The 64,649-nt window shown below is 38.2% G+C and overlaps 4 protein-coding genes across 4 annotated transcripts; 2 read left to right on the forward strand and 2 right to left on the reverse strand.

Moving 5' to 3' along the window:
• Positions 1-2,063: 2,063 nt before the first annotated feature.
• On the reverse strand, positions 2,064-31,455 carry LOC145776736 (uncharacterized). Its single transcript, XM_082587966.1, has 34 exons — positions 31,316-31,455; positions 30,024-30,491; positions 29,510-29,671; positions 28,965-29,075; positions 28,266-28,434; positions 27,881-28,010; positions 26,711-26,781; positions 25,583-25,741; positions 23,060-24,682; positions 22,153-22,234; positions 21,176-21,229; positions 19,787-19,893; positions 18,795-18,862; positions 17,868-17,963; positions 14,642-14,803; positions 14,119-14,329; positions 13,284-13,459; positions 12,124-12,322; positions 11,542-11,693; positions 10,728-10,939; positions 10,206-10,342; positions 9,590-9,735; positions 9,240-9,318; positions 8,363-8,472; positions 7,778-7,845; positions 7,423-7,594; positions 6,836-7,070; positions 6,508-6,597; positions 6,261-6,362; positions 5,655-5,723; positions 4,573-5,153; positions 3,985-4,099; positions 3,418-3,603; positions 2,064-2,648 (listed from the first exon to the last, which is right to left on the reverse strand). Exons 2-34 carry the CDS (start codon positions 30,485-30,487, stop codon positions 2,487-2,489), a joined length of 6,660 nt encoding a protein of 2,219 aa, XP_082444092.1. The 5' UTR covers positions 30,488-30,491; positions 31,316-31,455; the 3' UTR covers positions 2,064-2,486.
• Positions 31,456-40,470: 9,015 nt separating this feature from the next.
• Positions 40,471-52,009, reverse strand: LOC145775601 (beta-1,4-galactosyltransferase 2-like). The gene is made up of 8 exons (XM_082586955.1): positions 51,953-52,009; positions 51,378-51,854; positions 50,438-50,560; positions 49,612-49,728; positions 48,733-48,943; positions 45,540-45,690; positions 44,115-44,235; positions 40,471-41,775 (listed from the first exon to the last, which is right to left on the reverse strand). Exons 1-8 carry the CDS (start codon positions 52,007-52,009, stop codon positions 41,638-41,640), a joined length of 1,395 nt encoding a protein of 464 aa, XP_082443081.1. The 3' UTR covers positions 40,471-41,637.
• A 5,880-nt stretch (positions 52,010-57,889) lies between these two features.
• LOC145775691 (protein FAM200C-like) lies at positions 57,890-58,876 on the forward strand. Its single transcript, XM_082587074.1, has one exon. It carries the CDS (start codon positions 57,890-57,892, stop codon positions 58,874-58,876), a length of 987 nt encoding a protein of 328 aa, XP_082443200.1.
• On the forward strand, positions 58,877-59,416 carry LOC145775779 (protein FAM200A-like). The gene has a single exon (XM_082587186.1). It carries the CDS (start codon positions 58,877-58,879, stop codon positions 59,414-59,416), a length of 540 nt encoding a protein of 179 aa, XP_082443312.1.
• The last annotated feature ends 5,233 nt before the right edge of the window (positions 59,417-64,649 follow it).

Below are 64,649 nucleotides of genomic sequence, written 5' to 3' on the forward strand. Positions count from 1 at the left end.
AAGGGGGGGGCGTATGTCACAATCAAGGTGCAATGCCTCGCGATGGCTTGCTTTGTATCTTCAACGAGCGTGTTGTTTTCATTGTGGAATTCTTGAGCGGTATGTTATTATCGGGTATTGACCTAAAGTAACCTCTGATGACGAAATCTGTATTATGTAACGTGTTTTCTACAACCTTCGGCCCTACGTGACATTCTAGAGACTTCTGTTGTTTACATCTCAATGCTACGTGACCGACGATGAGTTCGTGTGATGCAACACTACGTCACCTTCTCGAAGTTACTGGACTGAACAACCAACTATATAAATAGTGGTGTAATTTATGATGAGTTGATTATTATTATGATGATTATTATGATGAGTTGATTATTATTATGATGATTATTATTGAGTTGGTTATGAGAGTTGTGCTATGAGTTGTGGATTGGTAGTTGATGCAGAAATTAGAGTTATTTGAGAAGCCGTTCGTTAAAGTTCTTCAAGAAGTCAGATTGTCATTTCACTAGTAGAATTATTCGACATTCAATTGACTGCTTTTCGGTTTGACCCATTAAACTACGTCATTGAACCTTTCCAAGTCTTTTTCCTGGTAAGAGATAGAAAGAAATCGTGACAGTTTGTTTATCATTAAAAAGAGATAAACTAGTAAGTAACTTCTTTACTTCAATTCCAAACAAAATTACAACAGATAATTAAGGGAACGTTCATATTACGTAACGCCTTCGAGGGGGATTTTTGCAAAGCGTTACGAAAGCGTCACATCGGGGGGGAGGGGGTTCAAGCAAAACGTTACGTGACGCTTTGGAGTACGGAATGGTAGTTTTTTGTGCTGAATTCGTAGTGAAAAAGCGTTACATGGGTGAGGGGGGGATTGAAAAAAGCGTTACGTTGGCGTTACATGGGGGAGGGGGGGTCATAAATTCGGAAAAAAAGCGTTACGTAATATTTGAACGTTCCCTAAGCCACTTTAATTGCGCAGACTATATGTATCATAATGCTACGTTGTTATTATAATAAACCTTCACTGATGGTGGTGATCAATTTATCTTTGAAAATTATCGTTGGTTGGTTTTGAATCTTTATCCTCAGACTGACAAAGCCTTGATAGGGGATTCCTGGTAGTTTCGCATACTTGTAGAGGCTCTTGACGTAGGGTCGGTTACCGAAATTGACAGAGTGAAGTTTCCTATTGTTGAAGTGTTGTTGCTGGGGCATTATCTATCCATTAGGTGCCGCTGAATGGTGAGCACTCCTTACTCTTTATACTGTAATGTGTTGCTCAAGCGCATACCCTGAGAGTCGAACCAGTGCCGCTTGATCTTGAAGCTTCTTCGTCCACGAAGTCACACGCGCTAACCAACTGAGCTATCGTAAAAGCAGACACACTATCTTCTCCACCTAATATGACGCGAAACATTCATTGGCCACAATCAAAGTCGGTACCAAACAGCTGGTACACACACTCAAGCCCGCAGGATCCACGCAAAGGCAGAAGGCGTGTCAGCTTTGTTATTTCAAACTTAACAGTGGTAAGAACCTTGGGCTACCGTCTGCACTTACTCTTCATACGAATTTACATGGAAATGGTAGGCAACCACGAAAAGCTGTCCTTGCGACATCTCATTTCCAACAAATACTTGGGAAATTCTAGTATTAGCACTTTAGAAAAAAATGGTAATAATAATAACGCAAGGGTTTTGTTTTATGTCGCTCTACAACAGCTAAGGTCTTTTAGCGACATGGCTTGTGTTTAATTTTGTATCAGATTTACGACAAAACAATGATCGAAAAATACTTGTAAAGTTGTAACTACGCATTTCATTCAAAAATTTGTTTATTTTTAAGTTGATAATTTTTTATTTCAGTAGTAAAAATGGGCCCCCCTCAAAAGTGACAAAACAAAAAACTACTCGTTTTTCCTTTACAATGTTATGCTAGGGGGGAAAGTAGCCCGACTTCCCCCTCTCGGAGCCCCTGGGCCTACGCGAGTAGATAAAGATCGCAAACCTCTGCCCTAAAGGCTTGAAGAGATAAACTAAATGCAGACAAAAGAATATTACGTAAACGTTTTAAGAGCAGTATTTATTCTGGCAAAAGTTGCACTAAGCACAAAATAAAAACATTTTATTAACGAAACGACATAGGAATACAAACCCCGTTGCAATCACGTCTTGACGTAGTTGCGTAGCGTAAAAACGTAACGTCAAGACTCGCGTTCAAAAATTACTGTGATAGGGAAGTAGAAATGTAGTTTCAAAACACGAGGAGTCTTAAACGGCTAACCACGATAACATTTTGATAATTGAAATTTGAGGGTTAAAATATGAATTAGCGCGTGAGAAATATGGTTTCGATTCGTAAATGTTCATTTAATAAATTAAACTTCTTTCACATTACGCAAAACCACGCTGTGCAAACGCTGGTTCGACCAATGTTAACCTTGAGGTCACTCGCGGTCATTGACTTTCCGCAGCTGTGTAGTAAGGTTACTTCAGGTTGTCCTCATCTCTGATTTTGCATACAGGCCCCATCTTTACCATGTATTTGCGAACGTATTCCTTCGCTTTGTGTTTGACATTAGCGTTGCATTCAAGGTCTTCCCAAACCTGAACTTGCTTTATTTCTTTCTGCAGGATGTTATGCGTCAACTAAAAAATATAAAATCAAATTAAAAAGTTAGAGTTATTTTCTAACTTGGGTTGATTCATGTAAAAACGAGTTCATCAAAAAGCTAGAGACAAACCGCTACTACCAGGGCTTTGGAAAAGGAGCCCCGGAGCCGTGCATTTCCAACAGAGCTGCAGCCTAAGCTCAAGCTCTACGTGAAATTCAAGTGGAGCAGGAGCCAATTGCTTGAAAGATAGTTCTGGCTTTACGCCTGCTCCAAAGCCCTGGCTACTACCACAGTCCACAGCGAACCACAGCAAAAGACTAAAATAGGTCATTTGCATCCACAGTTGTGAAATAAGTTCTTCGAGCCAATTTCGGGCTTTAAAAAACGAAATGTTTGAATCCTGCAGTTAGTGGTAGCGCAGTTTATGTCGTGCCCAAGCCAACGCTCGGTAGATAAATACCATGGCGGCCTACATACACAGGCCATCATGCAAGATGTTTGACTGGAGCCCGATCTGCTACGCTTGATAACAGTCAGAATCGCTAGTATAAGTTGATAGTTTGAGTTGTAGTTGATGTTGTCTTTTGCCGTATTTTATTGCTTTTGAGCGACGCTTTGGCATTACGATTTACTTGTCACTGCTGAGCAGCCACACTGCCACATATCAAATACGTATGGGACATTTTAGCAACCAGGGAGCCTGCAAATGACCTGCTGTTGAACTGGGACATTTTAGCAACCAGGGAACCTGCAAATGACCTGCAAGTCCACGCAACCAAGTACCACCATAATTTGCAACTTACTTTTCTCGCCAGTTTCTTGAACTCTTCTGTTGACGTGATCCGTCCCACCTTACAGTCGGGTTTGCGATACGCGCTCAAACAATGGACCACGTGATGGGACATGGCCTTGCGGAATGTTTCCCGCGCTTTTTTAGCTTGCTCCGCGCCTGACGCAATCACTGCGGTCGCCGTCAGCTTCTCGACGTCCTGACGCAATATCATGACTTTGTTTATTACATCAGAAAAATGTAATTTTGTGTTGATATAAAATATCACACCACTTAACAACCGCAACAATACATCTATATTTTAACCATTGAAAAGTGATAATAAATATTGTAATATTCAATGGCAACACTTCATAAAGGATTTTAAAGCAAAAAGTAGGAAATAGCTGCAACGGTTTGGTTTGCTTAGATGAGAATTTTACAAAGCATTGCATGAGCTTGGCTTGCTTAAGCACCCATATACCAGGCGCATGTAATTTATGTATAAAACATAAAATATCTGGAGTCGATTTTGTTGCACCTGTTGGCGAAGTTATGACATTACAAGCAACTGATCTCTTACAACCGTCCAGGAACTTACGGTCTTTTTGTTTCCTTCTTCTGGATTCGGGCTAGATATTTCCATATCCGCCCCCTTTTTACCCATCATATCCTCCTCAGATCCATCCCAGGTTGGGGCTTCCCATTGTGTTTGCCTGCGAAATAAAGTTGGGAGAAGTGATAGGTATGAGATAGCAAAACTAATTAGAACTGTATCGAACTATTTCTATTTGAATAAGGTATAATAAGAACAGAAAGAACAAATAAAAAGAATGGACGATCGATCGTTGTGGAGAATCACGGCAGGCGACGCCACATTTAGGCAGGCCCGCTGATGATGACTAAAAAGTCTCTTTTACGAAGGCAAAACTTTATCAAAGATAAAGTTACTTTATCAGATACTGGTTTTATTTAGCGTATGTGAGAATTATGGTTAACCTCACAAATTCTCAGCATCATATCATTGGTAAAACTATCAAGGTCACTAATTACATATGCCAGCATCCCATGAGACGTCATTAAACCTTTGTGATATCATCATCAACCACGACAACACAAAACTATATGTCACAATTGCAGTTGTATCCATGATTGTATCACACATTGCCTCACAATTGCTTAAAATTACCTTGTGATTACGTGGTAGTAGTAAACACATCCATCGGCATCACTGGCAGTCTTCCAGTTAGGGGGCAATCTTGGGGGGCGAGGATCCCTTGGGGGTGACTTTATGCTTCCACTTAAAGAGCGTGTTTCACTTGGATCACGTGATGGAGGGGTTGGGTTAAAAGCAGAGTGGGCAGCCAATGGGAGTTCGTTGTGGGGTTGCGGGACAGTCCCACACTGGATGGGTGGTTCAGGTTGCACAACTTGCGCAGTGGCTGGAGCAATCAGTACTGAAGATTGCGCAACCGGTACTGAAGATTGCGTAATCGGTTGAATGGGTTGCGCAATTGGCATAACGGATTGCGCAATTGGCACACTGGATTGCGCAATTGGCAAACTGGATTGGGCAATTGGCACACTGGGTTGCGCAATAGGAATAGCAGATTGGACGATCGGCATGCCAAGTTGCGCAATTGGAATAGGAGACTCGGGGACCGGTTGTTGCTGAAGCATAGTTGGTTGCATCAATGTTTGTTGCGTCATAATCGCCGTCTGCATGGCTGTTTGTTGTTGAACGGATTTCAGTGCCAGCATCTCAGTCAGCTGGAAATCACATCAAATTTAAGAGTTAGGGAAAGGATCACAAACAGTAAAAAAGCAACAATTAAACAATGTACACGCAGTGTTTTGATGTTAGTAAAGGTAAAGGAGAGTCCCATACTTGAACCCAAGCATTGGGGAATGAGAAGATAAGGTTCTCATTATGCTAAGCCTTCGGTACTAAGGAGGGTAGGGTGGCCACAGTTCGTTTCTCTCGGCCGCCTTTCCTTCAGCAACTACGCCCACCCAATTTATCACGCCCTGGGTAGAGGTGAGCAGTGTCTGTCAACAACCAGCTTAAGTTGTGAGTCGAACAAGGTTTGCATGATTGGAAAGCGAGCGCCTTATCCGCTGCGCCATCCAACCGCTTACTTCGACGTTAGTACGTTATCTATCTTGAAGTTAAAATCGCGATACTTCACTGAAACTTTTCTCTCTACGCAATATGTATGTCAAAAACAATTGTGTATTTAAAACAAATCCACACTGGCATCATGTGCTTACCTCTTTCAATTGCTCGGGCGTTAGAAGCACAATCGCATTTTCCCCTTGATACCCAAGAATGGTGACACCCTGAAAAGTTATTCAGAAAATCATGTTTGAGATGAAATAGGTTGTTTGGAATATTAATAACAAACATTGACTTGAAACTAACAATCCATACAAATGTTGCGTTCCCAAAAGTTCATGCAAAGACGACTTGCTATTTTCTGATGCTTGAACTTAACCGAGAGCCTCTGGACTCAAGTATCTCTCTAAGTGAAGACAGCCAGGTGCATAGCCAAGTGGTGAGAGCCATGTTTCGACGTTCTATAGGGCGCCGGTTCGACACCACTCAAGAGCATGTGGCTGTGTATTTGGCAAGACACTTCAATGCATGCCGTCGATTGCGGAGTGGCACCCCTTCGACTATAGCCCTTGATTTCTCTCATGATTATGGACAGTAAGCTGCTCTAGAGATAAATTCCTACGGCCCTTTCTAGGGCTATGGCCTGAACGGCACACCTTAGCATGACCAGATAAGGAATCGAACCAGGGTCTACTGATTGAGAGGTGGTGACTCTATGGCCAATGATTTACAAGCAAGAGGATGAAGTGATATAAACTTACAGTGGCTGAAACAGCAGGAGACGGTTGTGTCAATTGCATGGGATGAGGAGTCTGGTGCTGGATGGAGTAAGGATCTCCCAATATAGATGTGGAGGAGTAATCCTAGAAAAGTTGCAAATATGTTGATTCAAACGACAAATCGCATAAACAAATACGCTGTTGTCGCCCAAACGGAGTTTCAAAAGATGTGATTTTGTAAAGTACAACACAATGTAACACACAGACGTGAAGTTATCAAGCCACTCACTTGCACAGGAGGGGGAACCCCAATGACACTGATGGGCTTCCCCTGCTGGGGAGCGCTGTTGATGTACCCAGGTTGCAAGGCGGTGGTCGCCTAAAAGAAACAACATCAGTTTGCTTATTCCGTCACTCGAAGTTTCACGTTTGTAGCAAAACGTCAATGAACACAAAAGTTAAACAGCGTGAGTGTTGACGCAATGACGTTTCATCAACAACAGTCAACGTAAGAAAATAGAGTTAAATCTGACGTTCACGTAGAGATGTGACCAGTATCGTCAGAACAACGTTGCAATAACCATTAGTTTTGTACATGGAGGACAAAGACGACCAACCTGCAACATTGACTGGGTTGCCACGAAATTTAAAGATTGTTGAAGTTGCTCGCGTGTGCTGGGGTAAAGAATGGGTGATGGGGTAACTGGAGTTGGGTTTATTTGGATAAGGTTTCCCGAATAACCGCTCGGGGTAAAGGTGACAGTGTCAGGCGTATGTACCAGGGGTTCAACAACAGCCTTTGGGGTAATTGTAGGTTGCACCACGGAGTGGGTGAGACTGGGTATAGAGGTCCTGTAAAAATATTGCGAACTTTAAAGTTGCAAGGTTCTAAACAAACCTCAAAAAGCAGCCGCATCGTTCATAACCAACCATTCTCAACACGCATTGCTCGGCAAAGTAACTAAAAAGGGACTATTGAATATTTACATAAGTGAAAAAAGAGCTGAATGAAAGTAGAATATAGAGAAATAAATCACGAAGAACTGAACCAGAATGCCAAATCAATGAAAATATAAAAATACTGAATTTATATCAAGTTGGCCACTTTGCATCGGGTTGAAAAAACTTTCATTACGACAATGTTAAACGCAGTCAATAACAGTGATCAATTTAACAAGCACATAACAAGAAACATGGTGGTTACATTGAAGTCAATGGTGGTTGGATGGTCAGCGACTTGTTAGCCGCCTCTTTGATCTCATTCTTCATCTGATCCCTCTGGCGCATGTCTCGCTCAAACTGGATGCGATGCTCCTTCCTACTGAGTCGGGATGGATGACTCGATTCGGAGTTGTAAAGCCAGGAAAGTGTTCCAGCTAGAAAAGATGGTGGAATGATACAATTTGGATGCATACTAGACACTTTCATTCAATGTTTGCTCCAATTCAATGTTTGCTTTCCATTCAAGCTTTGTTCCACAATCTTAGCCTTAAAATAGAAAGTTTTGCACTCACCCAAAAAGGCATTGTAAGAAAAGTGGACAAACTTATTGAACTTACCATCTTCTTCCTTCCATTTGCTCCGAGGAGATCGACGCGATCTACGCTCTCTGTCCTGGTCACGTGACCTGCAGCGGTACAAGGTGGTCATATAAGATAGTGACGTCAGGTACAAATAGACAACACCAAATTGTAGCTATACTCGACTACTGAGCGCCTCGTACAAAAATATGGTCCATTGCCCCTGGGTCTAAGATCCTAACGAGAGTAATGTGACTAGTTATTTGCTCAACGGCCGCTTTTCCTTCAGAAATTACGCCCACCTTATGCAACAGACCCTGGGTAGAGGTGAGCGGTGTTTATCGACAACCTGCCTAGCCGGGAGTCGAACCAGAAACACATGCTTGGAAGGCAAGGGTCGTACATACAATATTCTAACTTGAAAACTGATTGAAACAATTGTATACTGGTTATTTGTGTACCAGATAAGACCAAAACTAAGTTAAGGTTTAAACATCACAACCAAGACCATTGTGAATCCTTTATTAGAAACATAGACAATTCCATTATCTGGATAAAACATTCGCCCGACAAGCTGGTTGTGCGAATAACCGGATTCACTTGTATCTTTAAAAAGATTTTGACCTGTCTCTGCTATTTTCTCGTTCGTAGTGGTTCTTGCTCCGATGAGGAGACTTTTCCCGATCTTCCTTGCTCCTGGTAGCATCCAGGACATCTAGACTTGGAGATGAGGTCTGGATAAATGATTTCAATTAAGATTGGTAATGAGATAGCGGGGATTCAAAGAGCTGGGTTCAATTCTAGCTACAGGCAGGGTCTTTTGTTTTTAAATTTGCACGTTTTTCAACCAACACAGTGATTTACCACAACTACAAATACAGCAGATGCGCGAAATTATTAACTCAAACTAATCAACGTATAATTTTGCTATTATTTACATAAATGGTTATTAGTTTTGCTGGACAACATCGTTAAACTAACGACAAAAATTCAATTTCAATTCCAAAAACATGAGCCCATGAGCCATCAAAGCACCGGAGTTGATACACACAGAAACAAATACACAAGTATCACAGTAATCACAGTTACTTCTTGATATCTCAATCTAGCTACTTCAAATGATGTTAGATTGCTGCACAAATGCAGACAGAACGCCCCATTCAGCCTAATGCTGCGGGTTTGTTGTGGTAATAGCTGTTTATTATGAGCTTTCGGAACACATTTCCCTGTGCTATGACGAGTGGTGTTGTAGTCAGAGTCAGCCGTTATGAAACAACGATATTCTGGCTCCAACATCACCGTCATTGCACATGACTAGGGAACTGTGTTCCGAAAGCTCGTGTAAACCACTACTACCACAGCAAACCCGCAGCATCAGGCTAAAACAGATCATTCTATCTGCACTTAAAAATAAAGTAACAATCATGCTGCTAAAGGCGAAACTCAATCTACCATAATGTTTGACTGCCGTAACATACCAACAATCGTATGATCGACTGACCTGGGAGCTTGTTCGATCCTCGATGCTTCTCTCACTATCACCACCTTGTTGTGGCTTTTCAGCAGACTTCTTTGGAATTCTGGAAAAGAATTCTGCCATTACCATTGCTGAGTGGCGTTAAAGTATTTATTAGATAAACTTTCAAGTATATTGCATGCACTGTTCCAGTAAACCTAAGCCAAAGCCAACATGGTACCGTTTTCAAGTACGGTTTTCGAGTAAATTCGTTATAAGCATTTGTGGAAAAGGAAATCAGTAAAAAAGTATACAGAAAATGAAACAGAATGAAATATCTGATTAATGAAAATACAGTAAATTAATTGACTTCAACACAGCTGTGAGGCATGTACCTGTAGATTTCTTTTAGGTCCTTCCAGGACGTTAGAAGCTGAGCCGTGAGAGACAATACTCTGTGGGACAATTCCAAGACCGCATTTCTCTCTTGTTCTTTCTCCGCCTTAGCGTCATCTTCTGGTTCGGTAGAGCTCTTTGTAACCTGATGATGTAATGATGATGACCATTATTCAATCATTTTTACATCATTATTCAATCATTATTTATTATTTAGTCAATCATATTCAATCACTTGGTGACCATAAACATAATCTTTTATATCATCAAAATTATTTATGTTATCATAATCATTTATATCATCACAAGGTTACAAATAAAATACAAGCACAACGTTTTTTGTGAAACTTTGACGGATAGCTTTTCATACTCATACTGTACGTTTAAATATCTTACCAGTTGTATATGGAATAATTACAAATACGATTCGAAATTAAACTTTACTAAGTACATAATCAAGACATGAAAAAGTGGGACGTGCAATCAGACTAGAGCACAAATTAATTGAACACACTTTTGTCGAGGTGATACTTTTGCAGACTTCATTCAGGTTGAAAATGCTCAAATTATCTGACAGAAATATATAATTATATTATATTTAGTGCAGTGCATCACCTTTCCTGCTTCATTCTTTTCAACATCTCCTTCAGTATCTCCGGAATCGCTATCCTTGGCTTGAAAGTCTTTCGAGGTGGGAAGATCATCTTGAACAGCTGATGGCTTTGTATCTTCCTCTTCATGAGCATTGCTTTCTGAATACAGGAGTAAGAATAACATGATCTTTTGTCCTGTTCAGACGTTATTATAGGTTGTTGAAGATTTGCATTTAGTGGACGGGGAGGCAAGGAAGCCAATCTTCGTGTCCATCTTCAGGCATGCCTTTAAGTGTCTTGCCACAGACACAACTGCGTGCTCTTGAGCGGTGTCGAACTGGCGCACTTTCGATTGCCCAACCAAGACTATCTCCTCTCGGCGTTGGAGCCGACTATATAATAATACGATGATTTAGCTTGATGATGATATTAGAGATCGGCCATGTGGCTGACATTACTTTGACAGAAAAAGGACGATGATATTATTGATGATGATGTTGCATTATGAAGCGGCTCTGCTAACGTTGAAGGCACGATATCTCACCTTCTTCAGCCCACCGTTTGACCATAGAGAGGACCTTACTATCCTCCAAGATGTTTTTGTTGGTAATGGGGAGCATGGCGAGAGTCTGGAGGATCTCCACTTTCAAACGCGCATTGCTGGCAGAGAGGACACTAGAAGGAGCTGAAAAACTCCCGGACACATCGACCATCCAGCTCCACAAGAGGGGGAGGCCATGGAATTGGAGGAATGATCTTTAAGAAGAATGAAAGAATTCTAAACTGGCCATGAAGTTGATACTTGAGTGACTATTAGGCGACCTGCATTGGTATTCGCCCGCACAATTGCATCCTTTATTTTTACCACAAAGACTGTTTAAAAGCTATTATTTTATTGAAATAAAAATTAATGATAAAATGGCCATTCCTACTGGAACTTCTTCATGTTTCAACAACGATAAAAACGGAGGTTTACTGACAGTTACACCATGCGCTTGACAATGTGTAACTGTTTGCGTGGTATTAATATCATGATTTATTTCAACTTCTGGCAGTAAACAGCTTAAAACCATTTTTTTCATTTGCATCTTTAAAATCTTCACTACATTTTTCAACATTGAATAAAAACTTCGGAGCAAAATATCGGAACGTCTGGTCAATACAATCAAAAAATAAAGAGCCCAAAATGTAGATACTAAACTCATGTTCAGCAAAACTGTTTTCATCTTCAGTGCTCTTTAGTTTTTGATAATTTCGACTTGGAAACTTAACTTGAGTTAAGTATCTACATTTTGGGCTCTTTATTTTTTGATAAAAAAAAAAACTTCACTTTAAACTTTTAAATCCATCATTCCCACCTGAGACACGTTTGGTTGTCCGACCTCCTTAACACCTTGAGACACATCATTCTCTCCTCCGCAGTGTCGCTCCTCACCATCAGTCGGGAGAGGAGGAGGACCTCCTTGGTGGTCTTCAGCCCTCCGCTGAGACGGGATATCTCGCTCTCCAACTAAGACAACAGAATAAACGTTTGTTCATTGAAATTAACAACGTTTATCTAACGTAAAGCCATGCAATGTTTCAAAGTAAACCACTGATCCGCAGTAGTCTGTTTTCACTGGACCAACGTATTGCGCATTTCGTGCAAGTATCACATAATATAAACCGGTAAAGAAGTAATGATAATGTCCTGAGGTTGCGTTATAAGGTTAAGAAAAAATTCTTACCCAAACCGACTTATCCTAAACCCAGTATTGGGAAAGATTTGAATGGTAAGCATATGAGCGTTATATCGCAACACGAAGACTCCATGCACTACATGATACAAAACACTTTTGCGTGCCAAAGTCACATCTGTTTAACGCCAGTGTGAAGTTTATCTATTGCGATGAAACAAATGACGACTTGCGGCAACACAAAGCCAACAGACAGCCACTTACGGTATTTTCTTTGAAATCTTGATATTTATCCTTCCTCGGTTTTGCCTTCTTTTCTTTTCCGCCTTCTACGTCATGCATCACCCCGGCAACCGACTGACCGCCGACCCACGCCGGTGTAACGTCATCTGATTCACTAGGGGGTTTCCCTAAATACCCCCTACAGTTGGCAGAGCCGCAGTAACAGACTTGTGCTTCTTTCCTGAAACACAAGCAGTGAGAAGTTACAAGAATGAACTCCTAAATACCCCATGTATTGCTGCTCACTAAGATCAGTAGTGATAGTACAACATGTACATTGTACATACTTGTGCCTGAAAGTATCTGCATATAGATACTACGTTATATACTACCTACGTTATACCCAGACAGCAAATCAACCGTTTTTTGCCGTGATTCAACGTCAGTTGACTAAACACTGTTGATATGCTGCTTAATATAGCTCTTTTTCGTGTGAGCCTCTGGGGCCGAGGGTCTATCTTTTTACCACCCCAGATTCACGATGTTCCCGGACTACAGTGGAAGGCTACTAGAGAGCAGCCAATCTTTGGTTTCATCATCCATGACGCGCAGACCTTCCACTCCATTAGGTGGCATTAATATAGCTGATATTACTATGATTTCACGCAATGAATAATGTTAAGAGATAAAATTATTGTGGCAATGTCACCATTCACCATGCTGTAAAATAGCGGTGCTGCTGGGACTACGTACAACTAGTACATATACCGTTATAGTTTACTTCTCCAATACTTTGTTTTATGTATTGTATGCGCTAACCAAAAACACGCGATCGATTCTGCTTATGCCACTGTTGTTTGACATTGCATGTTGTCGGTGCAATGCTAGAGATTAATCCGTTTTTATGTTGATTTGCTCACTGTGGTGTTGTTGCGCAGGCAAGAATGTTTGAACATCTCAAAATCTAACAATATCTTGACAAAAATGATCATATTGTTGGTGTTGTCGTATCCAGGCTTACACCCGGTGGTTGAAGATTTAGATTAAGTGGACGAGAAGGCAAGGAAGCCAATCTTTGTCTCCACCTTCAGGCATGCATTTAAGTATCCTGCCACAGACACAGCCGCATGCTCTTGAGCGGTGTCGAACCAGCGTCCCATCATTTTGAAGTCATTGGACAGATTACAACTACAGGTGCTCACCCGTATCTTGCAAACTGGTAGTCAAAGGTAATTTCCTCTCCTTTGGGGATGTCCCTAAGAGTGAAGAACCCCACTCGCAACCTGCCATTCACTGTCCACTTCTGCGTCTCACAGTTAGGGTTGCAACTATGGTTGATAAAGCGCGAGTTGTTTCCTTTGTAAGTTGCGTCAATTATCTGAAAAGTAACGTTGTTCAGACAATGAAGCTTCTGAGAAATGTAAAGAACTATTTTGCGAAAATCCGGGATAATTTTAAAAGAACAAACGTAGGACTAACATTCTAAGCAAGTTCAATTGATAGCTTTTCATTTAAGGAACCCAACGATAAATAAAATGGTTAATTGAATAAAAAAAAAAAATGGTTAGAACGACTGGCCAATGTAATAAAAAAATTAAAAGCCCAAAATGTAAGAAAACGTTTTCCTTCAACAGCACTGAAAATAAAAGCAGTCTAGTTTTTGAAACATTTGCTAGACATATTTAGTATCTAAAATCTGCATTTTGGGCTTTGATGAAGCCACAAACAAGTCATCCTACCTACAACTTCGATAAGCGAGCCTCAGTGGTAAAAATTCTAAATAATCAGTGACCATGCAAGCACAGAAGCTCATACGGAGCTTTCCCAGTCAATCAAAGATGGTAATATCAAAAATTGAGCCCAAAGTAAATCTATGTTTTTCTAGCGTTACGAAATTCCTTCTCAAAAAGAAATTTACAAAAGTGATACCTCGCTCGCTTACAATAACATGACAGTGACGTTTGTCAACATGTTTAAGAAAATAAACGTTTTTCTTTGAATGTCGGTTTATTTTTGAATTGGAAGAACCTGACCAACCTCATCCTGAGAGAGAGCCATGAAGTAGAAGTGTTGTTGATTCTGTTCGGCGTACATCTGTGATCTTCGGTAAAACTCAGGAGGATCTAAGACTTCTCCACAATATTCCATGACCAGCTTCCCAGGAGGTAGGAACTCCGCAGCTTGGAGCCCCCATCCCTTCCATGAAGTTTGAAAGACTTCGGTTTGAAGATACTGACGCCTTTGAAACCTGAAAATACGATAAAAGCAAAGTTTGATCCACGTTTAGATGCAGAGCTTCTACGAATATGATGATGATCCAAGGCGTTAGATTGACACAGAACTAACACATGGATGAGCTGAAAGATTGGGAGCTGTGGTAAGGGAGTATTCATAGAGTGGCGGAGAGTCCAAATCCACTGAAAGGATGCGGATGATGAAAATCATGAGGATGAAGAAGATGAGGGTGAAGGTGATGAGAATGAAGATACCAAAAAGATGATGCAATGTACCTATAAATAAACTTTGCAATTGGTTAATATACCAAGACACATCAACTCACATTTTGTTTGTACAGATGTCGCCAAATGGGCACCTGGCTGAACATTCAATCATGAGCAACCTATTGAGACATGTTTCACCGCATGGTGGCTTCCCCTCTGGTGTGTTTCCCACGCATTCGCACAACATCCGACGAATCTCTTTCCGGGCTCGGGACTTTTTCCTGAAAGTTTTACAGGCCATGTGATTATACTGGGAGTTGATGGTGATGAACAATGCAATGAGACTTGCTCATAAAAGGACAGTTTAGCTGTTAAAGATCTATATGATTAAGTTACCAAACTAGAATTTAGAGTTTATTCCATATCGATACGGTATTGCAATAGTGCTGAGTAATTTTGACAGGTTTGCAACTCCTTTTTTGCAATGTTAATGTGTTGTAATTTCGACTCTTTGAATAAAGTAAAAGGATTTTAGCGTTGATGGATGATAGTTGTAAGATATGTAAAAGATGGTGATAAATTTCATGGAACGGCTCCAACAAGGAACTGTCTCATGTCCACTGGGTAACAGCACAGGATGCTTAAGCATATCTGTCTGTGTTGGAGTTTAATCAGTCTTTTACTATTCCACACTTGGAAGACTATTGTTTCAAATCATATATACATAACATTATGGTCAGGGATCTGTGGATCAATTTGCTACTGTTCTAAAACCTGAATGCTTTTGAAAGATTTTATCAAAGATAGCCAAAGACCTCATGGCGCATCTAACTTGTGAATTTGGAATGTAACTGGGTGTAGTAGATTTACTTGGTAGAACTTAAAAGCTTGTTTTCCTAAAACAAATTCAGAAATACGTCATTTTCGAGATGACGACGCTCGCACCCAAACTCTATGCAACCACATGAGTTTAGTACTGACTCTGATCTTCAAAGTTTTGCCATTTAAAAATTATGACCTCAATTAAAAGACATAGGCTATGCTTTTCAATAAAAAAGCCAATCGAGCTACATGAGTAAATTTTTACTTCACGAAATGACCGAACCTGTCTTCATATGTAACCATAGCCGGGGGCTCAATATGAAGACAGAAATTCAGCCAGCCAAAATTTCATTCGACTTACATAAATTTCTACTGCTTTCCTCAACTAATCATCACAACGAATTATTCTTATCATTCATTCGCAACATGTTGAAAACAACGCGCTGCGGTAGGTACTGAATATTGACCAATACCTAAAACCACGCAATTGTTCAAATGAAGGATTTATTTCAAAACAGCAAGAATGATCATAAGAAACGCCAACACTGATTACAACACAATGATACAACACAATGATAAACATCAAAAGAAATCGACTACTATCAACTGATAAAATCATGAAGCAAGTTAACTAAGAAGTGCATCGGAAGTTTGTTGGTATTGCACGGGAGCAAAATGTAACATAACTATTTCAAAGAAAACACATACGCGACAAAAGTCACTAAGATTAGATAGGTATTTATTGTAGACATATGCACAGGAACTGAGCCATCAAAAAGCACCGAAGACAATCACGAACTTAGAGCATGTTTGTTTTACAACGACAATCTGAGGCGGTCTGACAAACTTTCCAGACAGCAAAATCCGCCATTTTTACATTGGTTCAACGTCTGTCAGACGTTGAATCAATGTAAAACTGACGGATTTTGCTGCCTGGGCTCATACAAATGCACTTTAGAGTAAATAACCATTTGCAGTTAAACAATACTTTGAAGAGGCCAACATACTGCAGACACACCCAACGTCAAAAGGAACAACAACGATTCCAATAAGTAATTAACCGATTAGACATCAACTGAACTTTATCAAGCAACACAAAAAAGCTTAAAGCAATAACAAAAAAGCTTCTGAGACATTTCGCATAAGTTGACACGGAATGGCCCGTTTCGGTGAGTCCGATTCGGTGAGTCCGATTCGGTGCGTCTGATTCGGTGAGTCCGATCCCTTAACGGGGGATTTTTTCAATTTTTTTTTTAATTATCGGGTACCGTAGCCTAATTATCATTGCCGTTTTAGGGTTAGGGGTTTGGGGTTAAGGTTAGGGGTTAGAGGTTAGGAACTCACCGAATCGGACTCACCGAATCGGACTCACCGAATCGGACTCACCGAATAGTAGCAGACCCAAGTTGACAACGCCACAGCAGTACTGTATAAAGTTTGTTCATCAGCAAGAAATATGCAAACAACTGCGACTTAGCAAACCACCGGTACAGTTTTCAACAGCTTTGTTAAATCAAGAAGTTCAGCATTGCAGCAATTCAAAACACACCATGAACAGCGAAAACGTCATTCAAATGTTCAATGAAAAGTGCATTTAAACCACGAAAATGTACAATCTTGTAATACATGAGTATTGAGTATGCTAAATAAGACTGCTCAGGTTGCAAAATTAGGCCTTCTTGCAATGATTCAACGTCTGCAGACGTAAAATCAATGCAAAAAGAAATAACTTTGCTACCTGGATGCTGCAATACAAGAAAGATCGGATACTCTTTCGGAATTGGAAGATATTCTCTTCTCTCCAAACAACTCTGTAAACAAATTTTGCATAAAATTTTTGTAAACAAACGTTTCAGAAAACGGGTTTATATCATAAGGTTAAACCTTTTCCTTCCTTTCAAGCCACCTATGCAACATCAACATTCAACACCACATGAAGCAAAGCGTCTGAGTGGAAAACGATATAACTTGAAATAACCAAAACCACCACTTAACAATGTAAATGTTTCACTTTCAACCAAAAAAAAAAGAAATATATTTTTCAAAATACTGAGTTTAATGCCATTCCAATGAAAATCAGCATGAGTAATACGTACACGTTTAGTTTTGCAGATTATTACACATTATTTTACCGCCTGACTCTACAAATCACATACTAAATTCACATGTTGGCACCGACACAAGATAGACCTTATTTGAGAGTTTTCCCCTAAAATTAACCTAAGTACTAAGTAGCACGACGTCTTTCCAGTAACCTGTGTACCATTATAATCTTACTTGTTCTCTATAAAGAATATCCACAGAGTATTGGATGAGGTTGGTTGAACAAACTAATGAATAAAATCGTACAAAGCTTACGTAGTGACAAGTTTCAATATTCGATGTCAGAAAGCTGTGATATGGCAAAGTTTGTGTTGTGCCAGCGTAGTTGTTGGGACAATGAATGAACTGTTATGTCACGGAATGCAAACTTTGGGGACAGGAGTTGCAAACATAGCGGACACAAAGCCTTAAGTAGCTTACTTTTCAAACAGATAAACATTTTCTGTAATCCTATCAAAGGAAGGTGGTACGATGTCTTCTGTTGCTTTCTCATCAGTTGCAGGGGACTTGGCAGCACTGAAATCAAAGTTTGTAATCATGAACAATACCAAATAGCTTTGTACTTTACATATGCAGTTTCATAATGTCCACCCTATAACCACTTCAGGGTTAGCCATACCCCTTATTTGAGCAATATACATATTTAATAAAGACCAAAGTTGCATTAAAGCACATCACAAGTTCGAAACTATGCCAGAAGAAAGTCATAGACAGAAGCCTTGACATTTCTAACCACACTGAGACTTGGAGTCAAAGTGGTTTCAACTGCGTGTGTCTACTTTCTGTGCATGTCCAAACCAGTTACACAGCAATGACATACTGTAAACAGACGTAACCCAGCAACAACACTACATGTAACATAATAAATTATTGCGATAGTGTATCATTCTTCTAAAAATATTTTTCTTATAGGCTAGAAAAGGGCTGTACGATTAGCCGAAAACGTTAGCTTATTGTTTTTATTATGTTAAATGTAGTGTTGTTGCTGGGTTACGTCTGTTTATGGTTCAAAAAAGTTACATCTCTACCCAAGTTGTAATAAGATACTGATTAAGCAATCTGGCAAGTTGTACACTACATAAGTCCACACGTAGCAAACCCGGCTAAGCCAAAAATAAAACTTTTTGCAGTAATTCAACGTCAGAAAACGTTGAATCATTGCAAAAAAGGAGTGAATTGCCGGTTAGAAAAATAACAAGTCGTTACGTTACTTTTACATCGGTTCAATAAATTTGTTTCAACAAAGCAAAAACCGGTTGATAGTTCGGCGTGCTGTTTAAGTCACAAGCAAGGACAGGAAGAGACTTCAGTGACGTCACAATCAATAACAACGAAACGGCAACCCACCTGATTGGCTGAGAGTCAACCACGTGATCAATGGCCGACTGGCTGGTGTCGTCAGATTCTTTTGTCAACTGCAACAACAGCAGCAGAGGTTTAATCTGTTGGCATATGATCGGTGGCCGAAGTCAAGACTACAACGAGCATTAAACAAGCGATCATTTTTCACATTGATTCAACATTTTCAGACGTTTAATCGATGTAAAAATCGATAGATTTGCTGCCTGGGTCGTACCAACAGAGCAACTGAATGGACTTGCAAAAAGCAAACATCAAAACCAAACAGATGACATTTTTTTCTCATCTTAAAGTTTTTAACCTATTGAGATAGATGATGGCTTTTGTGACAGCAAAGTTATAAAACAACTAATCCATAAAATCATACTTCCACAACTACAGTCAAACTATAAATTGACTCTACAACACAAAAATGTTTAAAACATCTGTTACAATGAATATTGAGTAGGTATGGCCCTTGAATTAATCACGTGGTTAGAACTAAGACCAGTCAACAAGTCAATCATTATTCTTAATTACAAGCAAACCAACCGAGCAAATTCAAGCAGCGACAAGCACGACAACGGTTATAACTCGAGCACATGATTTTTCAAATTCCGAATTGTTTATTTCGGTGACCATGTTGATACAAGATGTTGCACTTGAAAAGGCAAAATAACATATTCAGGGTGCTCATTGCTCAAAGATGCGAACAGGCCGTGATGCGAATAACCAACGGTGCGGTATTGACAATGAGAAAACTCGCGGACGGTGAAATTACAAGCAAAAGTTCAGTCAAAAGGGGGTGGAACAGACAGTGGTGAGGTTGATTTTGAACAATTAAACTTCAAAATGAACAAACGCACGGCCATTGACTTGAAGCTACATGTGTTCTGCGTAGCCAACATCATCGCACCGGAGCCAGGTAAAACGTTAAAAAAAAAGTCCATGCACTTCTGAGCAACTTCAAATTATAGTACACGGAAAAACTCAAAACTTACTTCGGCTGGAACAGTTTCGCCACTAGGTGTCGGCAAGGAGGATGCGCGGAAGACCGGCTTTTTCATCGTCTTCATTTTTGTTTTGATGCGAGTTGAACGTCGGCGAGCTAGAAAAAATAACATTTCAAAGTTTCATCGACACGTTAAACAAAAATCCTTTAAAAGAAACTCAATTTTAAACAAAATGAAGCAAACACCTTTGAGCCAGGGTCTGCTACTATTCGGTGAGTCCGATTCGGTGAGTTCCTCACCTCTAACCCTAACTCCTAACCCCTAACCCCTAACCCTAAAACGGCAATGATAATTAGGCCACGGTACCCAATAATTAAAAAAAAAATTGAAAAAATCCCCCGTTAAGGGATCGGACTCACCGAATCGGGCCATTCCGTTTGAGCCATGAGGAAATATTTCGGATTTCGAAAGTTTTTATTCAGAACAGTCTTACTGCTTACAAGCTAATCATGATCACAAAGTTTGTCCTCCAGTTTCCGCCGAAGTCGGTATCACTTTAAAGAGCTCATCAAACAATTAATTTTTGACCGATGTACATCGAATTTGGAATAGCCTTTATTTTTTGAAGAAGCTCCGATATAAACCGAGCAGGCCATGAAACAGAGCGAACAACATCAGGAGACTTCAGCACAAACTTGCTCGAATTTAGTTTAAAAAAAAATTAGTAACTTCACATTTTTGCAGCAGTAAAAATGTTACCACGCACTTTTCACTGCCGCCTGGCAACCAATCCTTGTATAGAATGATGGTGATAATTTGCAAAAGATCCTGAATAAACCGGAGGCAAATTGCATCACAAAAACATTCGCTTTATAGAGTTGAAAAGTTTATCTCTGATTCAGACCTTTCCTAATACTGAAGCAATGACCAAACTACTGTAAGGCAGTGGCATGGGGAAAGTTGCCTTTTTACATACTTTCAATATCGCCAAACAATGTAAAAATACAACTTTTTCTGGCTGAGTTTTGCTGTGATGCGATGTGATGTTATCGCTAGATACTGAGAGCGCTTTGCTTGGACAAAACTGGGAACAAAATATGAAAAAAACAACAGATATTTGCAATTAACTTTTTTCCGTTGCAGATAGGGTAGTAAAATGTATTAAGCGCAGATAGGAAGTTGGCCATTCCGCACAAGCTTACACCTTACACATGTCTTTCTATTTCTTTCTGTTAACGAGATACTACATACTTCCGGAAAATGTTCCCACGCTTAACTTTTTCAAACTTTGGGGGATGCACAGTTGCACACCCTCTCAAAGTCGTCCGATCAAAAGATATTTTGGATTAGCTGTATCTGACCGAAATCCGATCTGATTAGATCCTAAGTATTTTTGATTTAAAAAATCGTGAAAAGATGAAGCATTCTAATACATACCCTCCATGACGTCATCCATCGATCCATCAGACATCAACCGCTCGCCGGAGCCTTCTATAAACAAAACAAACAACAAATCATTAATCACATTGCGAGGTAGTCGCACCGTACCAGGATCGCACCACGACTCTGGTTAACATCAGCATATTTGAAATCGTTTGAAATTTTCTTTGGATTTACATCAAAATGCTCTTTTGAATGAGATTGACTGTGAAACTGATTTTTTCCAATAAAACTTAAAATGAATCGATTCCACCTCCACTTTGCTAACACAAGGAAGCATGCCTCAGAATGTACAGTGATCTGCATCATCGCCTGAAGGGTAATTAAATGTAAAAAAGGTCAAATAACCTCCTAATCCCAACTTTTTGTGGTGTTATCGGTGTGACCCAACACAACCCACGTTAGCAAATGACAGTTTAAGGTTAAAGCATTCGCAATCGAGAAATTGTTTTTAATTGCAAGGCAATCCTGGGAAATGAAATAGTTCAAAGCCGATCCATGAATACCTCAAACTGCTGTCATTTAAGCTATTAAGAAGTAGTTGAGGTTAGAACTACACATCAGTCAAACGGTGAATACCAAACTTGCGTAGGGAGGAAGCCACCACGGGTTTTACTTTGCGTCTGGGATCATTGGCATTTTATAAGCAGCAATACGGCAGAGACCACGTATGATGTCAGAAATGACTGTCAACAGTCTTAGGCTTATGAAAACTACTGCGAATTCTATGAAATACAGTTATGAAAACTTGCTAGTTGTAGCTCAGGGCTTCCAAACATTATATTCTAAATCCCTTTCCGTCCTCGGAGGATTCCTTAGGGCGAAGTGATGCTTAAGAGTTCTTATGGGACAAAATCTGTACACTTTTCATGCAACTTGCATCGTTTTATTTAAACTATTGATCGGTGTATCATCTCTATGATAAATGAACAAAAATAAAAAAATAAAATAGCAGAAAATTTGCAGTTGTTCACCATTGTCAGGTAGACTTGGTTCCATCTTATCTGCGGAGTTGTTAGCAGCAACTGGCTCAGTTTGTGGTACAGTAATGTGTCCCTGTGGGAAAAGAAACCTCATAAAACAGGAGAAATTCTGAAGCTGCTACAAGAAATGGTGACAGGCACTTTAGTTATGTCATGCAATGAAGATGACGACAGTTGCATGTATTAATAAAGGAAGTTGATCCCAAACATGCCATTGTCAACACTGGCAGGTACAATAGTAGTTTAGTACATAGCTAGCAGAGTTGGTCTTTTTACATTGATTCAAAATTCAACGACTACACACGTTGAATCAATGTGAAATGACTAATTTTGTTAACTGTGTACAAAGGAGTACATTATGTCGTATTAAAAAATGAGTACACCAAAATACGTTCACAGACAAGCAGGTGCCCTTAGAAACAATTCAGACTAAGATGATATATATTTTTTCTGTAAAGAGATCTTTGGACAAGCGTCCAGAAACAAATAAACTCCATTTTCTATAGACATCACAATAGACAAGAATTATAAGTGGGAGCCTTTGGGACTTTCGCCATACTTTGCCATATACCGCCATATTTTGGCGATGCTTTCCTCGGCCACATTAAGCATTATAAGCAAGTAGCCCACTAGAAAGTAGCCAGTCTTTGCTCAAAGCAATAATGAATGTTACAATTCAAAGGGAACGCTCATCATTCAAAGTCGTTTGCTGTTTAAAATCAATAAGTAACCTAAGATATTACTAACCAATACAGGATCAATACACACATGTGGCAACATATTCAAACACTGGTTAAAACACCAAACAAATCGCGTATGAGATGTGCACCCCATACGATCCTACTACTACTACAAACAAATTCTCACACATGGCCACATTTCAAATAACAGCCAATACCTTTGCATCTTGTGATTCTTCTGGAGGATCGTAATCCATGCACTCTTCATTGTCAATAGGAATTCGTATCTCAACTGGGGGCATGTCATCAATGTCGGAGAAGCAGCTGTCATCATCAGACATTGTGTATGCAGGCCCGGGGCTATCCTGCCCCAAACGAAACATCGGAGATTCCGGGGAGTTCTGGCCGGGTAAAAGGTTGTGCTTGGGTGAAGACTCAACAGCTGCCAGCGTATGTTGCTGAAAAGTTTTGTCTAACATCAACGGTTTTGCTGAGTTTTGGCTTGGCGGAGGAGGTACATTAGTGACAGTAGCTTGATGGTGTTGTGATGGAGGGGGAGGGGAAAACTGCTCCGAAACGCTTATTGTCCTCTTCTTTGGCAATACTGACGGCTTAGAGGGTTCGGTATGTGAAGTAGTTATGTAAGTAGGAACACAAGATGTCAATTGCAGCACAGACGTGTCGGTTTTTGGCTCATTTTGCACATTGTCTGATAAACATGATTTAACTGCAGACGAGTTGTCAGTGCATGCGTCAGAACTTAATACTGAAGTTGTTTGCCCAGAACTCAACTTGTTTTCAGTCGACGCTTGTAACTGTAAGGCTGTGGCAGTACAAGCCCCAGAAACCATATCATTGAGTTGCTGACCACTTGTAGATTCAGTTTTCAGCGAAGGCAAGTTGACATAATTCGAACTTGTACATTTTTCATTGAAAATTAAAGTCCTGTCTCCAGCAACCGGGGCTGGCACCGTGGTGTCCACTGTGCATTGCTGGATCGGAAGCTCTTTGTTTTCAGTCGCGCCATCACGTATTTTAGCACCATCGGCATTGGTACAGGCTGGTTTCTGCTCGGGTTTCGGGGTTTCCGCCTGTTCTAAACTTTTAAACCATTCCTGGTAACGTTTCTTCACTGGGTGTACAAAGGTAGTCCTACATGGGATTGGCTTTTCCTTCTCTCGCGGCACAGATACTTTTGCAATGACAGGATTTTCGAATGTCGGCGCAATAGGATTCGTAATAATGGCAGACATACCTTTCTCAGAAGATATCGAATTACATTTATCATCCTTGAACACATTTTCATCAGCATAGTCACCAGATTTCAGGTCATTGTGACTTGATAAAGTTGGTGCAGGCTTTTCAGGTAAACCATCAGCTCGTGAAATTGTTTCTTCTTTTGTATCAACGGGGATTTGGTTTGTTGGTGAAGAGTGGGGAATGATGTCATCTACAGATTTGTGCTTCGTCTCGTCAACGAAAGAGTCATGCTCCAGTGTGACTGGTTCAGAAATAACTTCGCACGCAATGGGAAGAGATTTCGGCTCAATGGAATCGTTTAAGTTGGTTTCGCTCAGTGAAACATTTTGATGATCAATTTGAATGGTTGCTTTTTTCTCTGCCGCACAGTCTAAGATGTCTTTTAAATTTGTTTCCTTTAAACTCTCAGGCAAGAAAGTTGGCTCTGATTCACGATTAGAAGTTGAGCTTTCTTCGATGGATTCTTCTTCATGTGCCTGGTGATTAGGTTGATGTTCTGTGGTAACCTTGGCTGCAATTTCTTCCTCTTCACTAACGTGCTCTTCGGCGTTCATCAGGGAGTCAAATACGTTTCTCTGCGACTGCAAATAAGCGAACTGTCAATACCTAGTTGTAACCCAGCTACCAAATCCGTCATTTTTACATTGATTCAACTATTGCAGAGATAAAATCAATGTAAAAATGCACTTATTCACTCACTGAGAACAACCATCTATGGCTATCGCAAGACATGGTATGTGTACAATGATTAACTGTAAAAAATAATGCATCATTAGTACAAAGTAAACATTACGCATAAAAAGTATACAGTTGTCCACACACGCTATCGGTATAAATCAGCTAAGTTGCCGGGTGAATGCAATACTTGTCTGCGAACCAGCTGATGTGGGCTTGGCGCCCTGCCAGATTATATATATCAATCATTTTATGCAAATGCACTTAGCATTGGGTGCAGTGAATTCAAAGTAATAACATTTACAGAATCATCGTTTCAATCTGAAAATAAGAATGTGATAAAGTTTTTGTGGTTTAATCTAAGGCAGCAGTTGCAGTAATTTGGACACATAGCACCAATTGAACTTAAGACTCTTACAATTAACTGTCTTATATTCACGGCCATAGCAACAAAAAGAAACAGATAAGAAAAGTTGAATTAGTATTGACAAAAAATATTGTTGCTTTTTGCTACGTTTAGTTAAAAGTTTATTCCAGCACGCTACTATAAGAATGGAGGAACTATTTTCGAACAGTTTGTTGGATTCTCATATGGACTCGTGGAAATTTAATTTATTTTGCTATTCTGTGCTTGCATACCTCCCACCCCCTTTAAACAATAAAACGCAGCTTTGCTTCTGCTGTAGAGATCGCACCCCTTCACTACAGTACTTAAACGGATGTGCAATGCAGATAGTTCGGAGCTCAACATCCTTGCTGTACGAGTCGTTGTGAAAATATGCAGAAGACAAGTATCATTTACTTACATCTTGGGATGGTGAGCTTTCACTACTTTCATTGGGCTTAACTGGGTTATCCTTCATCTCTCCCTGGGGAATGGATACCTCATACTCAGCATCCTCTTCTTCGCTAAGCCAGCATCCGATGCTCGCTAGAGGGACTACAGAGTTCGTTGAATTTGTCTTCTAGAAATAAAATCACTGAAGTAACAAACCAAGTACATCGATATTTAAACAGAAGACAAAAACTCAATAAATACTTCAATCTCCTCCACATTCACATTTTCAAAGTTTTACGCATTTCAGAACTATGTAAACAACTTTAAAATAAGTGAAAGTTTCCATGTTAATGGATCTCAGGACAACTAGTTCAGCGCCATAGCCTAAAGGGCCATAGGCATTTCTCTATAGGGCAAGACCAAAAAGAGGTATAGTGTGTCTTAAATTTATCCTTTAAGAAATTTAGCCACCGTGGGGTACAAACGTGAGCCCATGATTAAAGGTAAAAGAGAAATATTCTCATTTGAAAACTCATCATTTATATTATATATATTATGATATATATATTTATTAATATTCAATTGAACACTGAGAATATGTCCTTATAATGTTTGTAATGTATTGTATTGAGTTTAAATTTAACCGTTGTTATTGCGTTCATAAACGTAGTTGCACTGATGAAAATTTAATATTCGAAAACGCGTTCTGCAACACTGTTTTTTGCACTCTGCAATGCCTGATGCAGATTTATCTGTAGATTTCCATCACGCATTGAAGTGGTGATCTGATCATGAAATTTTCTACGGTTAGAGAAAAAGTTTTCTCTGCCTTTAAAACGTTGAATGGTAGTTTAATCAACTATATTATGATGTACATTATATTTTTATACAGTATACATTAAATATACAAAAAATAACGTCATTTTTGCAATCAGTGACGAAAATCCAGTCAGAATTTGACCCAAACCTAATATACCTGAAAAGCCGCCTAAAAGTGGGACACCCTAATATACACCAGTACAAGTGTCAGAAATACAAAGCAATTTTGTTACAGCTTTGCCTTATGCTATCCTCCAGTAGGCTGTGCAGAAACTTATTAAAACTCGAACTTTTTTCGTGGAATCCGAGTGATATTGTGGAGTCAAAATATTTTTACCTCATCTTTTGGTGAGGTTAAATTCTTTTCTTTTGACATCGTCGTTTTAATTCGACTCTTTTTTTCAACATCTAAAAACAACAATTAATAATAATGGTGAGCGGACATTTGCATATTATATAAATAGTATTATATACATACAATAAGTTTAACTTGTTCATATGTTCAAGGTGAAAACTATTTAAGGTTCATTGCGTAAAATGTTTGCATCAAAAAGTTGGATTTAGCCACTTTTGCTATGTTAGTGCATGTCTTTTGCCTATCTATTTATTTGTATTTTGCATCAGATTCAAAATGGTCCATATTATTACAATGTATTAAATAGGCTATATATATATATAATGCTTTCAATCAATTAAAAAAAACAAAAAACAGTCTACTATCTTCCTAATGAACCCACGCATATTTGGATTTGTCATTTGATGTATCACACAAGCTGTTCATTAACCTTTCTGCAACTTGCGATTGTTGCATGTTCAGTTCTTCAATAATATAAATCCTGGTATAACAACTCTTGTGGACCGATTGAAGCACACACATTGCTCGGAATAGCGCCCAATTCGATCGGGCGTCACAATGAGGCATGAAACTACGCTACCGCGCCTAAATGTCGTAATAGGCCATTCGTGAACCAGAGAGGAAACAAATTGTCCATTGATATCTCCTGGAGAGTTCAGATAAATGGCACAGAAGACACGTAAAACATAAAAAAATTGCAAAATAGGTGTTACTTGATGGTAAGAATTACTATGAAAGTGAAGAAAGGCGTTCTTCCCGGCTATCAGCACAAGGCTGATTACTCACTAGCACAGCGAGCTGCAGTGACGCTTCGCTAACCAGAACGGTGTAGCTTCCACGCCAGCCATTGAGACCTCCAATTAAACGTTTAAGTTATTTTGGCAGCCGATTGTAGCATCGAATAGACAGCGATAGACACACCTACCCCTGGCACCTGCTGGTTTTGTTGGCTCTTTCTTTCCACAAAGATAAGAGTTAAACTGACTGGTAAAGCGGCGGTCGATTACTCAAGTGGCAAGAATACGGTGCGATACTGATGAGCCCAGCCTCATGGGCGAAACACGTGTCTATCGCTGTCTATTCGATGCTACAATCGGCTGCCAAAATAACTTAAATTACTATGAAACTTACAATAAATTCATAATATCTCACCTGCTGTTAACTCACTGGGTGCACCAACCAGCTTAATTTTGTGTTTTTCATTTGGTTTGTTTGCAGATTTTGCTTCCGTTTTGTGATGCTCTTGTTCCTCACAACTTCCTTCAGTCGCATCGGTTCGCATCTGAAGAATATAGCTTTAAGATTAATCCATAAAAATCCTTCTTTAAACCAAAGCGAAAGGCATAAAATCTATACGTGATTATAGTTCCAGTCTCAAAGAAACGCTTAAAATTCATCCAGATTTATTACAACTCAATTCTTAATCAACTTAATCGAATCGAAATTTGCTGGCAATCCTCGCAATACGAGGAACAAAGGACGGAAAATCGTGAGCTAACTAACAAACAATTTTAAATGTTGATTCAAAGCTATCCACCCTTTTTTTAACAGAATATGTTTCTGGTGATTTCGATCGTCGCATCCGTTTTTCCCTGGTTCGCTTCATCAGCTCATCGTCATCAGAAGTGTCGCTTGAAGATGATGATGATGACGATGATGAAGACACGGATGCCTTCCTTTTATAAAGCCGAGATCCTGACCTTCTTCTGAGGAAGAAAAAAATACTCTTGAAGTGTCATGGCCGTAACTTGCATCAGAAATTCATACTAGATTTCTGGCAAAGCTCAACTGCTGGTTTAATACTGTGGAAATATGAGAATTAAAAGAAAGTTTTACCAAGCAGTTAAACTGAAGAAAATCTTGTTTAGTCTTTAAATGAGCAATATCATGTGACACATGTATACACCTATAATTGGCATGTCAACTGCTGATAAAGACAGCTTAAGCACAACAAATTAAACAGGTCAGTCTAACACACGAATAGTCGAATACACATATTACAAAGAATTGATTTGCTACAACACCCGATAAATCCAGCTCTCCAGACAAATCATCCGTTTTTTACATCAATGTAAAAATGTTCAATTTGTTGTCTGGGTCAAAGCAAGTGGTAGTACGTTAAAAAAAAGGTTTTGAGAAAACTACCTTGTATAATGTATATATATACCCTAGGGTCATCAATAATTTTTATATATCATATATACTGTATGCCCAGTAAGTATGATGGAAGACTTACAGATCTTTTCTGTCGTGTGACCTTTTACGTGAAGTGTTCTGTCTTTCCCGTGATCTATGTCGCTCCCGTGATCGTCTTCTTTCACGTGACCTTGACCTGCGCCGCTCATGACTAATCATATGAAAAGATGCACAAGAAAAAATACTCTTCAACTGATTCTAAATGAAATGTGGTTTAAAATGCAAAAGCCATAACATATTGTTGTAAACTATGCTTTGCAATTGTAAACCACACGACGCTTTTGCTGAAGCTTAGTTTTGATAAGAATTTTAGTTATCGCAAAAAGACCATATAATACTGTATAATATATTACAAAAAGATTACTACAGTTCCCGAATCACTAACATTAGGTGAAAAACTACTAGGCATTTTGTTTGTAATTTAAAACCTTGTGATAATGTGATATATCTCTCTGTGATCCGGGATAAATGATTCAGTTTGTCGACTTAGAATGCAAGGATACCAAATGTTTTGAGCGCAAAGTATATATTATAATATACATAACAATAATATCCACAAAATATCATACAAATTATGGCACTAACTTCAGGCGAAAATTGTCACGACTCCTTGACCGTCGATGACGTTTTGGGGACTGACGATACGATGATGAATGGTCAGAATGTCTTGATCTTTGTTCTCGGGATGATGAATGATCAGATGAAGAATTTAGTTGACGGACTCTTTCATAGGAAGGTAGTTTGGATCTAAAAAAGATGCAAACATTACAAATGAGATTGGTATGAGCTCTTATTCAGAATAATACCATCAGTCCATCACCCAGCTCAATCATTATTAAAAAAAACTGAACATACATAGCTTACTTGTGGATATTTGATATTATTATAAATGCTAGTCAGACTAAAAACTACAAAAAACTAATGATTGTAGATTGTAGAATACAAGATATCAAAAAACATGACACACACAAAACGTTTTCAAGATCCTTAAAATTGATAGTGGATTATAGGAGGTTACAACACACCACCGGTACTCATTACTTGCATTTGAAGAAATACCAACACATATTCTCAGGCTGCAAACTCATAGTACCGGTACCGTGAATGTAGTTGGTCTTTGTCTAGACTTTGATGGGTTCGATCTGGAACTTCAGAAGAGGGTGATGGAGGACTGGAATTAATCAGTTGAGAAAGCCTTGATTGTTTTGGAGATTTTTCCAATGAAGCAAATAATTTCTTGACATTTTCAACTTTTCTGTGCTCTGCCATTATTTCGTCCATTACACTTTTATGCTCAAAAGTTTTAGTTGTTTTAGCTGCTGTGGCAATCTTAATTTTTGAAAGGAGTGATGGAGAGGTTGGAGAAATTGATGCTTTAGTTGCCAAACTGGTAGATGGAGAGGAATTTGAATTTGCGACTGGTTTTATGTTTTCTACAGGTTTTGATGGGGAAGCTTTTTTGTTGAACGCTGGTTTGTATAAGATTTGAGCATTTCTGTTCAGTTTGAATCCCTTGAAACCTTGTAAACGTACTCCCTTAACATGGCTCCCACTCTCGTCCATCTTCCTAAACACACAAGTTTAATATTTGTCAAATACAAAACATCAATATCAATATATGAAAGCAAAATAACTTGGTGGCAAAAAATTGTTAATATCTGAATTTCAGCCTAGTATTGCTATTGCTTCAGCTTGAAAGCTGTCAAAATGCAAATGAAATATATAGGTTGTCAATAGGTTGTGGTAGGCTACTGTCCTTGAAAAATTTGAACTAACAGCCAAAACCAGTTTATTATTTCCAGTTTTTCATCATTTTATTTCAGTTTATATTCACACATATCGATAAATCTAATAGAGCCTACAAAATTAATTTTTAGTGTATCGGTACGCATTTTACTGAAACAATAAGTATAATAAAATGTTTTTCCAAGTTCATAACTTCAGGCAAAATAAGGCATCCTGAAAGATACAAGTCAATAGCTTAATTCATGACATGCAGCTAAAATTTTCAGCCGGATGCCAAGTTTAACAACTAAAGAAATACTGTACAAAATACCACGTAAATAAATCAATTTAAATTCATTAAAAATATTAGCATTAAGGGGATGTGAGGATATGTAAACAGATAGTCATTAAGACCTGATGGCTGATATATATATATTATAATACAGTACATATAACTATATTATACTATACACACGCCAGCAAGATATTTTGCTGAGAAAAGTTTTTTAAAAAGGCTGAGTGTCGACCTAATTTCCTGCCGTGAAGAAGCTATGGTAGGCCATGCTTTGTCCCCGTAAAAGTAAACGAGTTTAAAGGCCTGGATCATGTTGAGAAAACAATAACACAAGTGGCGTAGGGAAAAGAAAGTCAGCACAGAAAACTAACTTGATTAAATGTGGTTCAGAAAAGTAGATCCTTGAGAGTTTTCTTTAGAAATCTTGCATACTTTTGACACTTGACTTGAAGATACCGTGTTGTACAAGAAACAAAGCCAAAAGCATTGAGCACCAAATATATCATTAACACAAGAATATCTGAAATATATAATATGATGTTATCTAACTTTTGTATTAGAATAATATTACACACTCATTTCAAGTCCATGGAGTTACAATCTGAAATTGTTGGCAAAAGTAGGAGGTAGAGTCTAATTGTTTGGTCAGTTGACGCTTTTAACACAGAAATATGTTGCTAGCTTCAGCTTAGTTGTTTTTATTTTTAACCATCACACGGGAAACAAGGAGTTAGGAGTCAATTTCTCCAAGATATTCGGAGCAAGAGTGGAGTTTGAAGGCACAGACTTCGGAGTCAGAGCGTAGTTTAGATAGAAAGCTCTGTCCACCTCTGCTCAACTCTCAAAGCCGATGCACGCTTTCTCTATGTTCTAACAATTTATATTATTTTTTGAGGTGGTAGACTAGGGGTGGGGAACCTTTTTAGTATTGCGGGCCACATAAAATGAGTAATAACACAGGCGGGCCTAAAACTAAAGATTTCAAAATTTTATTTAAAAATAAAAAATGTAGCAAAGTAGACAATGATTTATTTCACTTTCACAGCTAGTGGGATGGCTGAAAGATTTTATTTTTAGTGAGTTGTGTGATGTCTGCTGACACGGAAGATGTTGCAACTCTTAACTGCATCTCCACGTTTTTATCAGCCAGTCTGGAGCGAAGCCGACTTTTTGTTAGATTCAATTTGAAAAACAACTGCTCGCAATGGTAGGTGCTTCCAAACAGAGACACATATTTCAAAGCATGTTTCCGCATGACTGGAAAACCATCAGCATTTATTTAGCGTTGATAAAAGTTGAGCACTAGTGGAATGTTTTGGTACATCGCTTTCAATGCACCGTCACTCTGGAGCTCTACTATTTCATGTTGGAAGTTACTAGGAACATCAGTTGCAACCACATTGAAAGGAGGGGCAAAAAGAGAGCCAAGAGCAGTATGCAAAAAAAGAGCCTGACTCTTTTTTTAGCAGTGTTGTTTCAATATATTTTGGGTAAAGAAATTTTGACGCGGGCCACATGGAACAGTCACGCGAGCAGCATTCGGCCTGCGGGCCGCAGGTTCCCCACCCCTGTGTTAGACTCATGGTCAGTGGCAGAAGTGTTAGTTTTTCAGCAAATTTATGCATATAAAACTGCGATCAGCGACTTCGGTTTTTTTATTTTTTCTCTCGATCTTTTCAGGGTACGAACTGAGGGCACGAACTGTTCAGGGTACGAACTAGGTTGCACCCAAATGCAATCACTACCGGTATATACAATTATATACATGTAGCACATATAAGGGTTCACAATCGGCAGTACATGAAACTTAATTTTTATGCAACTAGGCCTACGTATTCAGTTCACGTGTAACAAAACAGATTCAATCAACATCATTAAAATAATTGATTAATTTAATATTAAGATACCTCTACTCAGGAAATTTTACAGTTATGAGAGCTTAATCCTGGCAGTTTTGCATTCTTACAAAAGTCTTTCTTCTCCTAAACATGTTAATTAATAAAAAAACTAAACGATATTGTTATGATGATTAGTGATGGGCAAAATAGAATACCAAATATAGAATAACCGGTTGTGAAGCCTAACCGGTTTCAAAATGCATATGAAATCGGATAATTGAAACCGCTTTAACGATCGACTTCGTACCACTCAGTCTGGTCACAACGAATTCGCTACAGTGAAAGTAGAATTGTTTATCGATTTGGTGCAATCCGGCATAGGAAAAACGCACGAGTTTTCTTGTTCGCTTCAAAGAGATCTTTCTTGTCAAGCATTTTGTAGTCCTCACAGTCTTGCAGAAGTCCGTACGAGTAGTTGGCTTTGTCTTAGCTTTTACTTTGCCAGTACAGTGACATGGACGACTTGCTGAGCTGTGGGATTGAAGATGCTACTACATGCAGATGCAGTAGTGAAGATGAATCGGCAAATTTGGCTTCCCCACCTTCAGTAGGCTAGCCTACCTATCTCACGTTGTTGGAAGCATGGATGCAACCTAGTTCGTACCCTGAAAAGATCGAGAGAAAAAATTAAAAAAGCGGAAGTCACTGATCGCAGTTTCCGCAAACATTTTAAAATTTTCCCCCTGAAAAGATCGAGAGAAAGATAGCAAAAAGCCGAAGTCGCTGATCGCAGTTTCCACTAACCCTCGCTGATCGCAGTTTCCGCAAACATTTTTCCGCAGTTTCAGCTTACCCTAACCATCGAGTAATATGCTGGCTGGCCATGTCCACCGATGCCGAACCATCGCATTCCTAAACAACTGCTCTACGGAGAACTGACTAACGGCAAACGTCATGTAGGTGGTCAAAGAAAACGCTTTAAGGACACTTTAAAAGCTTCCATGAAAGAATTCGCCATCGACGTAGATTCGTGGGAAGACTTAGCCGCAGAACGACCAACATGGCGCAGTCTTATTTATAAAGGCGCAGAATCAGCTGAGAAACACCGTACGCTATCTGCTGTCAGAAAACGAGAACATCGCAAGGCCCGAGCCTCAAACAACCCTGGCCCTAGCCAACCATCCTTCCAATGTCCATCCTGCAGCAGAAGTTTCACCGCACAGATAGGCCTCATCAGCCATCTCCGCACTCATGTAGCCTACACTGACCAAAGTCAACACTAAAAAAAAGAAACTTTATCTCAGTCTCATTGGCCATCTTCGGAAACGAAGGGCGAACATCATCATCAACCATCGAGTAATCTATGCTCTCTATCCCCAACCCTCGTTGATCGCAGTTTCCGCAAATATTTTTCTGCAGTTTCCGCTAACCCTAACCCTCGAGTTGTTTGGGGAAACTCTGATCAGCGACTTCGGTTTTGTGCTACTGCGATCAGCGACTTCGCCTTTTTTAACTTTTTCTCTCGATCTTTTCAGGGTACGAACTGTTCAGGGTACGAACTAGGTTGCACCCGGAAGCATTCACTACATCTGTTGAAAACGCCCTTGTTTGGTGGAAAGCAAATGAAAACCAATTTTCTTGTTTTTACTTTAGTTTCAAGATATTTTTGTGTATTTAAACCTTTCAAGGTTTTGCCACCTTTTCCCGTTCGTTAACGTGCTGGTAGGTTTATATCGATTTTTTTAGTTAGTATCTTTTTCGTCCCGGACGCGTTAATGACGAAAAATAAAATGATTGATTGTGTACCTGCCACATCTGCTTGTTTAGAGAGATGTTTTTCAAGTGCGTGTTTACCTGCCACCAAGTTGAGATCCCGTTTGACCAGTGAATATTTAGAAAGCCTAAATTTGTTACACTGCAATAAGCAATTTTTGTGATGTTCATTGTTTTTGTATAACTCATAAAAATTATTAAAATGTGTCGATAGTAAAAACGGTCAATTATTCTCGAATAGATATCTGTATTCTATATTCGGTTTCAGTATTCTAGAAAATTCTAGAATCGCTAATTATTCAATTTTGCCCATCCCTAATGATAATTGATATTGGCTATTTTCGTTTTATCAACAACACGCCTTGCATTTGCTGATCAAGCTGGGGTCATGAATATCGGTTATCGGGTGCAACCTAATTCGTACCATGAACAATTCATACCGTCAGTTTGTATCTTGAAAAGATCGAGAAAAAAAATTAAAAAAGGCTAAGTCGCTGATCGCAGTTTCCGCAAACATTTTAAAAGAGTTAGGGTATCGGTTTGGTATCGGTATTCGCAAACAAACAAACTGAAAAGATCGAGAGGAAAACATAGAACATCGCTGATCGCAATTTCTGTTTTTCCGCAGTTTCCGCAAACATTTTAAAATTTCCTGTAATGATCCTAAGAGTTTGCCAAAGTCGCTGATCGCAGTTTCTGCAAACATTTTAAAAGGGTTAGGGTTGATCGGAGTTTCCGCAAACATTTTAAAAGAGTTAGGATGTTTCCGCAAACAAAACAAACTGAAAAGATCAAGAGAAAAAATAGAACAAAGCCGAAGTCACTGATTGCAGTTTTCGCAAACATTTTAAAAGGATTAGGGTTGATCGGAGTTTCCGCAAACATTTAAAAGGGTTAGGGTTGATCGGAGTTTCCGCAAACATTTTAAAATTTTCCGCAAACAAAAACTCTTAGGATCATTGCCAGAAATTCAAAAATGTTTGCGGAAACTGCGATGAGCAACTTCAGCTTTTTTTTAATTTATTTTCTCGATCTTTTCAAGGTACGAACTGACGGTACGAATTGTTCATGGTACAAATTAGGTTGCATCCATGAATATGTAAAGAAGGGGATACGAAGGCTTTTATTACGTCTGACAATAGATTGAATAGAAGGACTTTTAATGTTTATCGCAAACAATCTCTGTTTATCGTAACATGACAATTGGCACCGATAATAGTTTAATAAATCATGTTTATCATATGATAACCTGCATTGCACTATTAGTATCAGGCCTGGATATTAACTGCAGTGCATACTCATTCAATTTATTTTTCTTTGTCAGAATGCAAAAGAAATGATATTGTGAAAAAGAAATACAGTAACAAAACTAACAAAAGGAAAAGGTGGCAAAACCTTAATGGTTTAAGACGTGCGTGAAAGGATCTAATATTGCGGTATATGCATCAATAAATATAGTTAAGCACGGCCACCAAACCTGATACTTTAAAATAAGTTGATGAATTAGTTAAGAATCAGTCGCCTCCTCGTTCCTGGAACAACTGGAGCGCCAATTCTTAAAGCAATGAGAACACGACTGAACCCAACATCACAAAAACAAACTAATATACACAGTTACACAGACATATTGAAATTACGTAACGGACTATTAAAACAAGGACTATTTACAAATTTCATACAGAAATAAAGTGTTTGCAGCAACGATATTAAGTAGGCAGTGGCTATTTGACCGGCGCCGGTCTTTGAATCTGAAACACTATTTGACCGGTCATGACGTCACTATACAGTCACTTTTTTTCTTTTTCTCTTTCAAAGCAAAAGACAAGAAGCGCGTATATAACTTCTAATTCGACCATTTTGTTCAAGTCGTTACGTGGCGCGAGCGATACGTCGCAGGTTCCTACACTAGAGGGACTGAGTTCGATACTACCCGGAAGCGTTCCTTTTTTTTATTTTATTATTTTTTTTTTTAACTAAATTTTGACCCGAAGTGCATTTTTGTAGTTAATTTTTAATTTGAGTTGTCTACAGCCCAATTTTTTATGTCTTTTCAAATGTGAGTAATAAAGTTAGAGTTTTTTTAATTTGCTGAAATTTGAGAATTTCTCTGGGTAATTTTCCGTTTGGGGCCGTGCTAACTATAGCCTACTACATAATTTTTCATTCAGGCACGTTTTAAACCTTTCAAGGTTTTGCCACCTTTTCCCGTTCATTAACGTGCTCGTAGGTCTATATCGATTTTTGTAGTTAGTATCTTTTTCGTCCCGGACGCGTTAATGACGAAAAATAAAATGTTTGATTGATTGATGTGACCGTGTTTGCCGAACGAAGCGCATTACATTTTTGCTCTCAACAACAAGTAGTTATATACAATGCTTCTTTTAAAAAAATGGTAATGGCATGTAAATGTAATGCAACTCAAATTAAAAATTGACTACAAAAGTGCACTTCGGGTCAAAATGTAGTTAAAAAAAATAAATAAATAAAAAAAAAGGAACGCTTCCGGGTAGTATCGAACTCAGTCCCTCTAGTATAGGAACTTGCGACATATCGCTCGCGCCACGTAACGAGTTGAATAAAATGGTCGAATTAGAAGTTATATACGCGCTTCTTGTCTTTTGCATTGAAAGAGAAAAAGAAAAAAAGTGACTGTATAGTGACGTCATGACCGGTCAAATAGTGTTTCAGATTCAAAGACCGGCGCCGGTCAAATAGCCACTGCCTATTAAGTAGCCTATAGATTGCAGAACAAATACATAACATAGCAGCTCATTATCAAGATAAAATAGTTAAAAAAGCTTTGTTTTTTTAAATTAATTTCCTGCGCATGTAAGAGCATAAGTCAGCTACCATAGACTTGCTTTACATTTAGCCTACTGCAAAGGCTTTGTTAAGAAAAGCAGCTTACTGGTAACTTTTCAACTATCTTTCGAATCAAGTATTATACCGTATATGATACGGTACCATATTCTTTAAATAGGCCTTAGGTAGGCTACATATCGTTTGCTAACTGTCTTCTGCAGCTGACTGTACCAGCTGCACTACCGGTACTAAACTGTCTGCAATTTAAAAAAGAACCGCATGTTTCAGGCGCTACAAACTATCGCCCTGGTAGTGTGGTGAGAATAAGGCAATCACTGCAAGCCTTCATATCCCCTTCTTTAGATACGGTATTCCTGGCTGGGGTATACACAAAATTGTGAAGTTGTGTGTATTATTGTGGTTTTTAATTGTTGGTATCCCTGCTAGCCCAAGTTATGATAAGTATTAGTACTACTTCGATCAAAACTATACAATATTTTTTAATAGTGTGTGAACAAACCCTAACTGCTGCTTATTTTAACACCAAACTAGTTTAACAAAACATTTCCACTTTTTCGTCCAAGCGCGGCATAGTCTTTCTTTAGCACCGAGGTCAAAGGTTACGCTGGGCGGAAAGGGACAATGCGTTTTGCAGAAAAAATTTTGATGCACGACTACGTCTCATGTCAAATTTGAGCTCCACGAACTTAGCACCCCTCAGTCATTGTTTCAAAATAAATAGTTTATATCCTGTTCATTTAAATATTATTATAATGCATTTGGAGAAAGATTTTTTGTTCCTGACAAAGCTGTGACCGGAGATATTCGAATATAGCACCTTTTTCAAGATCCTGATCCAGTCGGTAAACTCTCAGTTTAGAACATGACCATAGAATTGACAAGAAAAAGAAGCATGAGCTGAAAGAAAATAAGTGTACTAGGTTTCAATTTAATTTTATGCTGATTGATTGTTTGATTGAGTCTTTATTCTCGGACTGGGAAAGTTTTCTAGTTTTCCTTAACTTCACTATTTTCCAACCCCAACCTCCAGGGTTAGGTGAGGGTTTCGGTTGGGTTTAGAAACTAGTAAAGCAAAGGGAAAGTAGTCAAGATACAATACAACTACTTTGCCCTATATTCTTGGTCAATTCCAATTTATGACGTATGAACACTTGCAACAAGGGCAATTTAAACTCCAATGAACATAAAAAAATAACAATACTGACAAGTTTTCAGAACTTTTCACTTTGAAAGTTTAAACAATATTGTGATGTCCCAAAAAAAGAGACTCAGCATAGTGAAAAGTTCAACAAACCGGCTACAGTGTGAACAAATAAAGACAGGAAAAAACAAGTAAATCAAACGTGAGATACAATTAAATATAATCCAATACATACGGTACCTACCACTTATTTTTTAAATAAGGTTTGATTAATCAAGCTCAGTTGAATATTGTGAAGATTTCACAAAAATGAAAAGCGTAACAAAAATTTGGCGATTTAAATCCATTTATAATTTCACTAAAGGTAGGCTTAGTAAAAAAAGTTTATTTATTCAAAATTAAATTTAGGGGAAACTTTATAACTGAAACAGTTTTTATACTACGGTAAATCAAAGTTACAAAAATAAAGCAATGTTGACGTTGTGATGATGCGAATTTTAGTACAAACGATATCATATGGTCTGGCAGCACTTCTTTTTTAATAATATGCAGGTTAGGCTCAGTTCAGTTTGTTTTTATTTCTGACTATCACAACGAAAAAAACAATATATGATAAACATAGCAGAGATCTAGAAAAAGGTAGAAGCGACAAAATGCGGGCGTTATAACGTGTATGATACCAAACCAGGACAATCAGTTTAAAATATGGCACGGTCGCAATACCTCAATCAGGCGATAAGCCATTTAATTTTAGTGGCAATTCAACGATAAAATAATTATAGCAGGAATTAAAGTTCTATTCCAATAATAATTAACTGTATCTCAGTCGCAACAGTCTACTTTTGTATATGGTTTAATTTTCGCTCGTATAGGCTATAGCTATACCTAGGCCTACTTCTTCAAAGTCTTCGCTTCCTTTTCTTCTTGCCTTCACATTTTTCTAAGGTTTGTTTGAGTTGTTTTTCTCTGCGAGTTCATTATCAATTTCGAAAATTTTGCTACTGAAGTAACTACAACTAAATTTTCTTCTTGATTTGTCTAAACTTGGCTTTTTTCCAGACCCTAATTTTTCTTGAGTGCAATTTTTGTATTAGGACCTGGAGAGCGAAAACTTTGCTGATTAGTTTCAGAAAGCGCAGGGAAAAAAACGAAAAGATAAACTTAAATAATTTTATGCGCTGTTTTCAACTTTTGTTCTGCTGCAAAAACTTTTAAATCTTGTCCTGATCGTGATTTTCAGCAAAAACGAAGATCCAGTCCTGATCACGATCCTGCCAATGCATTGATTGAATCTTTATCCTCGGACTGGGAAAACTTCTTGCAGAACTCCTGGCAGTTTCGCATACTTGCTGTAGACTGTAGAGGCTTTTAATCACTGACGCTAGCCCGGTTACCGAGATTGACAGCTAGGGAAGTTTCCGATTGTTGAAGTCTTGTTGCCAGGGATTTATTCCATCTCCAGACAGCAAAATCAGTCATTTTTATGTTGATTCAACGTCTGAGACATTGGATGAATATAAAACTGACGGATTTCGCTGTCAGGGCATTAGAAGCCGCTGAATGGAGAGCAGTCTTTAGGTCCTAATGTGCGTTGCTCAAGCGCACACCTGGAGAGTCAAACCAGTGCCGATTGATCTTGAAGTTTCTTCGTTCCAGAAGTCAGGCACTAACTAGTTGGGCTATATTTTAAATGACCTCAGAATGTAGATGGTTCTGGGTGCTAACCCTGTAAACATCTCTGATAGTTACCGTATCAAAATACAGTAACTTATAAACATAGCCTAGATTCAAATCTAGGCTAAATCCTGCCGGATTTGCAGGGTTTTCGAGTTTAGCCTTAGATGCTTTTCGTGGTAAGTTACGATTATTTCAATAACAAAAGGCAGCATGACTCTCAATTTCTTTTATTTTCATGAGTTCGGATTGTTAATAGATGATGAACAGAAACAGAAAAACGTATAGCGCTTAAAGACACGGACATAAAATTAAGAAGTCCAACGAGACTACCTTTGACAAACAAATCCTGGTGCGAATTAACTAATGATACGACTGAATGTCAGAACATAATAATAAGTGGTATCTGGTCGGAATGGTGATCCGAATGACTAAACGTCTAAACGCTGAATTATGATGACACTGAAAAAAAGAATAACTTATAAGTAGGCTAGGTTAACTGAAAAGTGTTTGCCTGGAGGAAAAAAGGTCCGAATATGGAAATTGTAGCAGAGTTCAATAAATGGTCAAGACAACTTGTTAAAATATATTTAAAAAAAAGGTGAAACATGAATAGCAAATTAGTTCTCAATATTAGCAAATTAGTTAAAATTAGCAAATCAGTTCTCTTCCACATTGACACAACTCGCGCAGACGTTGAATCTATGTAAAAAGGAATTGATCAGTTGAAGCCTTTTTCTTTGACTTACCAAGGTCCAGGTCAGCATCAAGAAAAGTAGGTTATGCCCAAAGCAAAGTAATACTTTTTAAGAAAACATAACATACAGCAATAGTAATGAAATAGCATCTCATTTCAATATTCAGCCCCATTACATGAATCCAATACACATAGGTTATTTTTATAAGTAAGACATAAGCTTAATTGCATGGCTCGATAAGTGCAACTTTGTCAATATAACACTAATAACATCCAAGATGATTCTGCCATTTTGTGAGTTATAAAATTTCTGCAAAAAGGAGAAAAAGTTCTTTTTTAAAAATCAAATTACCACGATTTGAGGTTGAAGTCTTTGTAATTATTTACAGTTATGTTCGTGTATCACGGGATTCTACCTAAAAATATAGCCTAATAATTTGCAATACAAAAAATGAAAATCACTAAAAATAGAGTGGTTTTTATAAGATAAAAATAATTATTCAAATTAAGGAGATGTGAGGGTTTGTAAAGTCATGAAGACTTCCCAAGATACATGGATGACACCTTCCCAAGAAACATGGATGACAACCTCTCAAGACACATGGAGATGCACCACTGATGATCCCAAACAAAAGCGAAACTCGAGTATGGTGTCTTCCATTTTTGTTCGATCGGGTTCTTAATGAAATAATTATCTGGTTCCATAAATGCAACTTTGTCAATGACTTTATTAATATCCAACATGACTCAGCTATTTCGAAGATTGTACCATTTCTGCAAGACAGATGGTTGGTTCACGTGATTAAACTTTCCTAGACTTGAGATTGGAGCATTGATATCTACAGTTATGTTCGTGTACAACTGATTTACATCGCGGGATACTACCTGAAAAGAATATGATAATTATCAATAGGCTACAATGCATTATCAATTTAGTAATACGCATTTACTTGGCTAATGATACCAGAATTATGTGTGAAGATGTGGAGTGCCTACAAAGTAAAGATTAGCATTAGCCCACACAGGTTAGTTTAGCCATTTGGTTTGTCAGCATCGCTGCATCAATTCCACAAAAAAAACTTCCACGAACAAATAAAAAAGAGGTGGAATTAAACATCAATTCCACCTCCAACGGCGTAGCCATCAGCACAAAATTTCGGGAGGCGGGAAACTAAGTAGTGTTTGCACAAGTCAGTTGAGCCCGGCAACGAGTCACAGAAAACGAAGCGCTCAAAGGGTGGGTACTGGGTATGGAGGGTCTTTCTAAATTTTTTCTCAAAAATGCCTTTAAATCGTTAATTTTGAGTTAATCGTTAATTTAATTTTTAACACTGATCAAGGTTACTTTCAGCGTAATTCTATAGTAGTTCAGGAAGAGGGGCAATTGCAACATTTACGCAACCTGGTGTTTATCAATTGCAATTCTAGTGTCTTTGCTAAAATCATTGCACATAAATATTGAAACATTTAATTTTGTAATTGAAAAATGTAGTTATTACATTTGAAAGTAATTGTAACTTGAAAATTTCAGATGGTAATTGTCAAGTATTAAACATTTTGATGATGTAATTGTAATGTAATTAACTGAAACTTATGGAACTGATCCAACTCTACTTCACAATAGCTGTGAAAGTCTTACTTCAAATTACCCTTTTTTTTTTATTCCAGAGCAAAATGAAAAGTAAAACTTAGCACAAATGAATTGAAGCTCTTGCTAACCTTCTGCGTTGAGAGCATTTGTCTCGTATTGCTTCAAGCACAAAGTCGGTTGGTTGGTTTTGAATCTTTATCCTCGGACTGACATAGCCTTGACTGTTTATTCCTGGTAGTTTCGCATACTTGTAGAGGCTCTTGACGCAGGGCCGGTTACCGAGATTGGCAGAGTGAAGTTTCCAATTGTTGAAGTGTTGCTGCTGGGGAATTATTCCATTCACCAGGTACCGCTGAATAGAGCAGTCTTGAAAACGCGTTGCTCAAGCGCAGGGGTCACCAAACTTTTTTTCTCTGAGGGCCGGATTGCTGCGAGATTAACAGCTGCGGGCCAGATGCCAATTGCGAGAAGATACACAACTATTTAGAATCTCCATTGACTTGAATTTAGCACAATAAATAATAGAGTCAGCGGTAGAATAGAAAAGTTGTGATGAAAATCGAAAGGTTGCTGGAAAATTTATCCCCTGCTCCTGCTGTGATACACTACAGGGCATCGTACTCTTGAAAAAACATTACATCTTTCCAAATTTGGCCTAGGCTGTCCCCATTTATAGTGGACTAATGATAAAAACAGAACGCCAACATGTAGATTGCCTGGTGGAAAAATGTACAAATTATTTCCGCAGCACGTGGCGGGCCAGATGAAATCAGTTCGCGAGCCGGTTCCGGCCCGCGGGCCGTAGTTTGGTGACCCCTGCTCAAGCGCACACCCCGAGAGTCGAACTTGCACTGCGTGATCTTGAGCCGGGCGCGTAACCACTGATCTAGCGGGCCTGCTTAGTCTACATTAGTGGACCTACACAGTCGACCTAAATAAGTTGTCTGACCACGAGCAACACCAACTCAGCATCACAGAATGTTAACTTGACGGCAAACTTTTGACGTATTTGACGTTTCATGAATCAGTATGACGTCAGAGAATTACTCCAATCATAATTGTAAAATAAAACTGATTGTTGATTTCAGCAAATTATAATAATCTTAATCACAATCACTAGAACACATTATTTTATTACATTATTATATTTATTAACTTTGTACAAATGCACTGAAAATGAAGAATTGCTTCTCGTTTTGTTTCGCAGTGTATTTTGGTGACACGCCTCTTTGGCAGGCCCGGATTTAGGGGGGGCAGAGGGGGCATGTGCCCCGAGCCCCCCGACTTTTGAAGGGCCCCCCTACGTGGAAAAAATGTAACTTTGTGTTATTTTTTTCCTTTCAGCCTTTAAAGACTCTGCAAATTGGTGTGTAGTGCTGGAGTAATGCTATTGTAGACGTGGAGGTGGCTTTTCGCGCCGTAGGCGCAAAAATTTTTTTTACAGGGGGCCCCCCGATCTAAAAGTGCCCCGGGCCCCCCATCAGCTAAATCCGGCCCTGCTCTTTGGTAGTACAGTTTCTTACTTGTGAATTAAAATACAAGTAGAAAACCTTTGTATGACTCTGGTTGAATGAGGTAAAAACACAACAGTTTATAAACTCATCAATATTATAATGGAGTTTGTAAAACTTACCTTGTACTTTAAACTGTTAAGTCCGTCTGTTATCATGTTCGTTGGAACATTTTTCAAAAGTTCACTTCTTGCGGGGTTTGGCTCATTTCCAACATCTCGATTATGGGTAAACATCAAATACCTGAAACATAACGTTATTTCAACGCCGAAAGGTTTTCAAAACAAACTTTTCTGAATGGTGTCAATGATGCAGAGGGATTGCGGAGGTTGTTCACAAATAACAAGATCAGAATCATTTTTTTACTTTAACTGTTAGGCATTAATTTGTAGGAGGTGAGAAAGCTTTGAGACGGGATTTTGAAGTCTGCTTTTGACTACAAGGTCTGGTAGGCCATGCTTGATCGCCAGAAAAAAAAAGGAGTTTAGAAGCCTATTAACTACTTATTAAGATATAAATTAATATTTTCATGGATTTGACACAGACAGAACATGGACTTGGTTTAATTCTACCGGATTTGGTGTCAGTCACCGGATTAGTATTTAAATTATTTTAACTGAATTTGATTTTTGACTTCTGCTAATTTTGTTGGCTTTAGCAGTGCTAGTGTGCTTGCTTCCAGTGCTGCTAGTGAAAAGGTAGTTGGTAGCCTACTGCAGGCAATAGGCTACGGTTTGTACGAAGAGAACACAATTAGCATCAGTAACTTTTTGACACAGTAGTATGTTATAGTTGGTATGTTTTTCGCCCGGACGCGTTAATTTTTAATCTAATTTAACTTTTCCAGAATAACCTATCAAGGCTTTGTCAGTCCAAGAATAAAAATTCAAAGCCAACTAACCAAACTAATTACCGTAACCATGTTTCACCACGGTAAATCATATGATATGACTTGGAGGTAAATTATCCTCGAGATGAAGCCTCAAACAAAGCAAACCAGGCTTGAAGTTCATAAATAGTTTGAAATGCTCCGCTTTGAATAAAATGAATCGCATTATCAGATAAAATAAATTCTTAAAGTCCCTAAATTTTCATGTTACCCAGTCCTATAGATTTTCTGCTAAACTTGCTTTAATCCGGCTCTGACTCTACCAGAGATTATCGCACATTCGAAAACATGTTTTGCTTTTATTGAGCTTAATTCATCAAGCCTGGTGGAAAGTTTGCTGAAGTCCAATACTCGCAATACGGGGAACATAAGACGAAAAACCGTGCACCAAACAACCAACAGTGTAGGTCTGCCTACCATCCAAACATATAGGTAGCAGGCGACATTACTAAGAAAATACGATCGTTACCACATCATCATTCGTGGAGACTTCGAAGATTGGCAAACATTAAACGAATCTATTTAAAAACGTATTTTATCAATGTAGGCCTAGTTGATGCTCTGGTTTATCAAGTGGTTGATGTTGTTAACACGCTGGTCTATCTTACAAGTAGACTAAATGTAAATCGATGCAGTTGCAAGCGGCTATTTATTTTACCTGGAAATATTAGTTGGATATCTGATGACATTCATTCCAGCTGCAAAAACTCTGTAAAAAAGTTCGTCATCTTCTCCTCCCCAGCCCCAAAACTTATTGGAAAAACCATTCACAGTTTGAAACTGCTCTTTCGTCAGCTCGGTTGCTCCACCTATAAACGCACTTAACATTAATTGTTATTATCAACCACATAAAGCAGGGTTACCGTACTCCACTAATCTTAACAATGATCCAGTTTGACAAGTTAAATATTTTTAGTGGTCCGGTGAATAAGTTATTTCACACGCAACCATGAAAGTTAAAGTGCCCCTGACAGGTTGGATCCAAGTATAGTAACTTTTTAAAGCATTTCCTAGCGCAGAATTACACTTAGCGAACTTTTTAATCTTAACCTCGTAGCTCGACTGGTTAGGGCGTAATTTAATCAAACGTCTGCTCCGCAGCGCCACCACAGGCGAAACTCCATATTTCACTGCTCTGGGACGACTTTGGTGGTATTACGTCATCCTAAGTGGACGTCGTTAGCAACGGATGAAACAAACGTAATTAGTAGATCACAGTTTGGTCGGAGTTGGTACAAGCGGTTGCTTTTTTCGAAGATTTACTGTTTTTTGCAGTTTAATAAAACTGTACTGGATACGTTTCTACAAAACCTAAAATATACTTGAAGTGAAAAATGAAGAAATCGTACGAATTATCATTCATATTTAATTCATCATTCATATTTAATTCATCATCACTATTCAAAAATAAATAAAAGTTCTCTCTTTCTCTCATAATGTGCCTTCAGTTGGCCATTGAAATCCTGTGTAACGGCCATCTGGATCTGGAAAATTATTTCGGATTCGCCAAACAATCCGAGAGCATCACCTTGTAGTAGGCTATACACTCCAACACATGCCTGTAGGCATTTTTACTTTAGTGGTATTAACAAAATCATCTTCAGTGAAGTGAACATATACGACTAGTTTTGTATGGCCCATCCCACTTTCGAACACTTGAAGAAAACTTTGACCATTTTCTTCTCAGTACCTTGTTTTGTGGGAAAGTGGGAAAAGAAAGCACACGGTCTTTGTCACTGACAATGTCACATAAACAGCAATTTGTAGGCATTGCCTCAACCATAAATTAAAGGTACTGTTTGTGAGATACTGTTGTTACACTGCAAATGGCTATAGCCAGATTAGGACAAATAAAAAAATATGAAAATTGTAGCCCTATGAAACTGCAATTTCAATTGAATTGAGATGCTGTTTGATAAAAGTAAACTCAACCTATTTGATCGAAACCTGATAGTAATAATAAGTTCACTTTTTCATTTCGGTAATTCTTAATTTGCACATGCTTTAGACCAACAGAGCCCCACACATTCACGTTTTGCAGTAGCCGTACCATACTTTACCAAGTCATCACAGAGAAAGAATGTATCCTTCCCGCTTACTGTGACGTCACAGCGGTGTTGCCGTTTTTATTTTCGCAATTGAATGAGTGCCAGATTCGCCGATGTCAACGAAAGTTTGCAAGCGTGTAACTTAGTAGCTTGTTGATATTTTTTACGATTTGCTGGTCAGGGAAGTTTGTTCGTGTCATCTTTTTGGTATCTTAGGTAAATTTAGCGAATTTATTTACCTGTCAGAGGCACTTTAAATTATCTAGGAGTGACTATGCCCCCGTCGAAGCCCCCGGCAACTAGGATCATCACAGCAAAAATTGCTTCCTCCCAGTAGAAATCTGTTTAAAGAAGCCCGGAAACGTGGCAATGAAGTTATTCTTCCAAAAGCTCAAGGTCCACCGTCCGCACCCAGAAGGTCCGGATTCGGACCGCGGTCCGCCAGTTGAGTAGCCTTGACATAAAGGCTCAATGTAAGAGAGTCAAAAAAATATCCCTTCTAAGACGAAATCAAAAACTACTTAGATTGAAAGCTGAGCGAAGTAATACAAACATGCTCACATGGCGGTAGAAAATGCAAAGCAATTCCGACAGCAATTTAAGCGAGCGAACGTAGGCTATTTTGCTTTGAGCTTACTTCAAAAATTAAAAAACAAAACTTTTACACTTAATCCTGAAGATTTTATGTTTGAAATAGAAAGCAACTCAAGGACAAAGCTAATGAAAGAAATTAAAGATTTAAAGAATGAATGGTAGCATTGAAGAATAGTCAAAATAATGAAAAAATGTAACAGAAAAATTCTTTAAAATCTCAAAAGTTGACAATTTTGCGACTTGACTGAATCAGTTTCATTTGGATGTTTTTGGTTTAGCAAGATAGACTTAATTTAAAAATATATAAATTAAGTCACAACTTTAGTCATTTGAGAAAGCTCAATTGATGTATTTTGATATTACCAAGCCTTCTTTCAGCACAAGAAAACGTTATTTCTCAAACTGTTTGATTTTGTCACATGACCCCTACCACCTGCTACAGGCCTGCAATACCTTGTACTAATGTTTGTCTGTGGCTTTGTAAAATGTTCATTTCCTAGATCTCTCTGCTGTGACGTAAGTAGTTATTCAATGAAACCTCAAAGTAGACCTATGTTTACCTAGTTCACACACAGCTTTGGCAAAGCTTTCTGATTGGTGGGAAGAGTCTTATCAGCTAATAATCACTTACTGTAATTATTGTAAAATAAACCAAGTATCGTTCATGGATATATTATAATGTGTGCGTCACAAACACTATGTCACATAAATATATACTGTAGGTAGCTAGCCTACCACGTACCTTTGTGTTTCCCATTGAAACCTTCAAACTTATGAAAGCTTTAAGACTGATTTCGATTAATCCTTGAAATCATAAGTACAATTTAAAAATTTCTTTAGACGTCACCCAAAACTCCCATAAATTACCCGTATCAATATCGATCACTGTTTCAGTAGGATGGCGCAGCGGATAAGGCGCTAGCTTTCCAATCATGCAATCCTGGTTCGGCTCCCGGCTTAAGCTGGTTGTTGAAAAACACCGCTCACCTCTACCCAGGGTGTAATAAATTGGGTGAGCGTAGTTGCTGAAGGATAGGCGGCCGAGAGAAAGGAACTGGCCACCCTACTCTCGTTAGTGCTGACGGCTTAGTAGTACAATAAAAAGCTTATCTTCTCATCTCCCGATGCTTGGATCAAGTATGGGAGTCTTCCTTACAATTTCGGTGATTTTCATACGAAACAGTAAAAAAACACTTTTTGCTGACATACCGAAGAATTGGGCATACGGTATGTGGTATTTGAACTTGCTCATAGCAACCGCTAGATGTCGTGGTTGGTCAGGACAGCTGTACAAGACATTGTCGTTTTCCAATATCAGGTCAACATCGTGGAACACAAAGCATTGGAAATCGTAATCTTTGATGGATTCCATAAAACCGACATTTAGAAGTTTCGCTCGATTGAACATACCCGTTCCAAACTAAACAGAAACAAAAGAAATTAAACGAAATTGAAACAACATCAATGAATTGGTGAGTAAAAGTGATCGTATTGAACATTTTTACTCACCTTTGCAGTAAATCATCGTTTCAATTGGGAATGCTATCAAGGATGTTAGGATTAGAAAAGGCTGGGAAAGGAATTTTTAGGGCCTTAATTTATTGTTTTTTAAATTGTGAATAAAAATCATGTGAGATTGAAGATTATTATTTGTCAAATAACCATGCACAAACAATGCTGAGCAACACCACAACATTTAACATTATAACAAAACAAAAATAAATTGGAATAAAAAATGTTTTCCACTATTCATATAGGCTAGTCCTTTTCAAGTTTTTAAAAGAACTTTAAAAGAAATTTGTTTTAAGCCTCTGATACTCTTAGGCATTTAAAATTGTTTTCCTTCCAAACACTAGAAAAGGACTATATATAATAGGCTATGAAAAGTTGAAAACGTTTGGTTTTTGATTTATTATGGTTTTATTTTAATGTTAAATGTTGTAGTGTTGCTCAGCATTGTGGTTGAAAAATGCAACCTTTCCACACAAATTCTTATTCGTTATAAATACAACACTTTGACGAAGACGTGAGGGAGTTATAAATTTCATTTCTAACACAAAAAATCTCGACGAGTATCTTATCACTTACTTGGTTAATAACATAAATCCTGTAATCAAGCTGCTGTCTTTGCAGTATCGGATGCATGTAGTGAAGAAAATAATGCAAATGGGTGTCTCGGTTGCGAAACGGAATTATTATTGCCACCTGGAATGATGTGATGAGACCGTTAGTTGGTGGAAATACCACAGCAACAAATTCTTTTCAGGTTACATATAACTATGCGCTCAAAATAATTCCAGTTCTTTAGTTAATCAGTTTTTCAATGACTGGTAATAACAGGTATGCGATAATGTTAATTAATGATAAGTTATGTTGCTAGTAATGCCAAAACTGGATTATATTTATACAAAATTAAAATGGAATGCTTATAAGCACTTAGATTAAGCCTTAAACGTTCGGCTAAAATATGTGAAATATATTAATCGCTAAGCATAACCTGATGTTGCTGCTTAGAGTTCTTGCCTTTGGTACAAAAAGCAAACTCTACGATACAAAAGATCGCACTCAAAACACTAAAGTTCTCTATAAATGAAGCAACAAAACCGGACTAACTTGAAAAAAGCAAACATTACAAAATCAAATTTTCAGATTCTATACACTGAATAACATTCAACAAAACCAGTTTCAATGTTTGGCTTATGAAAGCTTTTCCATACAAAGTGATACATTTGTTAAGTTAAATCGTTCATATTAAGAAAAAATTGTTGTTTCAGTTAAATTTTATAAATACAGTATAATTATTTTCAAATAATTTCTTAGACTTCATTTTACTCGGCACTAAAAATTTAGAAATAAACATTTGTCTTTCAGTATAAACATAATAGTTTGCCACGTCATAATTATTCATTGTCACCCTCCATATGGCTGTGCATTCCCGTGGCTTGTAGTGACCTCCGGCGGTAACAAGTGAGTTATCTCTTGCAGTTTCTCTATATGTTGGGACAGGTTCAGGGAGTGGTTCAGCATCTTTACGTCCCTAATATTAACTTATTATTGTTAGTATTGTTATTATTATTGAAACATACTTTAATTATTCAAAGTTTTTAATGCTTAGAATAAACTAAAAAGCGAAACGATAAATTGCAACAGCATTTTGATGGCAATTTTCAGGCATTCTACTTTTGGCAACAAGTGGACATGATCCGCCCCGATAGCTCATTTGGTTAAGCGACTGACTTTAGACACGAATAAACCGTATAATCAAGGCGCTGGTTCGAATCTCTGGGTGTGCGCTTGAGTAACATATCAAGGATCGTTCTCCATTCGGCAGGATCTAATAGATGGAATAATTCAGACAACACTTCAACATCAATCGGAAACGTTAAACTTCAATCTGTCAAACTCGGTGACCGGGCCTTCATCAGTAGTTCAAAGCCTCTACAAGTAGCCTATGCGAAACTACCAGGATTAAGCTCTCATAGAAGCTTTTCCCAGTCCGAAGACAAAGATTCCCGCAATCCATTAATCATGTTATCTTCAATTTTCGATCTAATTTAAAAAAGGTCATTTCATAATATGTTTCTTCAAAATCAACTGTTATTAGCTTTAGATAAAATACTCAAATAATACATAGAAGCATCAATGACACAAATAGGCAAGGTTGCCAAAATTTGTGTATAGACTGTTGCACATATAACGAACTGTATAAAACATTAAGTATGCTGCTGAATTTTTTAAGAAGTAATGAAGTTCTAGATAAACTTTTTATGGAACACTGACCACAAATCAAGACATGTTGAAGGAAGCGAGTTAAAATTTAAAAATACCATGATTTGATGAAGTTCATTACTCACACTAAGGCCAGGAGGTATTTCCGGACATTCCGGCAATGGAATGATGTTTTCCGTAAAACTTTGTGAAGCTAGTATCCCATTAGTTCCTAAGAATGACGGCTGAACATTTTCTGAAATTGATGGGCCTGCCGTGTATAGAGGCTGAAGATTTTCTATAGTTGGTGGCCCAATAGTTCTTGGTGGTGGTGCTGCAATATCTTTGGCAGTGACTGGGACAATGTTTTCACTATCTAGTAGTTGAAAAGGTTCTTTAGTTGATATTCCATTAATTTCCCAGGTTAACCGCTGAAGATTCTTTGTAGTTGATGGGCCAGTAGCTTCCGTATATGATGGCTTAAGTGTTTCTGCAACTGGTAGGCTAACAGCAAGCTTGTTTGGTGTTTTTAAAGTTTGTGTTTTTGTAGTTGTTGATTGCGCAAGTGAATTTACCTTTAGAGGTTCAGCAGTTGACTTTGTCTGCAAACTACTGGAATATCCCTTCAGCAAAACACGAGTCAATGTTTTACTTAAAGTATTTGTACGACAACTTGCATTGGTGCAATTTCTACTAGACTGGTCCAAACTTTGGGAATTACTTCCTTTACCAAAATATCTGAAATATTTTTGAAACGTTTCCCGACTGATCGCTCCATTTGAAAAGTAATTTTTGTTCTTGTCTCCACGTGATAATACCTGACAAATATATTTATCTGTTTAAAAAGACTGTTCATTTTTAAGGTTAGTTATCATAAGTTGTCGACTTCGAAAGCAATATTAGAGTTAATATACGGAAAACTATCCACTCTCATAGTGAATATAAACGTAAACATTTTATTTCAAAGCAAATTAGATCTTTTTACGATATCTTGGTTATCTGGGGAGATTATTTCCACGTTTAGCGGCATTTTAACAATCATTTTTTCATGTGATCAAGCTTAAAATATATATACAGCCATTAAGATTTAGCATTTGCAGATCTTACCTGAAAGCTGTGCACTGCTAAGACCAGGATTAAAATCATAACAAACAAAAGAGCTGAGCATTTATATTTGTAGAGAAAGTGTTGAGCTTCACTCATTTTATCATAAATTCGGTTTTTATGTTTATAATTCACATTTTTTGTGCAAATACTATAATATCCTACACCAATTTTTCTGAGAATACAATAAAATCCGACATATTTTAGTCAACAAGAGCCATACTAAGGTGAATTTCAAAGATACTTAAGTTATAGGCCTAACTGAAACAAAAAATGTTATTTCGACCATAGAACAAGCACCGTGCTACAGTAATATCATTTCATAAGCGTATTGATAAAATAACAATTAGATCAAAAATATTGATATGTATAATTGTATACTATAGGCTTTACACTTTACAGTGCCAAGCCTTAAAGCAGCCGGCGGCCATGGCCGCTAAGTAGTGCTTGAATGACCGCCTGTGCTACCTCCTCCGTCGGCCAAGTTTGGCCGCCGGTTTCTTCTAGCCAATTATTTAATTTCGCGATAGAATGATCGTGGATTAAATGTCGAAAATATGTAGTATCAAAGAGTGACGCAGAATTAGGTCAGCGCATCATAGTCACTACTGTTGTATTTAATATATCCAGCTGCGATCACCAGCGCTGTAAGTCTTGTTTGGAATTCCCGATGTTTATTTTAACGAAGTGTTAATCCAAAGTGCTAATTTACATCGGCTGGCAATATTGTCGTTTTTATATCGATTCAATGTTGTCGGACATTGAATCGTTGTTAAAAAGGAGAACTAGGTTAGTTGACATCCGTGGGTAAAACACGTGTCTTCATGGTTGAGAACGCTGTGGGTTAGAACTGTTTACGAAGAAAACGTCGGACACCCTCGGTTAGTGACTTCACACCCTCAATGGTGACATCGTAATAGAATAAATGGTCAGGTTTTATGAAAGGCGGTGTGCAGTTGAAACAATTTACTGAGCTGCGAGCAGTGAAAACAATTTAGGGTCGTTAGATGGTCCCCGCAATACCGGATTACAATCCCGATAAAGCATTTAATGCGTGGTACAACGATTCTATTGCAGGACGTCGCCCAGACTTCAACAACGCTACCTGATCATTTTAACATTGTTGCAAGTTTAATGCTATTTACTTGTGCTATCGTTATTGTATTTTGGCCTACAAGCACGCAGATTTGGCCGCCGAGAAGGAGCTCTCGGTAGGCCACGATGGCTGCCGGAAAAAAAAACACGAGTTTTAAGGCCTGCAGTACATTGCACCATCGGTGGAATCTTGAAAAAGTTTTCATTGAAATAAAATATTATTATTACAAGGTTTCTTTCTACTTTGTTAAGAACTCACTTAAGGTGATACCAGGGACGTTGAGAATAATTTGAGTCGGGTACCAATGAGATCCTCTGGCTCCAAATCAAGACATTGGGATGGCACAACTAATAAGGCGTTGGCTTTCTAATTGCCATTAAAGGCTTAGTACAATGTGAACCTTATCTTCTCATACCCGACACCTGAATCAAGTACGGAACTATCTTCAACTTTTACCAATGAGATCTTCTTACCCCAAACCAAGACACTTCTCAGAAAATCGTGTTATATTTAGACAATACGCGGTAGTTTCTTTAAGCTTCAGGGCCCCTAAAATCATGCCGGGCCAAGTCCAAAAGTACCCCCTTAATCCCGTGAACGTTGCTGAGTGATAGACAGTTAAGGGGGTTAGTAAGGAAAGATTTTGTTTGTATTAATCTGCTCTATTTGCTTAATGCATGATGCTTAATGCTTAATGCTGAACATGACAAATTCTTTTAACAGTGGTAATGATATTTACAATTTACTAGATCAAGCCCATCTCTGCGCATAAGCCTCGATCAAGACGTCTCACTAAAAACAAAACTAAAAAATACAAAATTTCTATTTGAATGAGGTTATATACTGGTGATGTAACACTTGTGTGACGAAAGCTCAGCAACAAACTTAAATTTTTTAATTTTTTTGGAACCCCCTACTTTTTTTCTTGGGCTGTGGAGTCGGACAAAAATATACGACTCCTACTTCTCGGTTAATTACTGGCCCACTAGGATAAGCCAAATCCATCAAACTCCATAACCTTCTCTTTCTATTCGAAAAACGACGCTTAAACAACTCTGACGTCATAAAACTAAAGGCATATTTACGTTATTAACGTACATTAACGATTTTTATTGCTTTGTTTTGGAATGCTTGGAGTTTGTCGACATGTGTCTTAAAAGTGGAACCCCATAATTATTATTAGTAAAATATAAAAACAAATAGCCTTTATCTGTTTCGTGTGAGACAGGATTGTTCAGATGTCAGGGCATGTGATGGAAAGCCCGGTGAGTGTAGCTTCGTCCAGTGTTGCTATGCGGTGCATTCCATTTGGCGCCTTGTAGATGGGACATTCAATATAACATGGTCAGCAGCAGTAGCGTTGACAGGGAACCAGAGGTACTTTAGAACTCGGTTCCAAGATAATTTTAGGATCCCGGGATCTTCCCAAGGACCCGGGAAGCTTTAATGTTTGATACCAATTGTTACAATTATAATCTTTCTGCTAGATTTGTTTTTAAATAAGTATGTATACATTTTTTTCGCATTTTTGTTGCTTTGACGACCTTTTTGGTGAAATAGTAATTGCATTTAAATCGCCAAAAATTTATTTTACTTGTAACTTTTGTAAAATCTTCGGGAATTGAAACTACAATTGAAACAATGAAAACTATTAATACTACAAAAAGTGCTCAATGCCAAGCAAAAAGGCAAAGCAGAGCGAATTAAATCAAATGTAGTTATTACTATCTGAAGCCTTTACAAATTGTTTCACCTAACGGATCATCAGAAGGTCTTATTCAAATAGAAACTACAATTGATATATCAAAATTTATTTAAACAGAAGCAGTATGTCTGTATTTTATTATATTTAATTATATTTCTATTTACTTTTTTCAGAATCCGCATGGTCACACTGCTGAGCCGGTTTCGTGTAATTTTTACCTTGTTGAGTCTTTCATGACATCACAACTAAGTTTTGGAATTCGAGACTGTCAAGGTAAAAACGTCAGGAAACTTATCACTTTCTAAATTTCTTTTGTAGGCTAGATTGTAAAATTTAAACTGCCCTTGCTACGGTTGCAAGTATTGATTGCGTAGGTCTATTTTTACAAATTGCAACCGACGAAATAAAAGTTTTATTTTTTCCCTTTCTTTTCTATAGGTTTCGTGGCTGTGCATCTTTAAGATAGTGTTTTAGGGATGCATATTTTAAGCCTTTTCGTTTTCTCATCTTTTTCTTTTGCTGGTGCAAAATTCTTGTATTTACCTTATGGTTTTCTAGATGTTCGTGCTAGCAATAAAAAACAAATTGAAGCTGGACGCTTGCATTTGCAAGGATTGGTAAGGACTATATTGACATCAACACGAATTGTGATGTCATAATCCTCCGCAAAGTAAAAATATTCCACGAAAACCAGTTCAGTGTGACCAAACTTATAAGAAAAAAATGGTAAAGAAACGTTGATATAAGTAGTCTAAGTACAATAATACATACGTGCTACTTTTTTTAAAAATAAACTTTGATAAATCAACTTTAGTTAGATTTCTAGAGGTTTTACAAAAATCACAAATGAAATAATTTTTGGCGAAGAAAATGCACCAAGAGGTAACAGAAGTGATGAAAGGGCCAAAAAACATATAGCCTATATAAGCAAATAAACGAGAAATATTATAATTGTAACAGTTTAAAGTAAAGCTACAGAAGTAAAGCAATTTTGATACGAATTTCAATACAAATGATCTACAATAGGTCTGGCAGCACTGCTTCTCGACATTCCAGTAGGCCACCGCTTTTAATTTAAGAATAACTGTTTAACATAGATTAAACTTGTAATTTAATAATATTAATTCTATCTCAGAACAGGCAGCTGTTTTACATAATTGAATTTCCTCCTGTAAACCTGGCACTAATTCTTGTCTTTCTCACAGTTTTCCGAATTTTCACTTCGTGATGGTTTAGCAAATTTCGGAAGCTGCTGTGATCAGAGGTTTCCTTTTAATTTTCTTGAATTATGTTTATCTCCAAGTCCTAAATTTGCAAAAATCTAGTTTTATGTCCTTACACCTGGAGAGTAAAACGACGGTATACCCTTGCAAACAACTTCCAATTTTCAAAAACCGAGGTGAAAATCTGTGCTGCGCTCGCTACACAACAAGTCTTGAATTTGCATCGAATTCGAAACAAGGCCGCTCCTTCTCCACAAAAAAATATTTAAATCAACTTTTTTAGCAAGGGCGTTTTATATTAGGGGAAAGGAGGTAAGTATGGACCACCTAAGCAGGAATTGCGATAGCTCTCACAAATTAACTTCTTTTTGAGGAAACCCGACTTGTTAATAAAAACTCTAGCATCGGTATTGAAGTAGCCAGAAAACTAAAACCGAAAACCTTAGGCTACACTTCCGATCCGACACAAACTGTTGTTAATTTTTGACCTGGCGGTAGCCTATATTATAGGCTACAGCTGCAGCTGCCATAATCTTTTCAAGAGGCTCGGGAACATGAAAAAAACACCGCATTTTTTGTATAATGCGTTTTTCTTAGGAGTGTCTTGATATGTGGCCGGAGAATCTTTGATACCGGGCCTAAATTATCTTCTTAACTCCCTGATAGCAGTTTTTAAATTCTTACAAAAAAAATGTAGCCTAGTCTACAAAGGAGAGCGTTTTCAAAAACAATGGAGAAAAGATGGGCCTACCAAAAGGGCGTTGGGAATATCAACATGATGACCAACTATTGCTGGTGTTTGAAACAAGAGATTGTCAATAACCCTAACCCTAGTTATTATCGACAACAGACGACAAGCACAAGAAAATATGCTTCACACTATAGCTGCAAAGTGCGAAATATTTAGTCCTCATATGCAACAATGCAGCAAAATTTCAACAATGCAGCAAAATTACCTATTGGCCTATTGGCCTAGTGCAGTGTTTCTCAACCCCGAGTCCGCGGACTCAAATGAGTCCGCGGAAGGGCCTGGATGAGTCCGCGAGCACAGTTGCTTTTGCTAGTAGTCAGTTCATATTGCATTACAAATAAAACGTAAAATGCTTCTACTTCACCAACTTTATCTTTGTGATGTCGTAATAAATGGGCTAAAATTCTAAAACTGACTGTGTTCTACCGGTGAGAACACAGTCAGTTTTAGATTAGATGCCTGGTGAACAGTCTCAGACAGAATTACTTAAAATGGCTAAAAGAAAACAAGTTTTTGCATATAATGATGAATACTTGAAGCTTGGATTTACTTTGATTGAGGTGAATGGCGAAGTGAGGCCACAGTGTGTGTTGTGCTTAACAGTCTTAGCTCACAGCTCTTTAAAGGACACGAAACTTTGTTGGCACCTAGAATAAAACCATGGAAATGTTGTTAACTTAACAAATCTCTTAAAGTATTTAAAGAAAAAGAGCATCAGGTGAAGCGAAGTCGCATTGATCGCTCAACTGCTTGGGGAGGAATAGTATATTCTCACAGTCATGCAGTGCGTGCTTCTTTTGCGGTTGCATGGAAAATCGCTTACAAGTGCAAAAGCACCTCACACAGCTGGAGAAAATTTGATTAAACCAGCATCTGTTGAAATGGCCAGGATAATGTGTGGTGATGCTGTTGCTAACAAACTGGAAATGGTTCCTTTGTCAAACGACACCATGAAGCGGCGTATCGAAGAACTCTCAAGAAATGTTCTGCAACAAACAATCGCTGCCATAAGATGCGGTGAAAGATTTAGTTTGCAACTGGATGGGACAACCGATATCGGAAGTGATGCACAGCTCATGGTGTTTGTGCGATATTTTGACACAAATGATTTCGTTGAACAGTTTCTGTTTTGCCGTCCACTTGCTAAAAATACCACAGGAGAAGAAATATTCAAGAAAGTGGATTACTTCTTTAAAGAACATCAGCTTGAGTGGTCTAATTGCGTGTCTGTTTGTGCTGATGGTGCTCCAGCCATGATGGGAAGTAAGAAAGGCTTCATGAGTTTTGTGAAAAAGAAAAACAATAACATTTCGGTCGTTCATTGTCTTCTCCACAGAGAAAATTTGGTAACAAAAGAAATACAAGAAAATGTTGCCATAGTTTTCAAAGAGGTTGTATCTGTGGTGAATTGTATTAAATCTCGTCCTTTGAACACTCGCTTATTTCGTGCTTTGTGTGACGAAATGGGAGCGGAGCTCAGTGGGCTTATGTTCCATTCAACTGTTCGTTGGTTGTCACGAGGAAAGGTGCTTGAGAGAGTGGCTACTCTTAAAGAGGAAACCCATGCTTTTTTAAAAAAGCAAAATCATGAACTTGCTGATCGCTTTCGTGATGATGAATGGATTGCAAAGTTGCTATTTTTGGCCGATGTTTTCAGCCATGTAAACCAACTGAATAGTTCTATGCAAGGAAAAGAGAAACTATTTTTTGATGTTTTGGAAAGTATTGATGCATTCAAACGTAAAATAAAGCTGTGGATGCATTGAATGAAAAGTGGGAGGTTAGCTGCTTTCCCAGGATTGAACTTATTTGTGGAAGAGAAAGATATCAATTTGGGCGTCATTCTTCCCATCTTTCTTGAGCACCTCAACACATTTCTTTCTGAATTGGATCGTTATATTCCTTCCAACAATTATTGCAGGATCTTTAATTGGGTTCGGAATCCTTTTCAGGTGTCAGCGCTAGAACTTCACTCAGATATGGACTGTATTGCTGAACAGTTGCTTGAATTGCAAAGCCGACAGATGTGGAAAGACAAGTTTAAAAAGGCTTCTTTGACTCAATTTTGGGCAAATGTGCAGTCGATGGAGCCTAGTCTTTCAGATCTTTGCAAGCAAGCTGCAACAGCTCTTTTGCCATTTCCAACCACATACATGTGTGAATCTGGCTTTTCAACTCTGACGATGATCAAAACGAAGTATCGCAATAGACTTCAACCGGAAGATGACATCAGATGTGCACTGACAACCATAATTCCGGAATTCGATAAACTTGTCAAGCAAGTTCAAGGACAAGGCTCTCATTGAGTGTGTGTTGAGTGAAAAACAGTGCTTGCTTTTTTCGTTGATACCGTATTAAACTTTCTTGGATAGAAATCAAAAAACCTATTTTTCGTTAATATATAGCTTGAGTCCGCGGATATATAGGCGAGCTTGAGAATAGTCCGTGAGTCAAAAAGGTTGAGAACCACTGGCCTAGTGCTTTGAGTGCTTGCCTCTGCATCGGTAGATGTGGGTTCGATTCTCCATCAGGTCATACCAAAGACCTTTTAAAAATGGTAGGCCTACTGTAATCAGCAGATGAGTGGGTTTAGGAAGGCCTACTTCCCCCACACCGTTTGCAACCACTGAGCACTCTACTGTCGGAGGATAAGCCAGTTACCCTACGGCTGAACGAATAGCGTTCGGAGAATCAAGAAGGACTCCTTAAAAATGGCAGTTGATTGAAAGTTTAACGTTAGAACCTGGGAAAGAGCCCAAATTGATAAACAAACAGCAAAAACGTTTGCTTTTGTCGCTTTTCCCTTTTTCTAGACCTCTGCTATGTTTGGCATGTAGGATTGTAGGCTACAGTATTGTTTTTTATTGTGATGGTCAGAAATAAAAACAAACTGAATTGATAGCCTATGCATAAAATGACAATTAGGCTACATATTTCTAGAACATAAAATAAGTTAAAAACTAGACCACATAGGAAAAATGTGACTTCCTTTTTAAAATCAACCCTCTAAAATTACCCCAAAGTAGCCTACTCTTAAACCCCATTCATCATAAAGTTGAGTTAAAATTGTTGAGTTGTCAATAGCTAAGTCAAAAACTAAGTCGGCTAATTTATCACACTGGTCCTAGTCTATCTGATCTTTCATCTTGTTCGTTACTGGTGTTGAGTAGTGGCTTAATGCCGTCTTGCTATCCTCACCTCACTGCCAAACCAAGAAATATCAATTTAAATTGTTTGCTGACATAGTCTAATTGACATCATTCAGCATGTATTGAAATTACAACTTTCATCTCGGTGACCGCTTTGGTATGATAAAGTATATCTTATTATACTGTTAGTGTTACGGTATCTTATAATACCTCGGGCTACACCCTGCTCTTTACCGTCACTTAAACCAAGTTAAAAGATGGTACAGATTACAGCGTAAGCCGTTCTGGCACCATCCCATTCCGACCAAAAATGGCCACTAGAATTGTAAGGGCGTAAATTTTTCCTCACACGTTTGTGTGGAACGCTGATTACAATAAATATGCTTGCAGTTAGCAAGCAGCTCAAGTCATAGAAATAACGTAAAGTAACGTAAAGTACACGTTGTAAATCACGGAAATAGCAATCCAGCCGATGAAACTAACATATTTACAACTTGTGAAACCAGCTCAGTAGCCGAGTAGTTTCGCCTTCGGCTCTAAGTCCATGTAGATCTAAGATCGATTTCAGGCTGGGTCAAACCGCAGACTACAAACGGTACCGATTGTTTACTTTCTTGCAAAACGCAGTGAGATTAAGTGGGATGATAACGTGATGACATCTGAAATATCATACAAAATTAAATATGAGGCCTGTTTCTAATAGACTTTAGCAGTTGTAGAGTGACAATGAATAAACCGTAACATTATTATTCAAAATTATCTTCTCAAGAGCCATGGGCATTGGGCAATAGGTATGGGTGATATCTGTGGCTGATTGGTGATCTGTGGACGTTGTTCTAATTCTAATGTTATGTCGTTATGCTCTCAACTGCACACCGACACAATGGTCAAGTGGTTTGAATGCTCGCCTTTGCGTCCGCAGACGTGAGTTTGATTCCCTATCAGGTCTTGCCAAAGACCTTTTAAGAATGGTACCAAACTTTATTCTTAGTTGGCACTCAGCAGTCAACAGAGGGGAGTGGGTTTAGGCACTTCTTCGACGTCGTTCTCAATCGCTGAGCTCTCAATCGCTGAGCAAACACCCAGCAGTAGATTGTAATTCAAGAGCTTTCAACGTAAGTCCTAGAAAGGAGGCCAAATTGCCCCACAAACAAACATAAGCAGCAGATGAAATTCTCTTCTAAAATCCCCTCAAGTCAAGCCACAATAATTCCTGTGGATTGACGCGCGTAAAACGTGCACATGATCGGCCTGCGTCATGCGTCAACTTCCGAGTCATGCGGATAAACAAAAAAGAAAAGTATTTGGCGTGGTGTGCAAAATAGAACACCTTTCGTTACTTCATAAAAACGTACGTAACTGCTAGATGCTTTCAGCTGGCTGATTTCCAGAATTATTTCGAAAAAGTTCTAGCTCTCACTTTGAAGCATTGCTAATGATGAGATGAAAAAAAGATATTTTTTCAAAGTGAGGAAAACGAAAAGTACTTATTCAAACTACAAACGATAATCAAAAATACAATATAAAAAAATTTTGCTTCCAGCGTTTAAAATTTTAATCAATGCTTTTGATTGTCATTGAGCGAGTTGAAGTTATACGCTCTGATTTGAGCTAAGAAAAGAAACCTGAAGTGATTGATTACGCGTAATCAGATTGATGAAAATAAATCATCGAGGTTTTCATTTTGCTTTGGGCGTGATTTTATGGAGAGTATAAGAGCAAAGCTATAAACTTTTTCGTAGTTCAGTTTTAGTACAATATTAAAACACTGTTTAGTTCACTGTAATAAAATAAAGCAAGTGAATAGAGAAACCAAGGATTTCTAGAGATTTTTGGTATCCCTGGGTAAAACAATCCCAGTAGTTAAGAAAAGTCATTGAGGTAGATGGAATCCGTAGCTTTTATACAGTTAAGTACGGTATATAAAGAGTATAAGATTGTTACGCAGCATCACAGTAGCATGGAACTTAATTGAAGAAGACATGACCTTTTTTCTGAAAAGAAGTTACTGAGCGTTTACAAAAAAATATGTGTCTTAAAAGTCACTTTCAAAAACAATAGGGCTCTAAAGAATACGTATTGTTTTCATTGATCGTTGGGCCTTCTGGAAAGATTCCAGGATCCATAATGTCCTACGAACATCTGTTTTAAAAGTATTTCCTGGACACTTTGTCATAGCTATTGATTTTTATCGCATGGTACAGATCGCTTTCACTGCATGGTCAGAGGAAACTATGTCACCAAAGTACCGATTACTCTGAACTGTAATTGATATTAGCAGTTACATTGACAAGGGGGTCCAGGAGGTACTTTTAGACCCGGGTCCTGGATAATTTTAGGACTACGGGATAGACTTTAGGAGTCCGCAGCCTTTCCAATTGGCTGGAATTGTATTCTTTGAATGTAGAGCCATGGCCACCTAAAGATACGGCCTGATTTGTCACATTTTGCAGAAATTTCCAGGTTTTTCTAACTTTGGGCGAACGTTTAAATAAATTTTTCTAAAAATTAGATTTTTACGCTTTCTTTATTCTTTTCCCCAGATGACACAATAGGTTTTAACATCCTCACATGTTGAAAATCAAAGAAAATTTGATTTCAATGATTTTAGTCAGACTGTTAATTTTCAATAACAGTCTGATTTTGCGTTTTTCAACTTACTTTTTTTCATTAGCTACTGCTTCCCCAAGGCAACAAAAACGTTTTGTCGTTAGGAAACCGCAAACAGTAAAAACATCTCAAAAAATGTCAGTCAAGCACCAGCAGTAGCTGTAATCAAAATCTGCAAAATGTGACAAATCAGGCCGCATCTCCAGGTGACCATGGTAGAGCATATTTTTTAAAAGTGTCTTCATTTTGGACCCGAGAATCTCATTGGTACTGTGCCGAAGGTAATATCTCAACGGCCATGATTGGAATGTAGGCTATCTAGGTGTGGTGGTTATGTTTTTGTTCTCATTTTTCGCATGAACCTTCAGTTTCCTTGAAAATATTATGGATCCAGAAAGAACTCTCTTCAGAAACAGATTGATGTTGATAAACTTCTCCTGACATTTTGGCGAGTGGAGAGAGAGAGAAATAAATTTATTTGCTAATCAGATTCAACTTTTATAGTACTAATACACAATCAGCCAACGTCACAATAACGTGAAGTCTACCAACATAGAGAAACGCTGAGTGTTGAACAATTCAATGTGATTAGCCAGTTGAAGATTCTCTCGCAGCTTAAATATCGCTGATCTTCATTTCTTATTGATAAAAGTATGCTGGCATGTTTCCGCTTTTTACTTGCCTGCTTTCTTGCCATAATCAGCCAGCTTCGGACACTGGGTCATAACGGACGCCCAGCAAATTCAATTTCTTGTTTGTTGATTAATAGTTTTAGAGTAGTTATAAATGTTTTGTAGCCTACGTTGTAAACATTTTAATGAGTGCATATTTTACTAAAGTAATTGAATTGAAAGTTTTTAAAATATACATATATTTTCATCACTAAAAAGTATAGCCTACTTAGACTAGAAATATTCCACTTTGGGGAGTTTTGATTCCAACTAAAGTGGCTTCAAAATCTTGTAAAATATTAATGCATCAATACTTAATGTTATGCTAAAAACTTGAGATTTATATCTATCAGTTGACAGCGAAAGTGTTTTATTTATTGAATAATAAACATGCTAGACGGCATAAGTGCTCTACATCCGTCTTAGCGTCAACTATCGCGTGAAGTGTCGTGAATTCAGCAAGCACTGCAATTGCCGCAAATTGTAAAGCGTTTGCAAGCGAAAACTGTAACAACTTGTGACATGGAAGCTATACCCAAAAAGCAAAATCTGGTTTTCTTTCTCTTAGTTTGAACCTTCTTCGCCACTCCAGGGGTCGAGGGGCTCTGCCTTTACCACCCTTGGGCAGTGGCGGCAGCTTGGTCTAAATGACGTTGAATCAGCAGACGTTAAATCAACGTAAAAATGACGGATTTTGCAGTCTGGCCAAGTCAGTGGCCGAATCGTTATTGCCTACGGCTCTACTGTAATGCTGGCATGTAAGGTTTCGATATCAGGTCAGGTCAGGTCATACGGAAGACTTTAAAAACGATACCGATTGTGTTCTTCTTGCATAACGCAGCAAGCATGAGGCAGGTAATGATGTAATAACACCCTAAATTTGATACAAAATTAAAACACGAGCCCTGTCAGAAAAAGATCATAGCAGTTATAGAGCGGCAATAAACAAGCGATAACATTATTATTGAAATATTCTTTTACATCATTTCAACGACGCCAGCGGTTTGAAACGACGAAAAAGAGTGATTTTGCCAACTGGGAAAGGCATCATCAGTTTCTAATTCTGATTTGTTCGGTTAACAAAACAAGTAGGAAAGGAGAAGTCTGAA

The sequence above is a fragment of the Aplidium turbinatum genome, chromosome 1 (genome assembly GCF_918807975.1).
Source record: "Aplidium turbinatum chromosome 1, kaAplTurb1.1, whole genome shotgun sequence".
Taxonomy (NCBI): domain Eukaryota; kingdom Metazoa; phylum Chordata; class Ascidiacea; order Aplousobranchia; family Polyclinidae; genus Aplidium; species Aplidium turbinatum.

What these genes read in the sequence shown, in the direction of transcription:
- LOC145776736 (XM_082587966.1), bottom strand. Translation starts at nt 30,487, where the DNA reads ATGGACGAGAGTGGGAGCCATGTTAAGGGAGTACGTTTACAAGGTTTC. An exon ending in AAGATTTCAAAGAAAATACC is followed by an intron (nt 11,694 to 12,123) that starts GTAAGTGGCTGT and finishes CTGTTGTCTTAG; the next exon opens with TTGGAGAGCGAGATATCCCG. An exon ending in CTCCTGCTGTTTCAGCCACT is followed by an intron (nt 5,724 to 6,260) that starts GTAAGTTTATAT and finishes ATAACTTTTCAG; the next exon opens with GGTGTCACCATTCTTGGGTA.
- LOC145775691 (XM_082587074.1), top strand. Translation starts at nt 57,890, where the DNA reads ATGCAGTGCGTGCTTCTTTTGCGGTTGCATGGAAAATCGCTTACAAGT.
- LOC145775601 (XM_082586955.1), bottom strand. Translation starts at nt 52,009, where the DNA reads ATGGAGCGATCAGTCGGGAAACGTTTCAAAAATATTTCAGATATTTTG. An exon ending in AATGCACAGCCATATGGAGG is followed by an intron (nt 49,729 to 50,437) that starts GTGACAATGAAT and finishes ACATCATTCCAG; the next exon opens with GTGGCAATAATAATTCCGTT. An exon ending in ACCGTATGCCCAATTCTTCG is followed by an intron (nt 45,691 to 48,732) that starts GTATGTCAGCAA and finishes GTGCGTTTATAG; the next exon opens with GTGGAGCAACCGAGCTGACG.
- LOC145775779 (XM_082587186.1), top strand. Translation starts at nt 58,877, where the DNA reads ATGAAAAGTGGGAGGTTAGCTGCTTTCCCAGGATTGAACTTATTTGTG.